This window comes from Thalia democratica, chromosome 4 (assembly GCF_965202585.1).
Source record: "Thalia democratica chromosome 4, ktThaDemo2.hap1.1, whole genome shotgun sequence".
Taxonomy (NCBI): Eukaryota; Metazoa; Chordata; class Thaliacea; order Salpida; family Salpidae; genus Thalia; species Thalia democratica.
The window spans coordinates 58,279,431-58,351,519 of NC_139168.1; the positions used below are offsets into that span (position 1 = coordinate 58,279,431).

Sequence of the window (72,089 nt, forward strand, 5' to 3'; positions counted from 1 at the left end):
TAAAGACAACTAAAAAATATTAAACAACCTAAACCTCAAGCAGCAACAAAAAACCTGCAACTGCAGGAAAGAAAAACGCCCTTTAGACAATAACTGCCTAGCAAACAGTATAATTTACTGAGCTACAATAAAAAAAAATATAACAAAATTTTACGTAGGTTCAACAAGCACAACATTCAAAAATAGATACAGTAATCATAATGATAGCTTTAATGATAAATTAAAAAGACATAATACTTAGTTATCAACATAGGGGGAGTAAAAGACGCAAACAAGTACTATGATTTAAAATGGGAAACACTCTGCAGAACTAAAACAAAACCGAAAAACAACAAAACATGTAACTTATGTAGCCTAGAAATACGAAAAAGAAAAAATTAAAAAGAGTCAACGCTAAAAAAAAGAAAAAAAAAAGAAAGTAACCCTGTCTTCACAACTAAAAAATGCATATTGAAACAAATATTAATAAAAGTAATAACAATCAAGAATAAACAATAATTTTTTTTCTGACTACTTAAGAGTAAAAAATTTTATTAAATAACGAATATAGCAACAAAAGAAAACTAATAACAAGAACAAACAAGACAAAAATAACATAAGTTGACTTGTGCATAAGTTGTTTTTAAGATTAGCAAACTAAGATTAATCAAATTTATTTGACACGTCACTATGTGTATTTTTGTGATTCTTTAAAAACAAATTTGCTGTTATCTTTGTTATTGTTCTGATGAAACGCTTAATGCGTAGAAACTATAACAAAACGAACATTAGTAGTTTTTGTATTACTAATATATTAAGAAATAGATGTAACACTTACAGTCTAGTAAAATAAAATCAATACTAATAGTAATAATAACATGCCTACTCGTTTAATCACACTGTCATAGAAAATGAAACCACATACTTATGATACAAGACTAAAAAATTCTATTTAGCTCTGCTCAGGCCCAGTTAATGAGACCACCAGCAATTAGCCTGAAGAAAAGGGAGAGAACAAGCAATAAAAATGATAAAACAAATTTAAATTATAGTCTATAAAAGTTTGAACTTGTCATTTATCTCACTGACTTTTAAGTTAAATATCTCCAAGCCAAGATTGAAATACTTAAAGATAGTTCTGATATTTTATATTTCTGGAAATTTCCTCCCACAGTTTAAAACTAAGATAGGATAATCATTTAGGACCATAAAGACTACTTACTCTAGGAAAAATATTTTGTCTCTGAAAATTTTGTTAAATGTTAGTAAAGTAAGGCTTATTGTTAATCGGTATAATATCTCTTTTGAATTAGTGCATAAAGCTTATACTTATTTAAAAATATTTTTAACATCTAATATCGTTAATAGTATATCTAAAAAATTAACTTTAAATAAATATATATAATATTGTTTATTGAACGACAAAAAATACGCTCAAAAAGATTGCTCCTAGGACCTGGTGCACGAAAAAACTTTTTGGTTATCGAGTCGCACACCATTTGGACACCTTTTAACGTCTTGTACAGAATTTTAAAGGTTTGTACAAGGTTATAAGAGCAATTATATAATGAAATAAACACAAAATAGGAATCACCGATACACTTTAATAGCATGTTTGTAGGCGTTTTTATAACGAAAGCATAGTCTTGCTTGTTCTACTTTATTTGTCTTTTTGCTAAAATTGAGTTGCGGTTTACATTTGACCCGCGGGCCGCATTTCGCACAGTTGCAGCTCTAAAACAACTATTCTGTTGTTTTTCTGGTCGACATAATTAAATCTTAAAAAAAAATATTTATTTTCACTAAAAGTGTTTGGTTTCGAATTTTTTTCAACCATTACTTCAATTCTCTTTTTTTAGCAACTTTAATTAGTAGTGACGCTGTTTGATCAATAAAGCTTGCAACTAAAAAAGTGAAATAAACCTTTTTAAATGGATGTAGTGATTTTTTTATTAATGCTTTATTAAGATAGCTCAAGAATTTAGACAAACATTAAAAAAAATATCTTAAGGTTTGTTTTACATACATTTATTGTATCAGAAACTATAAAATAACTGAGGCTGCATGCTAAAATTATTAGCGTACATGTGGTCTTTTATTACGCTTTTTTTGTACTTTTAAAACTTCAGAAAGGTTAATTACTATCATTGCTGCGTTTTAATTGAGTCTCCTGTTAACGTCGGTTTATTAAATATGATTAAGACTATCGATATCACAGTCAAAAGTTAGCTTTGAACGATATATAAAGATTTTTTAAAAACAGTTTTTTATGTGTTCTTCATTTTTTTAGAACTTTTTTCTATGTTTATTAGAAAAAATAAAATATTAAAAATCAATAAATAGCATTCATTTTTTTTATTGTTTCCTGACCATTATGCACAGAATTTTTTTCTGACATGAGAACAAGTGTAATTTATAAAAAGAAGCTACTATTTGTTAAACCATCAACGAGTTTAATAACTGAAGAATACATCATAAAAATAATTTAGTCGTTTATACATCAGTTATTAAACTCGTTGATTTTTAAACAAAATGACAGCTGCGAATTTGGTTTAGATTGTTTTTATTAACAAAGATCAAATAAGAAAACCCTCGAAACTATTTTTAAATCTTAGCACAAGTATATAATTAAACGATGTTCAGTATATAGCTTTAAATATTATTATCTTTACAACGTTCAAATTTTTTTTTGATTTATTAGCTAACTCTAAAGAACTAACAGTGGTATTTTCATTACATTGTAAAATGTTTGAAAACATATATATTTTTGATTAAATAAGGCTTTACATAGTGTTGTTCGCAATATTAGTTTTTAGTTATTGTTTGTTGCTAAAATTATTATTGCCTTTAGTTATTAATGGGTTACAAGAAAACTCCTTTATACTTTAGAACTTTAAACAACTATTTTATTATAAAGTATTGTTTATGGTTAAACATTAAAAAAATGTTCCAATTTTAAAATTGCCTGATTTAATTTAGAAGATGTTCTTAATATACCAATAAAGGGATCTTAATTAGACTTACAAAGTGTGTTTTGTTTTTAGTGTATTTTATGATTGTTCTTTCTTTATAATATGGTTACCAATGTTTTTAAACTACAATAGAAAATTTAACAACTTTTCCTAAAAATTTAATTGTACACCATCAAACCTACTTTAATTTTTTAAGTTTTGAAAAATAAAATTAATATCAAAGTAATATTTGATTTTATTAGATTTGAAAGTTAAATTCACACGAAAATCTAAAGCTCTTTTTAAAACTTATTTTTTAAAACATATCCATTATATTAAAACAACAAAAAAACATAGAAAGTTATAGGTTTCATGTTAAACTGAGTGTTTTCTCTACACAATGTTTCGTTTTAGCAACGCACTGTAATAGTGTGCCTTACTTTTATTTCACTAATGTTTAGAGATGAGGGTTTTTTGAGCCTAAACGTTGATACTTAATCATATATAAAATTTAGTTATTTAAAACGTATTTTTTATTTACTTAGAAGACAAAAGAATAGTCAAAACAAAATGTATTATACAACATAGTTAAAATACAAATTCATTTGTTGAGAAACGAAAGTAAAAAATGCTTCTGTCATTAGTAATTAAAAATACAGTTCTAAATTAATTCTGTCATGTAGAAAAGTGTTTCTAGTATAAATTAATGGTTTAAAATTACTAAATTAGCATAATATTATTAATGTTACGCACTAGTGATAGAGTAACTTAAATACATTTAATCTATTACTACATATAAATTTACCTTATATATACAAATTGTCATTTATCTTTAAAAGGGTCAGTATATAGTTTCTTGAGGTATAATGATATAACTTAGTTTACATTTCAACTCTGTTTATATAGTCTATAAACGAACACTGTTTAATAAATTTAATAATTATATCCCAAGACTGTTTCAATTATTCTAAGTAATGTTACATTTAATTGATGAAAATTAAAGTATCCTTAATCGGAAAAGAGAACAAAAGTTTTTCCCTAAAAGTATAAATCAAAACTGTATTTAATATTTTGGTAATTAATAGATGAAAAAACATAAATGCGATCATAGTTGCTATAATTTTTTGGACTTTTTTCCCATGTGTTTTTATGTGCTAAGTTTAAGGTTGTTTTGAGCTTTTAAGCTACTATGAATGAGAATAAAAGTAAAACTACAATCAACTTGCTTAATTAGTTCTAATATTTTCAAGTAAGACTTCTTTTTAAAATTTCGATACAGCACAACTTCAAACAACAGAGTGGTTACTCAAATTAATTTCAAGATCACTTTTTATACCAATCTGGTTTTGGAAGCTCTAACAAGTAGCGGGTGTTTGTAATAAAAATAATGTCTTGGTCCGGGTGTAAAAGAAAAACTCGTTTGCGGATCGGCGTAAGTTTGTAAACTTCTATTTAAATAGAAAAAAAAATATGTTAGAAAACCAAATTAAAATAGATTAATAAAGCAATTAGGACTATACTTTACTCATACAAATTATAAATTATTTTAATAACTTAAAATTGAAAAAAAAAAACTAGATCATGTTGTTTTGCATAAGTTGAGCAATTGAAGCTTGACGCGCCGGATCCGATTTAAGGATAACATTTTGTGATTTTCTTATTTTGATACAGGCACGTAGGCATCAGTTTATACAAAAAAACGTTTAACAATTAAACACTTCTTAAGTAATAGTTGTTTTTAAAGTAAACATTGATATAATGAATCAGAAATAAGTGTTAATGCACAACTGTTATCTTACAATTAATACAATTGGTATCGATTTAATTTAACTAAGTAATAAGTTAATCAGTATAAAAAAATCCTTATTCGACTGTTATTAAAATCAAATGTTATTGTTTCAAAAAAGATAAATAATCGTCTGGTTGTTATAAAATTCAATAAAAACATCAATATTTACACGTTAGAATTATAAAAAAGCATTTCCTAAAAATTTGTGTTTATAGTTACTGTAATAGCTTTTTGAGTTATTTCTATTAAAACAAAAACTTAAGACCACCCTTAAAGGCTAGTCTAAGTTATTAATGTTGTACTATTTATGAGTTCCTTACTTCTGGTCTCTAAAAAATAGTTTTATAGAACATTTTAAATGAACTTGAAACGTTTTTAAATCTATAGTATACAAACAAATTTATTTAATTTACGTAAAAAAGTATTCACATGTTTTTGCAACTTTTTATATACTAAAAAAATGGTTCAAAGTTATAACATTGTACAATAGAAGTACGAGCTAAATTTCACTAAGTTAGTTTAACTATAACTTTCGTTTAGTTTTCTTTTCTTTCATTAAGTACTAAAGATTTGAATACTTAAATGATAAAAAACTATATGTAATAGCTCGTAATAAACTTTATACGTATGTGGTGTACGACTCGATAACTGGAAGGTTCCTTTGTACACCAGGTCCTTAGACAAAACTTTTTGAGTTTTTTTAATATCGTTCAATAAACAACATAACAGTGATTAAAATACTTTAACTAGTGTTGGTTTTATTGGTAAAGCTGCTTATCAAGTTTTTTTTTTTGTAGTTTAAATAGATAACTTTTTTTTTTTTTTGTAAAACAAACCTACTTTGTTGATAGTAAAACTTATGTTGAAAATAAAAGCGAGAGGTCTGTGAATTAAATAGTAGATTTAAATTTGTATGAATAAATTTGGTTTGAAGTCAATTACTTCTAAAAACTAAAAACAACTGTACATTTTTAGGTAGATGAAATATCTAAAAAAAATTATTTACAAAAATTTTAAAATATGTACAAGAAAATGATCGACACAAAAACACATGAAATAAACTTACTATTGTTGCTAAAATATGGTGGTAGAATTTTTTAAGTAAGTTTTAAATGATGACATTGAATCTTTTAAAACTAGTTACGACTTTAATTTTGTTTCTACTGATTAATTTAGACAAGTCTTGTAATGAACTTGAGTTTTTTTATTACTATATATATATTGTTTATTGAACGGTAAAAAAAGCGTTTAAAAAGTTTGGTCTAAGGACCTTGTGTACAAAGGAACCTTTCGGTTATCGAGTCGTACACCACATGCTTATAAAGTTTCTTACGAGCTATTACACATAGTTTTTTTATCATTTAAGTGTTTAAATCTTTAGTAATAAAACAATCAATTAAACGAAAATAAAACTTAACAAAAATTAACTGAATTTTGTGTTTAAAAATGTACTATGAATCTTGTTTAGTAACATATGAACTAAAAAATATATATACAACTTTAAATTAACTTTTAAAAGTAGATAAACAACACTAATTACAAACGTGTGAATACTTGAATTGTAGGTTACAACTTCTTTAAAGAAGGTAAAATGTATAAAGCTGAAATTAAAAAAAAAAAGTTTTAAGTATTTTTGTTGAAAAGGTAACTTTTATTTTATTTAATAATTTTTCTTGAACAGTAAAAACTACTTTACATTTGAACAGTAAAATAAGCTATTGCAATTTCTTTTTTAAGAATTTTAAGAAGTCATTTTTACAATTACTGAACCTAACTTTTATAAAATATGAAAATAAATAGTGTAAATTTATGCTTTTTATAAGAAAAAAAGATAAAAAACTATAACAATTTTAACAATAAGGATATTAAGAACAATAAATTTCCTTCAATTTTTAAATCTTTATTTTTCTTTCTTTTTTTGAATACTTTTCCAAGTCTAAAACTGTAATAATAGAAAGCAAGAAAAATTTGCAAACATAAAAAAGATTTTTTTTTCTTTAATTTCATCAAAAAAATAAATAAAATAATAACTTAAGTTTGCTTGAAACAGTTATATTAGCTTACTATTTAAATACTTTATTTTCTGTAAAGTATAGACATCTATAACTACTTTTTTACGTTTGCATACTAAAAAAGAAAATAAGTGTAAGCACAACAATAAATAAGTTTTTAAGTATTCTGAACTTAATTCAAAATAGTAATCTTAAAGAATAATCTTAAAATATAATCAGTTAGAAAATGCTAAAACCCAGACTAGACCAATGTTAATGTAACCAAATAAGTCAATTTTCGAACAAAAAAAACAAAAAATAAAAAAACAAATGAAATTTTGATTTAAAATGACAAACACTATTAACTTCTTAAATAAAGTAAACAGACGAGTAGGAATGATCACTAATAACCTTGAGAATCACTATTTAAAAGATAATTTTTAAGTTCATCCTGGAACTTTTCAAAATGACTTATATTTTTTAAGTATAATGGTAGCTTAATCTATAACTTACTTCCTTGGTAGGATAGCGATTTATGACCTATTTTGCTGTTTAATCTAGGTAGGAAGAAATTTGTTTCTGAAGAGCTCGTATGATGACTATGGACATTTTTTACACTTTTATAATAATTTTTAAAGTTATGTGGTAACAATTTATTGTTAAACTTAAACATAAACAGACCTATTTCATATAGGTACAGACTTTCAACATCTAATATTTTTTTTTGAGTTTTTAATTCTCTTACACTATCATCATACTTCATATAATGCATGCATCTATTATTGTTATAGAAATAAGTTTTGTCGGCTAAAATAAAACTAGAAGAAGTGTACTGGAGACTTTAGAAGAAGGCGTAATAAACTTTTTGCATAAAGCATGTTTGTAAAAACTATTTGGTTTAAACAAAATGATATAAAAAATTTCATTTATCTATGACTAGCTAGACTCATACAACACAATAAATGTAACAGTTTTATGTGTTTCTAGTTTTTTTTGAGGTATAGAAAATATATATTGAATTTTTTACGACTGTTTTAATTTGTATATTTTTACTATCTACTTTCTATAAAAAATTAAATCATGGTGTCCAAAAGTAAGCAGTATTGCTTTTGTAGAAGCAATTTATACTAATTCAGGGCGACTATTTTGTTTAATTTACCATATGGTCATTTATGCAAATTAGTTATGGAAACGCTGATACAAACTAATTAGTGTTAATCCTATGAACTTATAAAAAACCTATATTGTATACTTTAACAAGTACAACAAACTGAAAACTTTTAATCAAAGTACTGTGTATAATAAAGGTTTCACACCATGATTTACTATAGAATTTTTATTTATTTTAGTATGTACATGAGTATAAAAATAAAGCAAAAAATATTTTTATAGTTTGTAATAGTAGTTAGAAGTGAAACTAATGGAGATTTTATAGCCACAGGAATCGATTACCTCACATATTAGTCGCTTTCACGGATATAAGCAATTGCTAGTTTTATAAATAATGTAATACTTGGCTGACAAGTACGTTTAGTTATAAGTACTATTATTTGAAACGAAGTATCTAGTTAGCTTTTTTCAAGGTTCCAGTTAAATTAAAATGCTTACTACCATAAAAAAAATTAAGTCAGCTTTATACCCTTTTGAAATTATAACAGAATTTGTACTAAATTAAAAGTTTAAGTTTGATTTTCAAGGCTTTGATTAGTTGTAATTTAATAAAAACAGGTAAAATAACTAAAATATTGTTTAAAAAAAAAAGAGTACTACTAGACATAAATGAGAATAAAAGTTTATTTTAACATGGTAATGCTGAATTTATGACAGTTTAAAAAAGTACTTTAGCCTAATGAATTAATTAATGTTAGTAAAAAATATTTTACCACTTATAGTTTGACTTTTCAGATAGTTAAAATAATTAACAACCAAATACAAACAACAAATTATTAACACTTTTTTTCACTATGATTTGAAATTATAACACTTTAAAATATAAAACAGTAAGTGATTTTTTGAATATACTTTTAAGATATGTATGACATAGAAAAAAAATTACTATTGTTGTTCAAATTTTTTAATACTTTTAAATATGCTTGAAGTCTACTTTGTATGAAAAAATAATTTTGACTAAATTTATTTAATCCTCAAAAAGAAAATTTGCAACATTTTTGTGTAATTTGACTTATTTTTTGTTATAAAAAATTTGAAAACTAGTGGTTAAACTTCTAAAATTAATAAAAAGTTTTAATAAATTAGTTTGAGATGGTTCAAAAGTTTATTTACTATTTTAGTGCATAACAAAAAGTTTGGCTATTATTTTTGTTTTTTAAGTTTATTTGTTTTTACAAAAAAATTCTAAACTAGTAGTAAATAGTTTAAAATATAAAATAAATAAGTAATAATTTTAAACTTTAAACTAAAATTTGTTTACTAAAGCAATATTGATTGATCAGTAACTTTTCTTACCTGTTAAATCTTTAAAAAATCTCTGATAATGTACAATAAGTTCAAAGGAAAATATCAATGTTAAAAAAAAATATTTTTTAGCTATTTTGGCACAAAATGATTGATGTGAATAAAGTCTAAATGAGAAAGAAACTAAGTCTGCCTTATAACGAAGGAGTTCATTTAGCTGTTAGCTTTTAAACTTATTTTTTACAACAGTTTAAGTTTTCGTTTTTTTTTAAAGAAAAACTTAAATTTGATGAGCTTGTTTATTAAAGATTATTGAAACTTCTGTCATGAAAACAAGTTTAGTCTGTTTTTTAAACAACAAAGTTAAATAATTGCATTAAATCTTCGGAAATTTGAAATTTTGCTCAAACTTTCTAAATTTTAATGATATTTACCACATTTTCTTTTAGACAGGTAGCATGTATTTATAGTGTTATTTTTTAGTATGTATGTAAAACAGTGTTGAACTTTAATGATCTTCTGTATCTATTTTTACCTATATACCCTAGACTTATAATATTGTTTAACTGTATATAAGTATAAATTGTTTAACTCGTTTTTTTATTTGTTGTAAAATTCATTCTTAGATTGCGTGTAAAACACTAAAATAAAGGCTTAGGTTAGTAACACATGTTGACAACTAATTTAGGTTATTCAAATAAAAAAAATCTAAAAAGTTTTGAAACTATCAAATATAAAGTACTAAATTAGAAGAATATTAGAAAAGCACTTTTGTTAGTAGTTATACAACTATTGCAACCCTTAAGCCTTAGCTAAGACTTAAAAAAGTAATTTTTTTGTTCCTCAGGTTCTTTTTAAAACTTTTTTGATAGATAAAAATCGACCAAACAGAATGAAGTTAGCGTAAAAACAGTATAACAACTAAAAAAAACTGAAAAAAATAAAAAAACTACAACAATATTTTATGGACATTAAGTTTCTTGAACTATTTTCGTTGAAAACTTAGTACTTAATTAAAAAAACAATTTTTTTTTATTGACATGATGGTTTATAATATTTTAAATATTTTAGAGCATACACTTTAAAATAAGGTGTACAGATAAAATAAAATATTTTTTTTTCAGTTATTTATTAAATTTTCTAAATAGTTAAGAAAACTTTAGGTAAATGAAATATAAACAACAAAATATATCTAAATTTATATTTTAAATAAGTATAAATTGTGATTGGGTAAAATGTAAACATTTTTAAAAAACAAATACATTAATAACATTACTTATGCAGGAACCAGGAAACAAAAATCTACAGAAACTTTATAAATTTTTTATCTGCAATTTCAAGTTCAATTATCGAACAAATGTCAATTTTTTCAGCTTCAAGCCAAAGCTTTAATTTGGCAGGAAAAATTCATCAAACTTTAATAACTAAATTTTGCCATTTCTTGACCCTTAATTTCCAAACTTACAAATTCTTAACATTTAAATTTTCTAACTAACCGCAAAATTAAACTTTAGATCTCAAAACTTAAAAACATCAAGTATTTTAAAAAATTCGATGTTATTCAGAAGTCTTTTTTTTTGTTTTTAGTACTAAATTATCTCTTCTAATGTAAATAACAAACAAAGTTTACTTACTAAATAAAGCTAAATGTCCTAAAAAAATTAGCTTACTGTTAAAATTGTCTATCAGTATAAGGCTTTTGTTTTACATGTTTAAAAAAAGATTAGTTATTGTACTTTTTATTACAGTATTTTTTATCAATTTGTACTTAAAAAATTAAAACAAGATATATTAATACTTTGATTTTTTTTAATATGTATACATACTTTAGTAATTTATATTGTACCAAATTAGTTTACTTACAGTTTTATTTTCTAGGAATTGCTTTTTAGCGTAGTTTAAAAAAATGTTTAATAGTTCAAACTGTTTTGTATAGTTTGTAAAAAATTGTTAAATTGGGAACAAGCTTTTATAAAAAATATAATTTTTAAGTATATTCAGGTATTAACTGTCTGCATCTTTAGTTAATGTCATTAAATTTTTATACGAAAAATTCATAAAACTCACGTCTGTCTATAATGTTCCTGCTTAGTGAGTCTTAAGACTGGATCAATAATGATTAAAAACTATTTCAATTCAAAGGAAAAGCATTTAGCTACTTTTATTCAAATGATAAGTCTTCTAAAATCTAATTTTTAAGTCATTTATTTTGGTTTAATTTCTTTATACTTTTGACAAAAAGACAAAAAAGTTTTTAGAAAAAAAGAAACTTTCAAAACTCTCAGGAAAAAAGCCTTTTATTAAAAAAAAAAAGAAAGGCATGTTAAATATTTTTCAGTTTTATTGAAATAACTTTAGGATTAACGTTTTATAGTATAAAAAAAAGTGACATTGTTTCTATGCTGTGAATTTTTAAAAGTTTATTTGATATTTTGTACAGCCTAGAAAAAAGTACTTAATTAGTGAAACAAATTTTAGTACGTGTCTAGCATTACCAATTTCAAATTTGCTTTTAGCTTATAAAAACAGTAAAAAATATCTAAATTTTAATCTAATTAATTGATATACATACCCAACAATTCATTTGATTTAAAGCTAATGTTCAACAGTTTTTTTTAATAAAAACTATAAATAATTCAAATTAAATTAACGAGCAATAATGGGAGGAAGAAACGAGGATGGAGGAGTTAAGCAACACCGGGCAAACTTTTTCATGAGCAGCAATCGAAAAAAAAGCTGTCACTCCGTCAGGGACGGACCTTCCAACAGAGGTATCCCACAAATGAGCGATGAAGGAGGTGTTATATCCGGTATGGAGGGAAGGAGCAGAAAAGTGGTGTGTTGAATGATTTATATTAAAATATATCAAAGTATTATTTTTATAAATAATTACAGATGGAATTTGAATAAACTACTTTCTATCTTTTATGGTTAAAAGGTGAATACTTTAGTACATTTTTATTAGTAAAAACTGAAAAACTCAATTCGACTTTAGTGATTACTAAATATAAACAAATATGATTTAAACTAAAGGACTTTAAAAAAACAGATAAAACAAAGTAAACTTTTTTAAAGTGTAAAAGTCTGCAAAACTGATTGAAATAAAAGTTAACGTATTTGAAAGTAAGTTTGTTAGGCTTAAGATATAATAAACAAGCTTAAGGTCGTAAAGTTTTATTAAAGTTTTTTTTTTAATTCAACAAAGACTAAACACTAACACAAAATATAAGTTAGAAAAATCAATTTGTAGCATTATTTAATATTTGTAATTTTTTTGATATATATTAAGTTAGTGTTTTAATTTAACATTACAATTTTTTTTTATCGAGGTTTTCTGGCTTTTATTTTAAACTAGTTTTACGATGAAGTATAATTTGAGAAGTCATCTAAATGTGTAAAATTTGTGTCTAGATATTCTTAGAAAAACTAATTTATGAAAATTATTTTAGTCTTGAAGTTTTAAAATTAACAAAACATCGTTAAAACTTTTAATATTTTTTTTTCGTGTCACCAAAAATTATAAAATTTTAGCTTTATTTACGTAGTATTTATGTTTTTATAACCGGAGAAAATATTTCTCTTCAAGTTATAGTTAAATTAGTTGCATTGTTTTAATCAACGTATAGTATTTAAAAAAAAAACTTTAATTTAATCTATAACAACTGGTAAAACTTTGACTAAAAGATATATTTCTTATACAAACTGCAAATTTGTTTTCCAGTATTTATGGAGCAGTGTTTCCTAAAAACCTTTCTTTGTTTGAACTAAAGTTTGTTTAGTTACTTGTAAGTAAAAATTTTTTTCTGAAATGTAGGTATGTTTTATTTTACTATAAGTTTGTTTAAGTACTATTTATCTGAAAATTGTTCAGAAATTTTAGCATACTCTTAGATAAAAAAGTACTAGTGTAAAAGTAGACTTTGTTAACACAACTTTGAATTTTTTTACCTAACTTTCTATCTAAATACATGCTTTGCAAAGTTTTTTAAAACAAGGGATTACAGTTCTAGAGTTACACTGTAAATTTCATAACTAAAAATAAAATTTTGAATATTATGATACGTTTAAAGTTGTTTATTTTAGGTTACTAAATGTTTAAAACAAATACAATATTTAACATAAAAAGAACAAAAATATTTCAAACTTTTTAATAATAAGCTAGCTTAGTTTCTTTAAAGAAAAAATAAAAATAAATAACTGGTAACAAACTTAGCTTAAGTAATCTAAATATTTAATACTTATTCTTGCCTAAAAATTTAAGCAACAGGATAGCGTTTAATAAATGCAATAAATAAATCAATAGGTTGGCGAAAGTATAATTTGTTACTTTCCTAGGTTGTTATAATATTATAAACACACTATTATTTTTTCACTAAAGTATGTACATTTTTTTTAGTTGTATGTAATTATATAGTATAATTCATAATGTTAAAAATATGTAACTAGCCACAATTGTAGCGTATAAACATATTTTAAAAATGTTTTTTTAATTTTTGTAAGTGGTACTCAGTTAGCTAATTTTTAAAATCTAAGACTAAGTTTTATATAGTCTCCTTAACAATTAAACATCTAAATAATTGAACTACTATAAATGAAGTTCCAATGAATTTAAAACGTCTTTAGTATAAATATACAATGGTGTACGATTTTTGAGGGTAAAGCAATTTAAATTTCATCATTTTTAATTCAACCTACCCTAACTTTCGATATAAGTTTAGAATAGTTTTTAATATAAGCCTAAATATTTTTATCACTCAAGATATTTGTGTTTAATATCAAAAATGTTTTGAATTTTCTTCTCGACTGAAACTGTCTAGATACGTGAAGTCCAGACAAGTTAATAAGTACTGTACTACGTACGAGTTAACCCTTTCAGATTTCAAACATGTTTATCGGTACTGGACAAGACGTTAAAAGGTATCCGTGGTGTACGACTCGATAACCTAAAGGTTTTTTGTGCACCAGGTCCTAGGACCAAATATTTTGAGAGTTTTTTTGTTGTTCAATAAACTAATACTTATACATATAACTCTTTTAAATTAATTGTTTAATCAAATTTATTTAAGTCTCTTAAAAATGGTAAATCTGGACATTGTTTACATTAAATTTCAAAAGCTAAGTGTTTTCAAAAAATATCTATATATTCTAACAATCTTTTTTTTATAATAAAATAAGTTTAAAAATAAAATTTACAAAAGCAACTAACCACAAAAAAAAAACAGTAAAAGTAGTACAGTATAATCAAAGTTGTATCAAAGTTTTTATGCAACGACAAAGTCCTGTGTAAACTTTCTATTTAATTTAAGAGTTGACATAAAAATAATAGATAAATATTAATTTTACAAAAAGCTAAATGAACACTTCTGTTAACATTGTTCGACGTAGCAAGCCTTTTCAAGGTTTTTAAAAAACTAGACTAAATACTATCATATAAGTTATAAATACTTATTACCTGAAACTTATACTTATTTGAAAAATTGTACCTTTGGTTAAATTATTTCAAAAAGTTTTTTTGTGCCTTTTATTTAAACATTATAAGTCTAAAAAAGTAATGCAGCATAGCTACAACCTGTTTTTATTGTATCACTTGGACTATCTCTCTGTAGACTAAGACCCGTGCTTAGTTCTTATTGTATTTTGTCCGGTAGTCATAGAATTTAACAAAGTTATAACCGTCTATCGACAAACAGCTATAATGCTTAACTGCAAAACTACTGCTTGCTGGTATGATCACTGACGTCAGATTGTCTAATCGCCGTGCAACTTGAATTACATTGTCTACTAGCAAAACAGGTGACACGCTCGTTTGTAATACAATAAAAAATTACATCGGCTTGTTTATAAGGATTTTTTAGCTTGTCCTACGGCACATAAAAGTCCAGGCTGTGCTCTGATTACTTTCGCCAATGTTTTCTTTTAATGTATCACCAGCAAACGTGTTAGCTGTCTGGCTTGTGGGCAATATCTCAAAGTTGCACGGACTTACTAATCATACTAGCAAACATTAGTTTCCTAATAAAACATGATACTTTGTCTAGAATCTAGACTCTAGATCGACGGTTACAGCTCTCTTTTGTACTATTGGCCGACGAATTTCCATTGGTCGAAACCTGGGTGTTTATTTACCAAGATCTATTTGATGATCCAAGTGATGTGATCAAATTTTTTCAGTTAACATGTTTTGAGCTTGTATCGGTTACATGACAACTCAAATTTTGACAATTCAAGTTCTTAGAAAAATGTTTAAAAAAGGGCTACTACTCAAAAAGTAATGTATATTGAAAAAATAAAAAATGTGTATATAGGTATAATTAATACCTACAAACAATTTTTCGTTTAGAAAATACGAAATAAAATAGAATTTTACTAATTACTAAAAAGATATACACTTTAATACTATTTTTTAACCATATCGCCTGAAATGTTTTATACTTTTCTATCAAGAATGTAATGTTTATAGGTATTCGTTAGACCTACATACGCATTTTTTTAGTAAATATAACTTTTTGAGTTGTAATCCTTTAAAGTTTTTTTTAACGAATTTGAATTCTCGAAATTAGAACAGTCGTGCACCCGCTTGTATGAATGCAAATGAAAGTTTAGATTTTGGATAAAAAAAATTGCTAGTTTTTTTGTTTATTTGATAAGTATAACTAGTATAGTAGTTTATTTTGTTTAAAAACTTTCACAAGCATATTTTCATTAAAAAAATAATTTTTACAGCTTATCTACGTGCAGCAGCATCCTTCAGTTAGACCTTACATCTGTTACGTCATAATAACCGCGTGCCTCTTTTTTGCAACTTCGGGCTACCTATGGCATTTGGCAGGGTGCTGCGGAGTGTTCTACCTTTACGTTGCTGCCTCCAGTACTTCGTTTTTCTTCTTGTTGTTAGTTTCCAGTATAACAATCGTTCTTGTTAAAATGCGTCGCGTCGGAGCAAAAGAAATTCAACAGAAAGAAAAAATCAACTGCGATCAGGCTCAATTGGAATCAAACAGAAAGTTGGAAAAGTTCAAAGACTTGCTGATGATGCGCAGTTTCCGAGTTATCAAGTTTCGCGAATGCGAGGAAGCATTAGAAGTTGCTCAGGCAGTCAGTACTCTTTCAAACCAAAAGCTTGGTTGCGAAGACCAACTAACGAGTTTAAGAGGTCAAACTAATATAGACAAACAACCGAAATTGTTTGTTCAAAATAAAAAACAACAGTTAAATCTCACTAGCTATTCCAACAATAAAATCCGATTGTTAAATCAAAATTTAAATGCAACTTCTGAAAAATCAAACCGATATTTTTACGGTGTATGCATTAATCATAAAGCAGCACAAAACAATTCAAAATGTTATTGTAATGAAAATCGAAAGAACTACAGTGTACCTGTACATCCACCTGAAAGTAGTAAAAAAACAAACTATGATGATCAATGCAATGGCAACTACAGCTTTAAAAAATACAACAGAAGACAATTTTCTGAGCCTGTTAAAAGTTTTAGCAAGCCATTTCAAAACTTTGATAACCAAGAAGTTAGATTTTTAGGGAGTTTTTATGATGTAAGTTAAAAAGTTTTACAAACTTTATCTTTGTACTTAATTGATAATTTTCACATGTATCAGGATTTTTACATTCAAAATCCGCATAATAACTGTAAAAGCTGTTTTGTTCTATTTTCAGGATTTCATATTGTTAGATTTATTATTGTTATAATTTTTTTTTTTTTTTTTAAACTATGATGAAGTAAAATTTCTTTTATTTTTTATTATCTTTGTCAACTTTTGAAATTTTTACGAGAATTGAAAATTTTATTATGAAAAAAAAAAAAACTTTTAAATGCTTGTACAAATGTTATAACATATATGCAGAAACTATATTACCGCTTATTTTTGATGATATTTAAAAAACTACAAAAATTTAAGGTAAATATTCTTTTTTGATACCTCTTTACTAAACCGAAGTCTGTAAAATCTTATAAACATACATAAAAAAAGATGATTTTTTATATATACAATATACATACATATTACTAGGAATATTCTTTTACAAATAGTGGTTTAGTCGTACTGGTAAAAGGTTTTATTAAAAAATAATACGCTTCAAAATTTTTGCAACAACTATAGCACATCTTCAGTATTTTAAACTAAAAGATTTAAAATTAGTTTTAATGTTCTGAAAAGTTAGCTAGTTCGTTAAGTATCCCGAAAAAAAAAAACTAAAACTTAGTTTTACTAAACATAAAAGTTAAAAATCTTAAACGAAATAAAGTTTAAAGAATTTAAGTTTTGTTATAATTTTATTAATTTACATGTGTTAAAAGTTATTGCGAATTGCTTTATAAGAAAAAATCTTTATTGATTTTAACTTGGTATAAAGTTAGTCGATAAAAATGAGGTGCGCCTAAACAAAAAAGCATACTTACACAACAGTAACTTAATAACAGACCTTTATATCTAGCATAAAACGAACTTCATATCTACACTTATTTAATTATTCATTAACAGGTAGATTATGTGACCTGGTAGTTTGTTTTAGATTTAAAAAAAGAAACGCTTAGGATAATGAATAGTATCTTAGAAACTCGCTATTATTCAAGTGATATACTACCTATGAGTAGTTTTACAAAGCATTTCGGTTTACCTCATCTTTTACGAACTTAAGTTTTAAGTAAAATTTAAGGTAGATGAATTATTGATAAAACTGCAAATATATACATTTTTAAAGATTTTTTTTCACAGTCACCGAGGCTATTGAAAACTTTTTAGCAGCCTGCTTTTGAAATTTTGATACGAATTTTATATATAGCAACAACAGACATTTTTTGTTATTATTACTTTTGCCTTAAACAGCCTTAGACCACTAGCTCAAATAAGTACTAACAAAACATTTTGAATCAAAAATTAATAATAAGTTTAACATTACAACAAAATCGTGAAGAGTTAATTCAAAATAAAACATACTCCCTTCTAAGTAATGTTTATTTTATCGCTTAAAAACTACCCATTTCAAACAATTAAGAACCTTTTAAGGTATCAGTTTATTTTATTTTTTTATATTTTGAATATGTTTTAGTTTTGGATATACTATTTAGCTTTTTTTTTTGAATATTTTAAAGTAAATTAGATTTATAATAAAAATTTCATTTGTTTGTTATATAAAAAAAAAACATTTTAAAACAGTTTTTATAGTTGTTTCGAAATTTTCAAAACCAAATAAAATATTAAACACTAGACTTCAAGCTGTATCCAAGTGATGTGTGATTCGATAACCGAAAGGTTTTTTCGTGCACCAGGTCCTAAGACCAAATAATTTGAGCTTTTTTTGTCGTTTAATAACAATATATAAACAATGTTGCACTTTTGTTTACGTACAATAAATTGTTTGTTACAATACTCGTGGAATATAATCTAGCATTTATTAAAACAACTTTTATTAGATTTAAAGTTTAAAGAATTAAACAGAACCAAATAAAATAAACTTAAAGCTCAATAAAATTAGCAATACATAATAAAGTAAACATTTATTTTTTGTATAAGTTAAGCCAACACACCTTGTATTGCTAAAATGTAAGCTTGATTATTTGAAGTTAAAAAACCTTAAAAGTTTTTCAGCTGAAAACAAAAAAAAATCTTATATTATGTTTATGTTATAACTTATCACTTTTGGTCTATTTAAACATGTTTTCTTAAAGTTAAGTATTTATAGTATTTTTGCATTTTTAACTAATACTACTGTATAAATACATCATTGCTTGTATAGAAAACTTGCTTTTAGTCATATAAAACGCTTTTTAGCTCAAAAAGTTATAAATTAAAGAGTAAAAAAAGTAAAAATAAATCAGCTACAGTTGTTGTTGATGTATTTGATTTTAACAACTTTTTTAGGTTTAATACTTTTCTGTAACAGGCTAAACGAACTATCCAAGAAACGTATTTATTTTTACTTTGATGGATAAGACTTGGTTTGCAAGTAGTAAATTTTAAATCAGAACGTTAAGAAATTTCAAAGTAGTTATATATAAAATTCTGTTATAAAAACAAAATAATCAACAGCTTTTTACCATCATTCTTAGTTTCTATAGTCCTAGACAAGACGTTAAAAGGTATCCGTGGTTTGGAACTCGATAACCGTAAGGTTCTTCGTGGACCAAATCCTAGAGTCAAATATTTAGAGATTTGTTTATTGTTCAATAAGTTATACTGTCATAAATTATACCAAGCGTCGTTATATATATAAAAATTTAAAATACCTGTAAAGAAAAGTGTCTTTATATACTTATACGATAAGTAGTTTAGTACAAAAAATATTAAATCATAGTATACTTAAAAGTTGAATATTTATTAGTTAAACTCTCCTAATTCCTGGACAAGACGTTAAAAGGTATCCAAGTGGTGTGTGACTCGATAACCGAAAGTTTTTTTTCGTGCACTAGGTCCTACGACTAAACATTTATATATAAATTTAAATAAGTTATATATAAATAAATACATTTTGAGAGTTTTATTTTGTTGCTCAATAAACAATAACATTTTATTTATTTTTGTAGTCAAAAAAATGAAACTATAAAACCATAGTACTAAAAATTTACAGTTATTACTAAGGAAACATCTTTGTTTTACTAATTCTTAGAAAAAAAAACAAATCAGAATAAACTTTATCTTAAATATAATTTTTACATATACCATTGAAAAAATTTACGCAAGCATTAATCAAAAAGTTTAACATATACATAATAAATATGAAAGACGACATTGAACGTGATAAGAAACTTTTTTTTTTAATGTACATTTTAGTATTTGTTCTGAAGTATAACTTTAAACGGTTTAAAAAAAAACATAAACTACATAAATTGTTTTTTTGCTTTGACTGTTATAAACAAGATCAGTTCTAGAACAAACGACATAAAAAAACTTTCTAATATGAACCACTTTATTGTAAAATCAAGAAAAATGTTTGACTACAAAAAAAAATTACAAACACCAGGTACTAGATACTAATAATCTAAGTTCAGAAAGTTATTTTCTTGAACTAATAAATTTATTTAAACTTAAACTGATGCTTTTTTTTACAAAATACTTATCTTATTTGTTAAAACGTGTGTATATTTTGGAAACAATTAAATTATATGTATTATCCATCTGTAAATGATAGCTTTTTAAAGAACAATTACATTTTAATAAACTTTATTATGCTGTTTTAAAAACCTAATTTTTCACTTTGATTACTTCGACTTATTTCTTTTTAAGTATAAAATGATTTAATTTATTTTGCACTAATAAAATAAGTTAAAAAGGTTTAAAACAGTACAAACAACTTTACATAAACTAAATTTTATCATTCTTTGATAAACGAAATATTAATTAATTATTGAAAACTATTCAAGTTCGATAGCTTATAAATAACTTAAAAACCTGTTTTTATAAAACAATACGTCAATTTGAAACTTAATAAACTTTATATTTGACATATGCCATTTAAGTATGCTAACTAAAACTTAATTAAAGCTTGATTTAAAACAATATTTATTCGTTTTATAAGCATTAAAGATAAAATCATAAAGTAAATAACTTAAATATATATATACAAGTACTTTTTTTTTGTTAGGTAGTAAAACTTGTTAAAGTTCTATGTTGTTAACTTCTGAAAAGTGTTTTACATACAATACATTTTATGTCTTCAAACTATTTGATTTTTTTTTAGAAAGTTTTTATTATAGGTGTTTTATAAAGTTTAACTTGGTTAAAAATCTAAATTCGGTTTTTATAGTAAAAACATTAGAATGAAAACAATGAAAATTAGTTTCATGTTTTAATCAATTTTACTATGCTATAGGAAAAAACTGTGATAGATAAAATAATAAATAATTAAATAAAATTTGCCTTCAAGTTTAATAAAAATATTTTAGGTTAATAAATTTATAAAATGCGTACCTCTTAAAATTACGTTAACAAAAGCATGCAATTTACCAAAGATAAGATTTTTATTTTTTTTAAGTATATCAATGGCAATGTTTAAATTAACAATAAATAAGTCACATACTTAAAATCTATCATATAAAAAATTTGTGCTTAATAATGATTAAGGTAACTAGTTTTAAAAGAAGTTTCAGAACTTAAACTAAAATAAGTTATTGTAAACTTTATAAAATATACATTATCACTTTTTTTAACTAAAAATCACTATTTAAACAGTTAAAAAAAATAGTTTGAGATCATACTTTTATCTCTTATAATACCGTTTTATGTAAAGATATGTAGTTTTTCGGTCACTAAAATACAAATTAGCGAACAAGGTGGTGGGGTAAAGTTAATGAACACAATCTCAATCCAGCAAGACCCCTTGGTAGGTTTCCAACTCTCTCCCACTCCTGCTTGGCAACGTCGTATGTCTGTATGACCTTTATGCATCTTCTTGCTGACCAACAGTAACCACCGACTATGTATATGTGATCATTTAGCTGTAATTTTTTATTAAGATTTTTGAAACAAGATTAAGAAAACAAAGAACAGTTTGAATAAGACAAACGAAAAGTAATAATTTTATGAAGACAATGAATGTTTTTATAACTTATAAAGTGGCACTTACTTTTTGCTTATAGCATAACTAACAATTTTTTAATATTCCTTGATTCTATTTACTAATATCATCTATAATTTTTTTTTATAGCACTATGTAAACACAATAAAAGTTTTGTGTTTACAGCTATAAAACGTAAAACTATTTTAGATTCAACAAAGTTTTGCCAGTCTTGTAGAGTCAGAAGTAAATTTAGAAATTTTAGCAAAACAGACCACACAAGCACCAGCTTCGCTTTGTCCCATAGATATTGGTTTTACAACGGTCCACTGATCAAAGTCAGGACTGTACACTTCAGTTTCCAACACATCTATTCTTTTATTAATTCCTGAGTTTCCTCCAATTACGTATATCCTTAATTAGAACTTAGTTTTATTAATTTTAAAACGTGTAGGAAATTTTCAAATAGCTTTTTTAATGTTTTGTATAACACATTTTAATTAAAAAAATTTCAATAAAGTTAAAATGTTAAGTTTTACAATTTATTCATTTTTTCTTCTAAACATTTATTATAAAATCATTAAAAAAAACTTGACTTAATATTTTTAAATGAATTTTTATATACAAACACAATTTTTATAATACTATTGACTTTTTAAAAATAACTATAAGAGGTAAATAAAAGTTTTGAAAAATACCAAGAAAAAGTATTTTAAACAAAGTTTCTAAAACCTTTTTGTTTTTAGTTTTAGCAACTTACTGATCTTTTAACGTGACTTGCGAATGCCATCCTCTTGGATATTGCAGCGGACTTCTTCTCTCCCAAATGTCATGTTTTGGGTTGTAGCAGAGCATAGCATCGCTAAAATGTCCGTCACTGAATCCTCCACTCACATACAGTTTGTCGCGATGCACAGATCCACTGTGGTCGCACAATGCATTCTGTTTAGTAACAAATGGTAAATTTTCGTTAGTGTTTTTGTGTAATCATGCCAAACCAATAAAAAATGTTTCCTAGTTTATAAAAAAGTAATTATTATGTGTTTATATTTTTTATATACAAAAGAATGAATTAACCACAAAAAAAAAAGAGACTTTGAGAACTTAAGTTTAAACTTAAAATACAAAAACAAGTATTACCTGTGTACTAGCGACATACTTCCATCTATCTTCTTCAACACAATAGCATTCAACTGATGACAGCCTTCCGATGTTATTCACACCTCCAACAGCGTATAGCCTTAAGTATAGTGAATTTATATTAATACATTAAATTTTTGTGTTTGTACAGTTATTTACTTTGTAAAACTTTATTTCTATTGAAAATAATACAAATTTTGTAATTACGTTTGTTTTTTACATTAAGTTTCACGCAAGGCTATGAAAACAGAAATAAATTTCTTTAAAAGTAAAATTAATCACCGTTATCACTACTTTACGTAAAATGCATTGTAAGAAAAAAACTTAATTACAAAGTTGTGTTTGTTATTTTAAGTAAAACTCAAAAATATAGAAAAAATCCTTATAATTATAGCTCATTCTTCATACTATCAACTTTAAGATTTTTCAATATTTTTATTATAATTCTAGCACTTTTATTAATTAAAAAACATAAAGTTAACAGTTCATTTTCGTTTTAGTGTTTTTAATTAACCTATTATATGCGGGTATGGCAGAAACATGAAATCCGGCTCTTTGCTCATTCATTGAAGCTATTTTCATCCATGTATTAAATCGAGGATCGTATCTAAAACAGAATAATATTTTTCAAATTTTTATTTAAAATGAGGTTACATTTTGTAAAACTGTTTTGTTTTAAACATTTTTATTTAAATTAGGAATATAAAAAATTTGTAGTGACATATATTTTTTTTTAACCGAAACATCCGCCCACAGGCTTTTGTGTAAATTTGAACAATTTAAATTCTAAAAGAATTCAAAAGTATACATGTGATGACATGGTTACATGACAATTCAAATTCGGACAACTCAAATTCCGACAATTCAAACTCTTAAAAAATTATTTAAGTAACTATATCTCAATAAGTAATACCAATTTGAAAAAAAAATAAAATGTACATATGTAGATCTTATTAATATCTACAAGCCACTTTTTTATTTTTTACTAAATGTAAAAATTTTTCAAGATATTTTAAAATTACTAAAAATAACTATACTTTTTACTTTATTTAAGCCATATTTAAAAAAACATTTAATGTTTTGCAAAAAGAAAAAAAGGGTTTGTAGATATTAATATGACCTACATATTTGTTTTTTATATTTGACAGATATACATTACTTTTTTATTTGTGGCCGTTTCATTTTTTTTTAAGAATTTGAATTGTCGGAATTTGAATTGTCCGAATTTGAATAGTCGTGCACCCGATGACATACAGGTTTAATATGAGGAAAAAGTTGTAAAGCAAAAGAAAACTATAGGATTACTTTTAAGAAAAGTAACAATTTAAAAATTATGTCTCATTGATGTGGATCATAAGCATGTTATTTGTAAGTAGGTTTAAAAATGGTTGATTATAAATGTATTAATATTTAGACGAGACATTAGAATAATTGTTTAGTTATAGATTAGTTTAAACTGTAATGAACTGCCTAGTTAAACTATATTTTATCTCAAGTTTGAATACTTTAATAGTTTTATATTTAAGTAAAGTTTTAATAATAGTTAGAATTTATGTCTTACATGATACTTACTTAATTTGCTCTTTAAAAATGTAGAAAATATTTCTAGTTTTTGTGTATATTTATACTTTATGCTCTAAAAGCTGTAGAACAAATAAATCAACATGTTTTTTAGTTTTCAAACAGGTAAATTAAAACATCGAACCTCGTAACAGTTGCAACAGAAGTTTTGCCTCTTTCTTCAAAATGGTTTTGACCACCAACAACGTAAAGGAAGTTGTTGAGTACAGCTACACAATGGGAATGGACTCCAGTTTCCATGGAAGGTAATAAAGTGTAAGCCGTCAACTCCTTGTTAAAAACTGTTTTGAAACATAAAATAATTGTACAAAAAACACAGAATTTTACTAATTAGTTTGAGCTGTATTTTTCACAATTATAAAACTTGTCATTTAAAAAAATGTCTCCAGTAATTTTTGAATACTAAAATTTACAGGATTATAGATAACTAATATGCCTTTAACAATACCTTTTAACTGATTTGAAACTTCATCTGTGTTGTCTGCACCTCCTAGAACAATCAATCTTGTATCGTTGGACCTGATACGAGTTCTGTTAGATGGAATTATTGGCTGGCTGTGTGGCAGCATGTGGTATGATGAAGCCTACAGTTTACTTAGTTAATTAGTTTCTAAGGTTTTAAGTTTTATCTTTTTTTGTAAAGAAAAAGCAAAACTAAACTAGTTTACAAATGTTTTTTAATGAAACTTAAATAAATGTTAATAAAACATTAAATCTACAGACTTTTTATGGATTTTTTATTTAAATGTCGAATATATTTTTAAACCTACGTAGATAGTTTGTATATGTTAAAAAAAATATTTTTCAACATGACAAGTAAACCAGACAGTAATGCCAGCATATAAAATCTAACCTCAAGCAACAGATCGTTGCATTTGGCCCTCATAAAATCAACTACATTGACATGCACCATTAGATCACGGGGTGGCATTAAAGGAAAGCGAACTTTTTCCATCAGTTTTCTAATAAATGCTTGTCTGTCGAAATGATTAGAACTTTAACGATAAACAGTATTTAAAAAATGTTAAAAGTATAGCAAGTTTAAAATTTGAAACTACGATTCACAATTTTTTTTTCTGTTTGGTTCTAATATAGATCACTAATTAAAAATAAAACAAATTGTAGAAGTTTTTAAGTTCACTTTCATTATAATTTTAAACTTTTGAAATAAAAAATATTTTTGTTAACAAATTCTATTGTTAAAATATGAACTAAATGTTGCATAATATTTACAACTATACTATAGTCAGCAATTTACTACTTTGATTAAATAACCTCGAGTGGTCGTACATGATCCATTTGAGTGTTGCAGCAAACACATCAAGTTCAGACATAACCTTCAAATCATTGCTGTCTAATAAGAACGTCATATTTTCATAAGTCAATTTCTGAAGTTGGTTAGACTTTGTAAAATCTGGAAACCTGTAACATAGAAAGTAAAAGTTAAATGTTAAAAAATATTTAAGTGACAAAAATTTTAAAACATCAATTTTTTCATCAATTGTTAAGCTTTGACCACGAGTTATAAATAAGTTTGATTTTTTTTGAATAAAACCACTCACTTTAATTTAAAAAAACTTTATAACAATTTTAGATTTAATATTTTTTTAAGCATTTTTAGTCTAAAATTACTAAAGAAGATTAAAGAGATAAATTAAAACAAAATAAATAAACTATGATTAAAATAGAAACAAAAAAGAATTGAAATAAAACGTTTGAAATGATCGGCTGGAGTAAAAAAAATAATTAAAAGTTCGATGATAAAAAATTCTCGGGTTTAGAATTAATTAAATAAGTAAAAACAACCACTTAAAAAAATTTAACGAATAAACACGGTTATAAACTACACATATGACTTAATAAGTATAGCAAAATTCATTCAAGAGCAATCTAAAAAAGAAAAAGAAAATAAAAATAGAAGACAATAAAGTCAATGCAATTGCGTTGGTAGCAACAAATTTTTCAGAAGGTAACTGCTGTTAAATTTTCTTTGTCTATAAAGGCGGTCGGCAAACTGCGGCTGCGATAAATTTTAAGCTTATAACATGCGTTTTGAACACAATATTGTTATATATTTATTCTTTCAAAAATTTATTTTACAAACTAAGTTTCGGTCAAAGACCTCTTCAGTGCTTAAATAAATCTTATTCAAATAGATTCTATTTGAATAAGATTTATTTTAGCACTGAAGAGGTCTTTGACCGAAACTTAGTTTGTAAAATAAATTTTTGAAAGAATAAATATATTACTTCTCCTCCAGCAGTTGAGATCTCTCTATTTGTTTTCTTAAAACCAAAACATATTACAATATTGTTATGTAAGAATTAAAAAATGTTTTTATTTATTTATTTTTTTTTACTAATGATCTACTATTGGATGTCTTATCCCATTTTTGGGTTTAAGTTGTTTTCTACTTGTTTATTACAATTACTTTAAATAACTGAGTCTCGAGAAAAACATTATTCTCTACAGTTAAGCCCACGAGCAACAAATTCTTGGAAAATAAGCTTATTACTTATAAAAGACTGCCGACCCATGGTCTATAAAGTTCTAGTTAACTCTATGATAGTTTAAGACATAGTTCGAGTTGAGAGTTTGAGAAAAAGTTTTACATTGGTTTATGCTCAACTAAATTTAGATAAAGATAAGCAGTTATTAATTTTTTTTTATCTGGAATAAATACAAATAGAACTGAGATTCCAAAGCATGGTAGTTTAAAGTTCAAAATATATCAACAATATGACTGGGTACGTAATAAAGAGTCCATTTTATTTTGCTTTTGTTAGCAACCGGTTGTGCTCATTGAAGAGACAACTGCCATTTTGGATTAATTAATAGATTAAGCTGTATTGCAATAAAAACGAATTTATATCTACTTGTAGACACATAAAATTAAATTGTTAAAACTCAATAAGCTTCAAATAAAAAATTACTTTAAAAGTCATTTTCTTCAATGTATTACTAAAATTTCGACTAAAAAGCAGTGAAGTTCTTAAACAAATCGTATAAAAATCTTTGAATCTGCTTCACAGATAATTTTTTTTTATATAATTTTTCAAACCTTATTTACAGATAGAAGTATGTATTTACTTTGTTTGATTTATAACTACAGAAGAGCTCTTAACGACGCAAAACTTAGCTTTAGGTAGTTATTAACAGAAAATTGTTTTATAAAAACTATATAAATTGGGTTTTTATGGCATTTATATACACATATACAGTTAAAAATGTTCTATGTACTAATTCACCTGTCTAACATATACTTGTAGGCTTTTTCTTCAAGTGGAGCCATATTAAAAATCTCCGAAATATGTATAATATCCACACAAGTATTAACATCAATCGCAGAGATCAAATACTCCATGCAAAAGTCCAACACTGATTTAATCTAAAAACAATAGTTTGAAGTATATATACTTAAAAATTGCTTACCTAGGTAAACTAGGTATCACCTGCATATGTCTAGCAACAGCAAGTATGTTTTGCACAGACTGCATATTTATTGAAAGTTTTCCTGTATAAATGAACTCGACAATGTGCTTCAACCCATCACAACTGATCCCACGAAGCTCAATTGACTCACTGAACCATGTGTACTTCGATCCATCGTTTCTTCCAATTTGAGCTATTAGGTTTATTATTTTATTTTCTAAACTTAAAACATTTGTAAAGCTGTTTTTGAACGAAACTTACCATTTTCTGTATCCTTAGTAAACATTTCTCTAAAGTAGGGGCTACAAGCAGCTAATAAACTTCTGTGTACGGGAAACCTACTATTGCCTGCAATGAGTGTTACATCACAAAGAAGGTTGTTGCCTCGCAAAAGATTAAACCCTTCCAGTAGTTGCGAGTTGTAAGCGTTTGAAGAGTATACAGTGTCATGGTAAGAAGATTTATTTGTCTCACTTGTTGATATGAACGTGCTACTGCTGTTTATTTTTTGATAGATTTTTTAGAAGCTTTTGTATTAATTAAAATGCATAACTAAAAGAAGTATTTTATGTTTTCAATGCTCTGTAAGTTTAACATTATATTTATATAAGTTATTAATATGGTCATGCTTTGTTGAAGCTTATAAAAAAAAAGAAAAAGTTTTATAAAGTATTCAAAGATTTTATTTGTTTTTATATATAAAACTTCTAACCTAGCTGCAGTCGTAGGAAAAGAACTAGTCGATGACGCTGTTGAGCCAACAATTGAAGACTTCGTCATTAACTTTGCTGACATTGTGACCAACTATACAAGTAAAATGATTCCTGAAGTGTATTCGTTTTGCAACTTTACAATATACAAATAAAGTAATAAAAGCTTTGTAATTAAGTTTAGTTACTACTATACGTTTCAAGCAAGGCTATGATAAGAAATATAAACTGGCCTAGTTTATCGCCTTGCGTAAAATATATTGCAAGAAATAAACTTGTTAAAAAATATTTCATACTTTAGTATGACTCATAAATTTTATTTAAGTTATTTATGATAAGAATAAATTATTATATTTACTTTTATACAAATCAAATAGTTCATACGTTGTAGAAACAAAGTAGTATTAACTAAAGTTTTAATTAGATTTTTCGCAATTGAGTAAGAAAACCAGGTGTTTATTTTTGTTTCCTTAGTTATTTTAAAGAAAACTACAACTAAAAATTATTAACACAATAGAAAATGTTAAAATACTAATTCTCTTTGGTTCTCTTATAAACTTTATTGCAATTTTTGTAAAAACATAAACACAACTTAGTTTAATACACTAACATAACATAACTCAATACATAACTTATATTATCTGAAATTAGCTTATAAACTTAACAAACACCATTTACATAATAAAAAATTTTTTTTACTGAGACTGCTATTGATTTTCTACATAGACGTATTTCAAAGCTAATAATGAAAAATAGCTTGAACTAAAAGTAAAAAACTACGTACACAAACCCCCTCAGGCAACTAAACAAGCTTTCAAATTAATTTGTTAAAAGTTAAACAATTCAGTCTTGTTTTGAAATCTAAAACCAATACCAGTTAAACTAATCGTAATCTAAGTATTTCTATAAAAAGCTTATATATAATTTTTACAACATTTATAAAAGAAAATAAAACGCATTTAACGTCTAACATACTATATTTTAAAACTTTTTTTCAAAGAAACATAGTAGTTATAACCTACTAAAGAATGTTGGTATAACCTTAATTACAAAAAAGTACAGTAAATGACAAATATTTTTTCATTTACCAAAACAAAAACTAGAACTTTTTATAATTTTAAGCAATTACAGTAACACAATTTACTTTTAAAGTGTTTTATTTTAAAATTATTGCATCTAAAAAAAAATAAAAATAATAATAGGCATATAAAACTGTGTTATTTTCAATTTTTCACTACATAGTCTACTCTAATTTGGAGTCGTAAGACAAGTTTTTATCTTATGTAATGAAACTAAACATTAAAAACATTTTTAAAATTGTTAATCATTAAAATCTAAACATTGTCGTTTAGTTTAGACTTTCTAAATTTTATATTTTATGTATCTTAATGCATGGTTTATGTTAACTCTGATGGTTTCTTTCGAAATTTAAAAAAAGTTGTACATTTTTAAGATTTTACAAAACTAAATTGATTGACATAACGATGTACTTTAAGCATACTTTAATTGTTTTTTTAACAAATAGAAAACTAATTTACAAAAATTATTAAAATTAACTTTGATAATGGTTACTTTATTTATTAACCTTCGATTTGTTTTATTTTGTATTAATTTTTATGAGTTTTAAATCTACGAAATTATTTTTTACAAATATTAAGTAATTTAAATAAGGTAGTTGTTAGCACATGTAAGGAGTGTTAGAGTATTTTATAAAAGTCTGTTATATCTATTTAAAAATAGTTACATTTAATTATATTTAGATAAATAGATGTATATAAATTACCTTTAAAGTCTACAATTTATTTTTAAATGTTTATTTTGTTTTATTTTATAAACTCAAAAATCAGTCTTTAAAATATTAAAATTTTTAAATATCTATAACTGTATATAAACTTGTTACATCACTAAAAGTAGTTTTTGTTTTTATCATAAATATTTTGTACATTATTAACTTTTATGAGCACAGCACGCTTGGTCAATTTCGGCTTGTAGCAAGCCTAAAAATTACAGCAACCTGCCGCTTAGGTAGGTATTTAATAGGTACGCAGTACGCACTACCGGTTTGGTACGCACTTTTAAGCCATACACGCTTTGCTTAAATTTTTTTTTTTACTTTTAAATTAAAAAACAAATATAACAAAACTAAAGGAGCCAGAAAAAGTTATGAACTAACAAATTTGCGTACCACATGACTAAAACATAAGGAATAAAAAATATTTTTGAAAGCTCATACAAAATTTTGATAAATGAAAATAATAAATAGTGCAATTAACATTTACATACCCTACGATTAAAATACAAACGTAAAAAGCGTATAAAAATCTTAATTCAACTTTAGATAAACGAAAATAATGAACAATGTAATTAACATTTACATACCCCATGATTAAAATATAAATGTTAAAGCGTATAAGAATCAAATAAATAAATGCTTAAGCGTATTATAATATAAATGACTGTTAATTATATTTAAATACTTAATAATTTCTAAGTATAATAGTAATACAGGGTTGCTAAAATGCATGAAAACCTGGAAAAACCTGAAATCTGAGAGTAAAAAAAAAACTTTAAATTTCAAACAAAATAACTAAAAAACTTGGGAAAGCGTAGAATTTTAAACTATTGTTACATGTAAAGTAAGAAAGCAAGAGTAAACAGGAAAATATTTCACATATAATATTTTTTTATTGTATCATTTGTTTGTAAAAAAAAACACATTTTAAATAGCTTTAAGGTATATTTTAAATGCGGTCATAATAATTAGAAAAGTTTTTACATTTATAAAAACCTTCCATGACTAAAACTTCTTAGGTACGCATTACGCACTGCCGGTTAGGTACATACTTTTGCGCTGTGTTCAAATTGGGTACCTAAGCGGCAGGAAAAATATTTTCTTCCGAAAAGTACCTTTTTTTAAGAAAGTCTAAATAAAAAAAAAAAAACGTTACAAAATTTAAGCTTTGATAATTTTTAGGTAAGCTAATATATTTCTAATACAATCGATAAAAATGATAAGAGTATGAATTATGAATTTTAGGAAAAACTTTTTACATTTTTAAACCTCAAAAAATAAGTTTTCAATCATAAAAGAATTTAAATATGTATATAATTTGTAAATTTTGCCAATCCTTAATAGTCTGTCAAAAATATCATGAGCAAATTTATAAAAACATTAGAATATTAGTAATAGAAAAATTTATTCATTGCATTAAAGCCAGATACGATATACACAATGGTGAATTTATTTATATGTACAACTTTAAACACGAGATACAATTTGGCATTTGGCATACTTAAAACTAATAAAGTTTTATATAAAAACCTCTATGTATGTATTTGTTTATATTTGAAACATATGCTACTTTTTTAAATTTTGTTTGATATAGTTGAACAAAAAGAAGTTTAAAAACGTATTACTGCGTGTAAGTAGATATTAAGACAAGTTTTAAAAGTTTAAACAGAGCCTGGTCAGATTTATGATTAGTTTTATGAAAGCTTTAGTTTAATTTTAAAAGGTCAAATTAAATAAAAAAATCTAAAGAAACAAAAGAAAACGACAACGGCTTTAGTTATATAAACTTTGTACTAGCCTAAATATATAATGAAAAAAGCATCTTAAATTTTAATGGTCAACTTAGTTTGATAAGAAAACTTCATATATCTATTATAAATGACTCGCGTGGCAATAGTTGTTAGATCTCTGTAAGAAAACGCTACACAACTACTTAAATACATATTTTATTTAAAAACAAAGTTTGTTTAGTATTTAGAATTCTGGCAACCCTTTTGTGGGTGGTTGGAAATTGGCTTGGCATGTCAGAATAACGAGAATTAACTCAACCTGGTCAGATTATCAAGCTCTGAAACTTACAAATTAAAGTCCCCTTTTATGAAAGTAAATGTAGTTACTTTTTGAATGTAATTGATAAAAGCTATTTGGTTTTACTTAAACTCTATAGCTTATTAAAAATTCAAGTGGACTTTTTTAGGTAGTTTTTTGGACCAAAAACAACAAAACTTTTCCACTATACATAGAAAACAAGGCTTACAAATATGACAACAACCTATTGTTGAAAAAATTTTTGATCTTCATCAAGTTACCCACCACAATAAGACTGGGTTACCACACTTCTGATGTTAAAACAAAAAACTTATGCCAGTTAAAATTTTTCAAAAGTCTTAAGCTGATACAAGCTAATTAAAGCCAAATCTAGCAATTTTAAACTTATGAAAAGTTCAGACTAGTTTAAACTCCTTAATTGTTGTTGAAAAAAAAACACTTTTTTCAAGTATATTTTGTTTAATTTTTGATTAATTAAAAAACAAATATTAAAATGGTATATAAAATTACATTATGTTTACACTCTCTTTTCCCTATAAACATTTGTTTTTTATACACTTTTACCTTAAAAAATTATACTCCATCTAACTGAAGCTAGTTTGTAGTAACTCAGGATACTTTTTGTTTTTAAGAATGGCAGCCATTATAAGATTGAAAAATGTAAGAAGTAAACAAGTGCTTTATGGTAAGTGTATACTAATAAATGTCTATCTATAGCTTTGAAAGTTTATTTTCTTCTATCTACAACAGTGGTTCCCAACCATTTGATGCCTGCACCCCTAAAATATTTTAATTTGTTCTTTCACCCCTTGCAATACATGCAATGATTTATTTAAGAATAATTTGAAATAAAAACATGAAAAAGTGTATATCACAGGGTTGCCACTTTACCTGGAAAAATCTTGAAAAACCTGGAATTTGACAATTTAGGCAAAAATAACCTGGAAAAACCTGGAATTTTGTACAAAAATCACTAAAAAAACTGGATAGACCTAGAATTTTAATAATTTTCACACTTTCAGTAGTAAAATTTCAGTTCGACTCAAAAAATCTATCATATAAATGAAAAATTTCTGTAATCATCAAATTTTTTTTAATAAAAAACATATTTAAAGTAGCTTTACATTATCTTTTCAATGTTTTTATACTGTTTAACACAGTTTTTTACCTTAGACTTAATTTTAAACTAAAAATAGACCCAAAAATGTGTACATTTAAAACCTGGAAGAAATTTGGAAAACCTGGAAAATTTTTGAAAATAAGTGGCAACCCTGATTTCATTTTTTTTGATAGTATACTGTATTAATAAAAAATAAATATATTAAAACTAAAAAATACAACAAACCGTTTTACACACGAATCGGGGCACACATTATTCAACATTATTTGCAGGAACTTTTTCCTATTTTATATGATATTCAATATATATTTACTAACAGGTCCAAATTTCTACAATATGCTTTTAAAAAAGTAAAAACATCAGTAAGGTATGCACTTTGAGAGGTACGCACCTGCGTAAGTAACCTGGAAAATCCTGAAATTTGAGATATTTTGAAAAAACCTAAAATTTTGATGAAAAAACCTGGAAAAACCTGGAATTTTAAATAATTTTAACAATTTCAGTAGTAAAATTTTGCTTTGACACAAAATATCTATCATATAAATAATTTTTTTTTGTCATCATTAAAATTTTTTATTAAAAAACACATTTAAAGTAACTATACAGTATCTTTTCAATGTTTTTATACTATTAAACACAGTTTCTTATATAGAAATTAGCTTAAAACTAAAAATAGACCCAAAAATGTGTACATTTAAAAACCTGGAAGAAATTTGGGAAACCTGGAAAATTTTTTGAAAAAACGAGTGGCAAACCTGACACACTTGGAATTAAAGACTCATCTTTATCAGTTACTTCTTTTAGTGATGAAAAATTTCATAAATTGCTTCTTTTAACTTGTCAACACCAGAGATGTAACTTTTCTTTGAAAGCATAAACACTTCACAACATTTTAATATGTCTATATTTTTCTCTTGCATAGAAAAACTCAAGTTATTCTTATGGCTGAAAATGTCACTCAAATCAACTAATATTTGAATAAATTATTTTGACTCCATTTGTTTGACATGGTCATAGTCCTGCTTCTTAAGAAAAGCTCTGACTTCTTTTTGCAATTCAAGAAACGCTTTAAAGATCTTTCACGTGATAGCCAGCAAACCTTCAAATGGAAAAGTAAAACTTAATGTTCACTACCATAATCTTGACACAACAACTTAAAATGGCGTGATTTAGAGCACGACCTCTAATCCAGTTGATGGCCTTCACAGAATTATCAAGGACATTTTTCAATTTTTGATGCTAAAGCACGTCATGAAGAAAACAGTGAGTACCCTGTAAGTGCAGAAAATCCTTTTTTAATAAAGCAAAAAAAAAACACTCAAAAATATATAATCTTTACACTGTTTAAATATCATTTGTTTAGAAAATGATGGTTTATCAGATTTGTAAATTAAATTATAAGCATTGAGTGAGTATTTGAAAATATTTAAGGAGTAAATTGTGGAATATCCTTGAAAATACTTAGCAACAGTAGGGGTAGGGAGTACAGCTCATTTTTTTGGTCATATTGTAATATTCATTCAAGTCCATATGATTTGGATGTGTTTTTGCTTCATTAAGAAGAATCTGAAAAAAAAAATTCAAAGAAAAAAGTATGTTTGCAGCCCAAAAAATTAACTTCAACGCCAAAAATCACATACTTTTTGATTTTTTGACTTAAACAGTAATAAAAACACTTATACATGTCCTATACTTATAGTTTATGTCTTAAATGAAGGCTTATACTTATTGACATATATTTAAAGACATATTAACTGCTTTTGATGTGTTATGACGTCATAATCACCCTAAATGTGCAAATTTTTTTGTAAAATGTAGGGGTACTTATACATGTCCTAGACTTATGATTTATGTCTTAAATGAATGCTTATACTTATTGACATATATTTAAAGACATATTAACTGCTTTTGATGTATTATGACGTCATAATCACCCTAAATGTTCAAAATTTGTCTTTAAAATGTAGGGGTAAAATGTGTTTTTGCTTAGGTAAAAAAATCTAAAAAAATTAATTAAAATTTTGCAAAAAAAAAAAAGTTGCTGTCCAAAAATCAAAAAATATGTAATTTTTGGGGTTGAAATCAGTTTTTTGGCCAGCAATTTTTTTTTTGCAAAATTATAATTTTTTTAGATTCTTTTTACCTAAGCAAAAACACAACCGAATCATATTTACTTATTAGATCTTTACAATATGACCAAAAAAATGTGATGTACTCCCTACCCCTACATTTTACAGACAAATGTTGAAAATTTAAGGTGATTATGGCGTCATAATACATCAAAAGCAGTTAATATGTCTTTAAATATATGTCAATAAGTATAAGCTTTCATTTAAGACATAAATTATAAGTCTAGGACATGTATAAGTATTTTTATTACTGTTTAAGTAAAAAAATCATAAAGTGTGTGATTTTTGGGATTGAAATTAGTTTTTTGGGCTGCAAGCGTACTTAAATTTTTTTTTTTTTTTCAGATTCTTCTTAATGAAGCAAAAACACATCCAAATCATATGGACTCATAAGTGCAGCAAACATCACTTAAGTACTCCCTACCCCTAACAACAATAAAAAGAAAGTATCTTTTGAATATATTTTTTTTTTCTTATTGACAAGTTCTATTATTTTAATCATAGTAGCCTTAAGCTGTTTTTTACCAATTTAAATTAATTTTACGTTATGTGGTTAAATATTGTTTATAAACTTTAAATAGTTCTTAATGTCTCCAATGTGTTTGGTATGATTTTCAGATACAACTGAGGATCTTGTTAATATTATTTAATAATTTGGTGAAACATTAACAAAAAAAATTAAGAAATTTCTTATAAACAACTTAAAAATATTTAGAATTTAAAAAGTTATAGCTTGAAGATAAGTTTTATATTAAATGTTATATGGAAAAAAAAACAAATTTAAATTATATTTGAAATTTTATCATATGTTTTGGTTTTAACTTGTTTGGTTTTAATTTTGTTTAAATGCTATTTTAGATTGATTTAAGCACTGACGAGGTCTTTGACCAAAACTTGGTTTGTAAAATAAGTTCTTGAAAGAATAAATTCATATATTTTATTAAATTTATTGATTAGCTAATTTATAAACTAAACCTTTTAAAAGAAGCAAGAGTTTGAAAAGAAATAATTTAAAAATCTGCTAATTTTATCACTAATTGTTTAGAAAGCTCACTTTTTTATAAAAAAATGCAGGGTTTTGGTATCTTAGAAAAGTAATAACAAGTATTGTAGTTATGTATTAATCAGTCTAAATAAACAACCTTCCTTGTTTTAGATATATAATAAACATGTTGAGAAATCTTAAAGCAATATGTACTCCAAAAAATTTTCAGTATATTAGGTTGAAAAATACATGTAGATGTTTTAGTAAAAACAGCAAAAGTACTAATTTAAGGAACATTGGAATAATTGCTCACATAGATGCTGGAAAAACTACTACTACTGAAAGAATGTTATTTTATGCTGGCCATATTAACTTAATGGGTGATGTTGATAAAGGTAATACTGTCACTGATTACCTTCCAGTTGAAATGGAAAGAGGTATTACTGTTCAAAGTGCAGCAGTTTCTTTTAAATGGAATAATACTGATATTAATTTGATAGACACACCAGGTCATGTGGATTTTACAGTGGAAGTTGAAAGGTCATTGCGTGTGTTGGATGGAGTAGTTGCTATTTTTGATGGTGCTAAAGGAGTTCAAGCTCAGTCTAGAACAGTTTGGAAACAAGCTAATAGATACCATGTTCCTAGAATAGCATTCATTAGTAAAATGGATAAACCAAACGCTAACTTTGAGATGTCAATTAATTCATTAAAATCTGAGCTCGGATCAAGTTTTTTACTACTGCAAATTCCTAAATTGAAGAAAAAAAGTTTTGTTGGACACATTGACATTATCAATATGGAAGAAAATATCTGGGATGAAAGTTGGACAGATCCCAGAAAAGGAAGAAACTTTATAACAAATAGTATTAATGAAAAACACGAACACTGGGATGAAGTTATTAAAGTTAGAGCTGACTTAATAGATAAATTGGATGGTACCGATGAAGAGTTTGACCAATGTGTTGAAACATGGTTAGAAAATGATGGAACAATAGAAAGTTTTCCTTCAGATGTTTTGGTTAAAGCTATTCAAAAGGCCACCTTAAGTAAGATGTTTGTTCCAGTTTTATGTGGAAGTTCTCATAAAAATATTGGTGTTCAGCAACTCTTAGATGCTGTTGTAAACTATTTACCTCCACCAGAAAGCATAAAACATAACTTTTTGAACTTCAATACAAAATCTTTTACTGGAATGGCTTTTAAAATACTGCATGACAAGCGTTTAGGTGAACTTACTTTTGTTAGAGTGTATTCAGGTGTATTGAAAAGTTTAGCTGAAGTTTATAACGTTAACAAAGATAAAAAAGAAACTCCTTCAAAGTTACTAAAAGCAAATGCAGACAAATTTTTAGTAGTTAAGTCTTTAAAGGCAGGAGATATTGGAATATTATCAGGATTGAAAAATACATACACTGGAGACACACTTGTACTTACAGAGAAAAAAAATGAAGAAGCTCTAAAAGAGTCTTTAAAAAACAACAGTGATGCTGCTGTTTTGCCCACTATACCCATTCCAGAGCCTGTTTTTTACCGAACAGTTTATGCAAATAGCCATTCACAAGAAAAGATTTTAGAAAAAGCCATTAATGTTATATCCAAGGAAGACCCATCAATTAGATTTGTTAGAGAAGATGATGGCTCTATAGTTTTGTCAGGTATGGGTGAGCTGCATGTTGATATTATAAGCGAAAGAATAAAAAATGAGTTTAAAGTTGATGCATATATAGGCCCAATTCAAGTAGCCTATAGGGAAGTTCCAACTCAGACTTCTAAACACAGTGATACTTATGAAACAACAATTTCTGAGCAAAGTTATAAGGTGAAAGTTGGGGTAGAAATATTTCCTTCAGAGAATAAAAGTTTTAGAATAAAAAAACTCTCAGATGTTGAATGCAATCTTTTTTCAAATTCCTCCACAGATGCTGCAAAACGTGGTATTTTGCTTGCATGTAACAGAGGTATTATTCTAAATTACCCAATAATTGGTGTTGGAGTTAAACTTAAAAAGCTAGAAGTTAAAGGTGGTTGTCCTAATTCATTAATTAGCTCAGCTGTTACAAATTGTGTCAGAGAGGCACTTCAAAAAGCAGATTGTGTTCTTGTACAGCCAATGATGAAAGTTGAAATTTCAACCCAAGCAAAAGAATACATAGATATAGCTCAAAACTTATTAGCTCAGTGTCATGCTGAAGTTTACGAAAATGAAGAAACTTATGAAAACGAAAATAGGTTTACAATCAGAGCTAAAGCTTCGGTGTCTGATATGAAGGGGTTTTCTTCTCAGTTAAGGAGCATTACTTCAGGTATGGTAGATATTTCATTAAACTTAGGTGAGTATGAGCCTGTTCCCATTGAACAACTACACAGAATTAATAATGAACTAAGTGGACGTGCTTAACATTAGTACCAATAATATTTTTTTAATGATAAACTTGAAATTTATACATGTATAATTAAAAAGTTTAAAAAATTATGTCAGAGTGTTTTAAAACTTTTATTTATGTCTGTTTATATAGTTGTTAAAATTATACTTTAATGTGTACATTTTGTTTGTTTTTCAATATGGAGTTTAGTTTAATTAATTTTTTAGTGAATATATTTTTAGTACTCTTTTTATAAAACTGCCTACAATTATTTGATATTTATTTCAAGTATTTTTAAAGTAGCTTAATTTTGTATTAAAACTCATTGTTCTTCAACTCTAAGATTGAATGTTATTGAAAAATTAAAAGATTGTTTAAATTGCTTAGTAAATTATGAAAACCGTTTAAGTTTGCTTAAGAATTTGTGTGACTTATATAATTTTGTTATAATTATTTTACCAACAGTTTTTTTTTGGAATTCATAGCATAATTATAATCATGTTTTAAAATATTTAATTAAAGATAAATGTTATAGGAAAATATTACAACATAACTAAATTATTTAAGAAATTTTTTAAATAGGTTTTGCTTAACATGTATTTTGGAAGTTTGATTAATAGGATTAAACACAAGTTATTTTCAAATTAATTTGTCTATGATTATATTAAGTTTTGCAGTATCTTTCTTTTATTACACTAACACATGTATTGTGTGTTAACGGATTAACTGTTAGTGTAATAAAAGAAGGATACTGTATAATTTGTTATTAAAATATATTTCAGTGAACTTGTTTCGCTAGGATCTTTTGTTAAAAACGATTAAATTTATATTTTGATGAGTTAAATTAAGTTTTGTTAATGTTATGAAGTTTTAGAAACATGTATGAAAAGGTTTTAATTCTCATTACAAAACCAATATTGTCTAGTGCAGTTTACAACTTTATTAATGTTTGATAAGGTCGGAATTTTTATTCACTAAAATGTGGTAATAAGTAGAGTAATTAGTTCGCACCTTAATTATTATTTAATTTTATAAACTCAAGTTGAATTTTAATCAGGTAAGTGAGTTCTTTTAACACTAAAATTTTTAGCCAAGTTTTATAGATCATAAAATATATTTACATTTTTTACGCAAACTATAACTTTGAAAGTAAAATTTACGAAATATTTTTTTTAAATTTTTTTTTAAACTTTTTTTTCCGTGAAAACCCTAAGCTAATCTAATTTTTTCACTTAAGTTGGGCTCGATATTTAAATTCTGCATTTATTTTGTATCAAAATTATTATAATATATATTACTATGTCCTGGACAAGACGTTAAAAGGTATCAAAATGGTGTGCGATTCCATAACCGAATGGTTTTTCGTACACTAGGTCCTAGGACCAGATGTTTTTAGCGTTTTTTTTTCTCCTTCAATAAACAATAATATTATAATAGTCAAATAGTATTTAATTAAAGATAAAGTCAGTACCTTAAGATATTTATAACTTATAAATGTTATGATTTTTTCAGATTTTAACACAAAAAAGCTTATAATAAGCATGTCGAAAGATGTTTGTGCCACAAAAGTTAATCTTAAACCAAATATTCATCTTTTAGATGCTGATTTTGATTGTTATAAACTTTCGCTAAAACCAATACCAGTCCTAAAGAATACTTATAGCTTTGGACTAAATGTTGTAAGTCATAAACAACATGACTTTTCTTATAGCAAAGCGTTTTGTTTTGCAAATCATAATTACTTAGCTGCTGACAAGTTTAACACCAAAAATGTTTTTTTCATTGACTCTTCCTTGAGGATAAGACGCTATTATGTTTCGAAAGAACGGATTGACCCACCGGAGTCTGTCTTTCAGCTTCAAAATTCAAATCAAATAGTTGAAGACAGCGAAAAACTCCCTCCTTCCCTTTCCTTTCCATCAACCAGCTTGTGCGTGGCAAGTGATGGGTCAGGTGCGTTTTCAATCATCAAGTCTGGTGACAGATCTTTAAGAAGTTGTGACAAATGGAAGCTTTTATATGGTAATAATTCTGTTCGCCCATGTGTGATACTAGATTCTTTTTGTGTAGAGAAAAATAGCAAAAATTATGTTGAAGTTTTAACCGCTGGATTTGAGAAAACAAGCCAAGACTCTCCTACTGTAGTTGTTCTTGAGTGGCTGAGTTATGAAAGTGTAGATGAAAACTGTAGCGGTGACAACAGCGCTCATTTTAGATTGGAAAAATCTCGCTTATTTGAAGGCAAGTCATATCCTTCTCACAGTACTTTTATTTCTGAAAAAGGCATTAGTTTAGCTTCTGAGCATCCATTCCATTACAAACCAAAAAGCAATCATACTAGCTCACAAAATACGAACGAAAATTTAGTCAGTAAAATAGATTATGATAATAAAACAAGCACTTCTGCAACGTTTAAATGGAAACAGACTGATGAAGATGTTGAAATGATCTTTCCAGTTGATAAGCATATAACAAAACAACATGTAGTTTGTAACTTCAGTTCTAGTAATATAGTTGTAGCAGTGAAAAGTGATTTACTTTCAGAGCCAGTTGAGCTGCTTTCAGGTAGTTTACACATGCCTTCAGATCCTGAAGCTAGCTCATGGATTCTCCAAGATTCTAATTTAGTTGTAACAATTCAAAAACTTAAGGAAGGTTGTAGGTGGTCGCAAGTACTTAGTGGTAAGTATTTATTCTGTAATAAGATTGTTAAGTAAATCAGACTTGATTTTTATAATGACACACTCACTTTTACATCAGTAAACGTTTACAAAAACGTTGTTTTTACTAAGGAATTAAATTGCAATCATAGAATTTTAAATTACATTGTAATCAAGTTGATGATATTTAAATGTTTTAAAAGTTTTGTTATTTGTCAAAATAAACCAAATGACAATATTTAAAGTAATGATTCGTAAAACTTTGTTTAATGTAATCTTATGAATTATTTATGTTATGTACAATATTTCTACTAAAACTTAATTAAGTTTTTAAAATATACACGTCTTAAGTTTTTTTTTGGATAAATCGTAGTATTGTTATGTAGATATGCAAAAGACTAAATTTTATTTTTTGTTTTTATTTTGCATAAATGACAAAAATATATTACTTATTAATTTATTTGAAAAAAAAAATAGTTTAAATATTTTATAAAGAATTTTTATTATTTATTTTTAAGATATAGCTTTTAACATTTACACTGAGCAAAATGTAGGTAAATAGTTTATAGTCTCATTTGATCACTAAAAAAAAGTTTTGTATTGAGATTAATTTTTAATAATTTCAAATAAGTGTCAATATATCTACTACTATTTATCTTGTAGTTTTTTTTAATACTTTTTTGTGTTTTATGTAACTTAATAAAAGTAAAATAAAACTGCAGTATCAATACTTGTCAAATTTATCAAACTATAAACCTTTTTTAGGCGAAGACTGCGGAGAATTCATAGCTAGTGAGGAACAAACGGTGCAAGCCAGAGAGCAACTCCAGCATTTAACTACAACAGATGAGACTGAGCCGATGGAGACAGAAAATTTGCCAAGACACGGTGGAATTTGTTTGGATCCCATGGAAGAGTGTGACAACTACTACGAAGCTGGAGCTACTCTCTCCTACTTTGATGACGCGAGCTGCAAGTTCACTCATTGCGCTGATATCTGTTCTAACAAGTGTCTGGGTAACTTGCGCGTCGAATCGAGCACTCCGTACTGCATCGTGTTGCGCGACGACGTTGACGCGTTGGTGTGGCAACCGCGCTTGAGTGGTGAAGCGCCGACTTGGCGGCACGAAGCGACTTTCAATGCTTTTGGCTACGTGTTGGCTGGCAAGACCTCGGCTAAAATGACCGCGTTCGCGCCCGATTCTTCTTACGTTGCCTTCTGCGAAAACACACGTCGTCTGCACATCTACCGACAGAACTGGCCGCTGCTCGATTCCAACGTGCTCACAAACAGAAAAGAAGGCAAGCGCATAAAGAAAATATCCACGCAGCAGACTGCTGTTTTGGATTCAAACAAGCCAATTCACGGGATTCACGCTTCAAACGAAATGTTGTTCGTACTGACTTCCGGAGAACTGTTTGTACTAAAAATGACTTGTGATCAAGCTGCATAACAATGTTTTGAAAAAATTCATGTTCAGGAAAACTACAACTATGAAAAGTTATTTAAAATTACTTGTTTTCATAGCAAAATAAAATTAGTCAAAGGTTTTTTGTTTTGACCATTTATTTAAAATAAGAAACATGTATATATATATTTAAAGTATATTAAAGATAAAAAACTTTTCTTAAATTCCATTAATTTTTGAATTAATTTCTTCTTCGTACCTCCAAGCAAAACTCAATTATTCTAATAAGATTGTATAGAACAAGTTGTTATAAAGTTAATAGTAATCGGTTTCAAAAGTTAAATTTTACATCACAACTATTAATAGCATCTCCCGTGATAGCATGATATTAATAAAGTTTTATTGTAAAAAAGCATTAACTTGCTTTACAATATTTTTTTTAAGCGCGTTGCCGGAAAAAATATTTGTTTGGCAGACCGCATTTTGTTCGTGACCCGCATTTTAAATTGTTGCTTTATATAAAAACTACTCAAACAAAAACCTTGAGTCGTTGTTTAATGATAATTCTAAAGTTTTGTAATTTTTGTCAACAAACAACTAAAATGTAACAAAGCTACAAATAATAAAACTTAAAAAAAATAATTTTCAGTTGAACTAAAAAATAAACCTAATAAATATATTGGGTATTAATATACATAATGTTGTTAAATAACAAGTAAAGAACTAACATTTCATAATTAGAAAATAAATAGTTTACAAAATACAAAATTCAGATGGTAATCTATTAAGATTCTTATAACCGGGTGCATGACAACTCTATTCTAACATTTCAAGTTCTAGTAAAAAATAAATTTGTTGAAAAAAAAGAATTAATGCTAAAAATCTGGTTTAAAAAAATACCAATTGGTCATCGAGTCATTCACCTCATGCTTACTTAAACAATGAATATCTTTTACAAATATTTTATTGTGAATTATCGTTTTTCTAAAACACTTATTATTTTTTAAACATCCTTCTAAAATTCTATTTATTAGGACCTTTTTATTTTTATAACTTAAGTTATTATTTGAGATACGACTAAAATTATTCTTTTTAATAAACTACTAAAATATACCTATGTCAAGTTTACGAATATTTAAATTAGATTTAAGTTAACTAATAAGGCCTAAACTAAAATTGATAAAAACTCAAATCAGAAAACTATTAAAACTGATTAAAGAATAACATTAAAAATGATCTAAATGATTGACATCTAACGTGTTTTATGAATATGTACTGAAGGTAAGTAAAGATAAGCAGTTTGAGATAATTTTTTTATCAAATAAAATAAGCACTATACTGCACCACTCGACTATCAAAAACATTTTTTGCAACAATCTACTACCAGGTATGTTATTATTACAAAGTTATAAGTCAAATAGAACATTAGACGCAGTGTCATGAATAACTAAGCTGCGCGTACGGCAGTACTAAGCTAGTTTGACTGAAAATTATATTTCTAGCATCTTTGTCTGAATGATTAGTTCTGAAAAGAACGGAACTAGTCGTGGAGTGACTCGTAAAGTGTTTTTGATGGTCGTGCAGTGCAAAGTACTGCTTATTGTGTGATTGCGAACTCATCTTAGTTTTAGGTAGATGAAATTCTGCTTTTAATTCATAAAACATAGAGAGCTGACAAAGTCTTAGTGCTATAGTAGTTCGTCGATACACTAAAACATGTTTAAACAATTATAACATTAGACAGTTTCATAAAGATTGTTTAACTTGAAATAATTAAGTAGTAAAAATTATTTTATGCCTAGAAGTATTATTTTCAAATAAACACTTTTTTTAATAATATTTACTTATATGACAAGTTTTTAAACATTTTTTCAAATTATATAGTTGATTTTTATCACTATAACTCTAAAGGCAACACTCTAAAAAAAGTTTTTTCATCAATTATTTTCAACTAAATAAAAAAGTTATCATCAAACTTCTAGAAAAAAAAGTTTTCTTAAATTGTATAATTGAAACAGTATAAATTTTTTATTACTAAATAGATAAAAATTTTAAGGCATTCTCTTAATAGAAGACTGTTTACTAGATATATATGCAACACAGCCAATAAAATTTGTTATACTTGTCTCATAAGCTATATTCAAATAGCAAAGTAGATACACTACAAAAATGTTTTTAATTGTTTTTAAATCACTTATGTAGAAACGTAATAGATTTATTTAATCTTTAAATTCGTATCACGTTAAAAAGTACTGACCAAATGTTTTAAAACTAATTATTTTGAATCTGAAGCAAACGTACACTAATATCTTTGACACTTTTTTGTTTTAGAAAGATAAATACTAAATTTTATCTAAAAATGTTAAGATTGTACCATTTCATTTAAACAACCATGTAATTTTTTGATAAGTTTTTGAATTAGCTTCTAATAAATAGTCTAATTTAGTGCCGGGAAACCGATGGCCTGCCAAGCAGAAATCTTTGACCCGCGACGTATCCATTTGTTAAAATCAGGTTATTAAATTATTTTAAACAACATGTTTAATTTTTATTAAATGAAAAAAAGCGCTCAAAATATTTGGTCCTAAGACCTGGTGCACGAAGAACCTTTCGGTTATCGAGTTTTACACCATTTGAATACATTTAATGTTTTGTCCAGGACATTTTAAAACAAACATTTCAAAATATGCTATTTATTTTCAGCTCATAGCTTATTAGTTTACCACTTTATAACTCTTGATTTTAAAGATTTTTTAAAGTTTTTGTTGTAGAGTTTTTAAAAATTACCAAGCTCGCAAAAGTATTTTTTATTTAATGTGGCTAGCTATATAAAAAAGTTTTTTAACCATAGTCTAATAGATGTAATTAATTAAACTAAACGGTTGTAGCTTATTATAAAATGTTATTAGATTTATTCTATCCATTTTTCTACAAATAATTTTAGGAGTTTATAACAGCAACACATTTGATAGATCTCTATTATATATATAGATAGTCCTGGACAAGACCTTAAAAGGTATCCGTGGTGTGTGACTCGATAACCGAAAGGTTTTTCGTGCACCAGGTCTTAGGACCAAATACTTTGAGCGCTTTTTTCGTTCAATATTATTTAATGAACAATAAAAAAAAGTAATCATTTTAATTCAGTAGTAAAACATAACTTCATTAATTTCATAAGTCAGTTTAGTTACATATATATATATAAAAGTTGTATACTTTTTAATCGATTATTTGTTATGATAAACTGACTTCATTACAAATCAAGCTCATTAGTGGGTCAGAGTAAGTCTTCTATTCAGTTTTGATTTCCAAATTGTATCTGTTGACAGACGAAATTTTTAAGATGGATACGCTGCCTACCTTAGGTCTAAGGACCTGGTGTACAAAAGAAAATTTCGGTTATCGAATCCTACACTTCATGATTTTAAAACATATTACAAGCAAATTTTTTTTTGTAAAATTAAAGTTATAAACTTCAACAAAAAAAAGTTAAGTAATAGGTTTACTTGGAAAAGTTTTATTCGAAAACACTTAAAAATTTGTTTAACAACATACAAATGAAAGTAGAATCTAATCCTGATACTAAAAAAAAAGAGAAGTACAAAACATTTTTAGATCTAAAAAAATACTTATAATATGAAATTAACAACCCTAAAATAACAAACATAAAAAAACTTAAAAATTAGTTTTAAATTCTTTAAAGACATAAAAAATGAATACGCTGAAATATTCTTTTTAATGTTTAAAAGTATTTAATGCTAGTAGTTTAACTTTTCGTGTAGTAGAGAACATTCTTAGAACTAAAAAACTATATCTAACATCAGCTATAAATCGAAGTAAACAATATTAATAGCGAAAATTAGAACACTTGAAAGATAGGTTACAACTTCTTACTACGTTAAACTTTAGCAATATTTTATTCTAAAATTTAAACTATTCATTTTTTATTTAATAATGTGATTGAATCATTCAAATAAAAAGTATTTCAATGATAATCAAAAAAATCTTCCTAAACAAAAGCAAATAAAAATGGTAGCAGTAATCACATATGACCATGATAAGCACTAAACTATTTTCAAAACATCCTGGTACCTTTCAAAGTGACTTATAAATTTTAAACATAATGATAGATCAGTCAGTCCATAGCTTACTACCTTGATAGGTGTGTGATTTATTACCAGTCTTGTTGTTAAATCTAGGTAGGAAAAGTTTTGTTTCCGAATGTAAATGCAATTTTTTGCAACATTTTTCCGAACCTTGGTAGTAAATTCGAAATACATCAGAAAGTCAAAAAGAAGAGCTATACTAAACATAAATCAATTATGGTACAAAAATTTCTGCCGAAATAAAAACTCTGAATTCACGGACAAAGTAGTTAATTAACTATATATTAAAATTAAAACTTCAATACGTACGTTGTTTAAAAAGCTTTTTTAGTAACTCTCTTCTCCTACCTTGTATTAATCAACTGAATTTGTATTACATTGAATAGTTCATCTTACTTGCTTATTCCTAATCAACAAACAAAAATATGCACTCATACTGTTTATCACTGTTGATAAAACTTAACAACTTCTTTTAAATTTTGTTAAACAAAAAAAAAACATCAATACGCTTAAATTATTTGGTCCAAGGATATGCTGCACGAAAAAACCTTTCAGTTATCGAGTCGCACACCACGGATACCTTTTAGCGTCTTGTTCAGGACATTGTGTGTTTATAAATATATAGAATTGGGTTGGACTAAAAATTGTTTCCAGGCCTAAAAAATTCTTCCGATCATACCAGTGACTTATTTTCAGTAAAAAACTCTTTACTAAAGTAATAAATTGAAAAAATATCCTTATAAAAGTTTAAAGTGTGATATAAATTACTTGTGAATAAACTGTAGTGCTAATTTCAAAGTATTACATAATAGTCTTTTAGGCACTTTTCTTTATTTACTTATCTACTGTGCAAAGTTTTAAAAAGTTTGATGTTAAATAAAAAAAAATAATAACCTAAAATGTTTCCTTAAAAATATTTGAAAAAAAAACATACTATCGTTCAATAAACTGTAACTTTAATGACTAATTTTCTATGTGAACTTATAAGCGGACTTAAAAATTTTAACTAATTAGATAAATTTGATATAATTAAACAAAAAAACTGTATGTAAAATTTCTTTAAGCTGTTTTTTGACTATACAATTTTCAAGGTAACTTAGGTTTTTAATACATCATTTCTTTTTTTAGGATATTTATATTTTGCTGTGCTAATAAGAATATATGTTTATTTTACTTATTGGTGCTTAAAACCAAACATCAGCTGAATCACTTTGGTGTTATAAACTACGCAGCTGCAGAAGCTAAGCATTCGTTCTGAAATTAATAAAAAACATTATTATACCGAATGATAAATGTTAAAGTTTGTTCAAGCTTGGGTGGTCTTTAGTTTTATGTTTTTTTAGTTTAAATGATAGATACGTAGTAACACGGCACTACAAAGTCAATGCCGCTCAGTTTACAAAACAATTGGCGCTTATCAGCGATTCTTATTGAGACGAATGTACATAGAAATCATTTAAAAGTTGTTCTAGTTTATTTTTGCTATCAAAGCTTGGAAATAAGAGCGTCGAAAACCACGTTTAATTTTATGTTTACATTCTAGTGTTAATTACAGGTAAATATAAATTTTGGTTTGAAACTTTGAGAAAATAAATGAACTTTTGTTTTACTAAATGGTTTTTTTTAACTTTAGAATATAAACTCTTAAGAAAAAGGTACTAGTTACAAAATTTTTTACACTAAGTTAAGTTTTATCTAAAAAAATATAACAAAATTACAACTTTAGTTAAATTTTGAAAGACTAGGTTTTAAAACTGTAATTAAAGAATGAAAAGCTATTTGTTTTAAAATTTTTAAGGAAAAACTATTTTCAAATGAAAGGTTTTGCATTTGTCTTATCTTTGAAAGAAATTGACTAAACGTTTTTTGCATGATCAAGATTACGATAAAATCTAAATCAAAAAATACTTTTAGACATTCACTTGATAACTATTACGTCCAATATTTAATTTACAGCACTTTAAACCCTACTCAAGATATCTCCTACTTCATATTTTTAATTGAAAAAGAACATTCAGTTGATTTACGTATTCGATTTACATAACTAAGACTATATTTTTATTTTCAAATTTTGCACTTGTCAATTTTGTACCTTTGAACTGTAATACATTTATTTTCGACGGAATCCAAACAGTTTTGTGAATTATACGAACTATACTAGTTTATGTATGACCAACAGTATTATCTTTAAATATAGTTCTAAATAACATTAGTATTACTCGTATTTATAAAAACCCTAAAACCTTAAAAAACGAAGTATTTGTTAATAAATTATAAGCCAACAGTGCATACAAACTTATTCTTAAAATACAAGTATGTAATAATTTAAAATGTTTTTCAATTTTTAATAAATTACTTATCAATGGTTGTCGCGGTGTGCATAGAAATTATTTCACTCTGCACAGAAAATTTAATAAGTTAGAAATTTTTTTTTATAAATGACGTTTCTTTATTTTTCTTTATTATGAAAACGATAATTGAAAAACTAATTTGAACTTACAGTTTGTAGTACCTCAATAATATGTTTAGACATTCAAACATACACTAATAATGTTTTTTAATATCGGATAAGTTTTTTATAGTATAGTGTGCATAATATTCATTTTTCAGTAACTTACTGTACACAGCTATTAAAAAAAGTTGAGAATATTTTTCTTAAATAATGAAACTTTTAGATAGAAAAATAAATATTCATCAAAATAACTTAGATTACTTTTATAAATGATGTGTCCTGTCTTAAACTGATTTTTAAAGTATACCAAAGATTCAAAACGTCAGTTGTCAAAATGAATTCTAAAAAACTTTACAATAGATGTACGATAATTCAAGAAATTCTTCAATCAATGCTACTTAAAATTTCAAAAAGTTATAAAGTTTTTATTTTACTTAAACATTTAGGTTTTATATATTTTCTATGAGTTTAAAAAAATCATACTTTAACTTGTTTTACGTACTCCTTTATATTAAGTTTCTAGTTTCAAAAAATTAAAAAAAAACTTATTGAGAATCTAAACTTTAAGAAGTAAAAAGTTATCCGAAACTAAGACTTTACTAAGATCAGTCTTAAATAAAAATTAGCTCATTTAGTAGATTTTAAATACTGATTAAAATGTAAGAGGCAAGCGTGAAGAGATTTAATGCAAGAAGTTTGAAGCGATTAAACAATCAAGAATCAGTTTGTGCGTGTAATTGCTACTGACTAAACCTTTATCTGCTAAGGTAAACAAAATTTTAAGATGAGTTCTCAATGATTCTGAATTAAAAATTCTTGTAAGACGCAGTCGCTAGATTTTACCATGGCAGTTTCAAAATAATTAATAAAAGACAAGATGATTAATAGTCAAGCTAAGTTAAAGAAAACTATACAATATTGCGTTTATTGCGGTTTTAAGTACTTTGACAATTTATTAAAATAAAACAATTTAATAACAATTTACTAGTAAAAGTTTTAAACAGATGTTCATACTATATTGAAAGTTGTTTTGTACAATACAAAATTACAGATAAGTAAATTTTTATTAGCTTTAGTTCTTCATATAAAATAGGAAGTAGAAAGTTAAAGTCAAAAAAAACATACTTTTTTTGACGATAAATGGAAACTTACATACTATCGACACAAATTTATGTATTAGTAGATCACTTTAAAAGAATAGTTATAAAATGTAATTACGATGAAAACTTTAATATTTATAATTTAAACAAAAAACTGTTAAACTGTAATAAACATTATGATTCAGATTTACCATAATATATTTTTTACCATAATAGTAATAAGTATAATAATTTTGCTAAATATGGAACGAAATAACAAATATTTAAAAAAAACTATTGTTAAATTTCAAACAAAATTAAAATGAAAAGTGTAAAAAAGTCTTGAAAAAATAAATCAAAAACAGATATTATTCTTTAGTTAGTTCTTTTAATAATCACCCATATTTTAATTAACGGTGTACAAACATAATATTTATTTCTTTTCATTTCGTTTAATTGATTATTTTATTACTAAAGATTTGATTAATTAGATAATAAAAAAAATATTTTTAATAGTTTGTAAAAAATTTCATAAGCATGTGGTGTACGACTCGATAATCAATAGGTTCCTTTGTACACCAAGTCCTTAAACTAAACTTTTTGAGCGCTTTTTTTATATTTTTCAATAAGCATTATATACATATATAAATATATTATATAATTAACGACATAATTTTGTTTATATTCAATTTTTTTTTACTTAACAACTTTATTTATGTTTGAAATATAGTTTTAATTTCAAAATATGGTAAATAAACTAAAATTTAGTGCAAAACTAACTTTCTTGTTTAAGATAGTTTTTTTTTTTAAACGTAAAAATTAATTTATAAATAAAAAATATTTAGAACATTTATGTAAGTCTGCCCAAAAATATTTGTTTATTTTTTTTAGTATTTGTGTGATGAAAAACTAAAAAATAAAAAAAAAGTAAAAGTATAAATTTTGTTTAAATTTAACTATTTGCTTAGTTTAAACTTTAAAGTTAAATGAAAAAAAAATCGGAAAGCAAATTATATAAAACGATGCAAATTTTTTATTTAAAAACTTTATTTTACAACTGCTTTACAAGACTAATAAGTAAAGAGAAAGTAGTTTTAGTCGTTAAAAAAAATATTTAATACAAAAACTGTTCAACTTCAAAAGTTGTATAACCTTTATTGAAACTTAAGATAAAACAGTACAAATATTTTTATAAGTATGATATGTTTAGTATACAAACTACTCACTTTTTATACTATTAAACTCTAACATTAAAAATGTACCAAAACAACATAGTTATAAAATTATATCTGATTAATTTGACGTGCTGCGTAAACTAATTTGCTAAAATAAGTGCGAAAAATTTACTTTTTACGGTATAAGTGTTTTTAACGATAAATAAATCACTATTGACATTTAAACTGTGTTAAAATTAAATTGAACTTTAGCTTATCTTAAGGTATAACGTATAATTTACTAGATAGGTATGTATGAATATTATTTTTATACTTTATTTTAGATTTTAAACTGAATCTAAGTTTATAAACTATATTTGAAATTTCATTAAAAAAATACTTTAAGAACTGCTGTTAATATAAAATTAACTCGTCTACTGTTATTAACTTATTAACTTAATTTTAATTTCTTTTATTAAACCTGCATAGCAAACCTACTGAGATAAGTTTCAGTAAGTGTCACCAATTTTTTTTATAGCATCTTTTATTTAACAAAAAGTTTTGTTTTACACAAAACAAAAACCTGACGGTTTATGCTATTTATAAAAAAGTGTTTAAGATACTTTCAAGTAAAGTTTAACCACTAAAATTAACGTAACTTTGATTTTCTCTTAAAGGTTGTTTATAACTTTTTGTTAATAATCTTAGTTAATGAACATTTTTACAATCTCAAAACTTTATTAAGCAAACTAAGTTTCGCTCAAAGAGCTAGTCAGTACATTAAATTAAAACCTCTGAAAAAATATCCAAACGTAATGGAAAAAAAAAGTTAATTGAGCAATTAGTTTAATTATGAACAAAAAAAAAACTAGAAAAAAATGTAGTATTAGTTAAAGTTATGCATAACTTTATAGCCCTGGACAAGATATTAAACTGTATCCAAGTGGAGCATGACTTGATAACCAAAATTTATTTTCTACAAGAGATCATAGGACCAATTATTTGAAGCTCTTTCCTTTTGTTCAGTAAACAATAATACAAAAAGTCTCTGAACTTATTATTATATCAAAATCATAGTTTGAAATTAATATTTTAGAAAAAACTGATAAACTTGACAGAAATTTGCAGTACTATTGAACAGCAGTATCAGTACAAAACTTAAAACGTAAATGATATTATTCAAATTTTTTAAACATGTTTTTTACGATAAGTAAAGTTGCGCTTTACGAATATAATGGTAGTAATATTGTGCATAGTTTATTGAACGACAAAAAAAGTGCTCAAAGTATTTGGTCCTAAAACCTGGTAAACAAAAAAATCTTTCGGTTATCGAGCACACACCACGGATACCTTTTAACGTCTTGTCCAGGACTTCTACTTCTACAGACAAAACTTCTACTTATTCTTTTCAGACAAGAAAAAAAAATTGTATGAAAATACTTTTTTTAAGTATATTTTAATTCTGCTAAATAACTACTACACAATTTAATAAAAACAAATTAAAAATTTTACGTTATAAACTTTACTCAATATTTAAACTTATAGCAATGATTTTTAGAAAACTAAAAGCTAGTAATTGCAAACACTTATTTAATAAACCCTTTCTCAAAAAGCTTATATAGTAGATAATAAAAATTTATCTATTAAATAAGTAATGATAAATTTCTCTTTCTTTAAGCACATAAAAGTACAACTAAATATTTAAAACTATAACATTTACTTACTTATTGTAAGAAATTTAGCAATAAACAAAGTAAAAGCCCTCGTTATTACTAATTTGGCTCAAATGTCTAAAAAAGAACTAAGACCACCCGTGCACAAAAAAGCAAAAATATAAAGTAAAGTGAAAATGTTTTAAATTATGAGAAAACCAGTACTTGCACAGCTGCAAACTGTATGGACTTAAAAAACATCTAGACAAATATGTAACGAAAAATTGCGAAAATCTTCGAGTCATAACAAACATTCACGCTTTATTTGTACAGTCAAAGATGATTGGGCGGTTTTGCTTAGATTTGTTTCTTCACCTATTTTTAGATTTGTCAGTATTTGTTGAAGCTTTTAATTATTGTTTGTTGATAGGTATTTATTTTAAAAGTATTCTATTATATTTTTATTTATGTGAAGTTCACTGAATCTTGTACTAAACTTCAGAACTAAACAGTTACAACAACTTAGTTTCTTATTTAAAAAAATCAAATTAAAAGTTTAAAAAAATTTAAGGTTTTTAGTATTTATTTGAAAAAAAAGGCTAACTAGAAGTTGGTTTATAAAAATCAGTGATTTTTACTGCTTTTTTATTAGTTTAAAATTTGTTTGTTTGAATCTAAAGCGTAGTTAAACCTGGTTTATCATAGTACTAAACGGTTTAGATTTTTGAAAAAAAAGGAGCACTTAAAAATAATTTTGCTTTCAATGTTTTTTCTTTGTTAAAAACTTTTTAAATCTATCTAAACATCTTTGGTATCTTTTTTGTTCTTAAAATTGTAGTATTTAGAACTTTTTAATGTATGAAATGTAATCTGTTATATATTTTTAGTAAGTTATGCACCGGAAAAAAGCTGTTCAAACTTTTTAACAATAAAATAATAATTCAAAACTACTTTGTTTAAAACTTAAAAAAGATAATTTAGTTCAATGAGTATTTTATTTGTTTTCATTACGATTTTAAAATGAAATCCAGAACTTTAAAAGTGTTTAAAGATATAGTATAACTAGTTTGATAACTTGAATAGTTTTAATCAATTGTAAACAATAGTAGATTTAAAAATCAACGTAATATTATCTAAGTTGACAAGGCGTAAATTTTTGAAATAATTAGTAATATTTTTATATTATAAACTAATATTAAAGTCGCTTTCATAAAAAATAACGCCGAGTAAAGGTTTAATAACTAGTGACTAGTTAAAAATAGACTATTCAGTATATAAACTTTCATAAAATAAAAATAACTCAGCTTAAGCTTAGTAAATAAAAAAAACAGAACTTAAGCTGTTCAATAATTGAACAATAAAAAGTACTGTTAAAAAATTAATGATAAGTTAGTTTCAAAATTCTAATATTGGTATAATATAGTAATTAATAGTTAATGATAGTTAAAAGAATTTAAATCTTGTATTCGATTAAATTGAAACTAATGTCATTTTAGTTATATAAATTATAAAATAATAAATTTCATTATATCAAATTATAATCAAGTTGTGTATATATGGTCAATTTAAATGCAAATATGTCTTTTTTATAAAAAAATAAGTTTGGAACACACCAAAAAACAAAATGTATATTTTAAGATCCTGGAAATGCGTTCTAGTAGAAAAAAAGTAGTTTACTGAAGCGTATCTACTTTATATTTTGCTTACATGACATTGTGAACTCACAGTGGTAACTTATTGTTTGGTAACATTAAAAAAAGCATGGAGAAGTCAAACTATAATTAATATTTTTTAAATATTAGTAAAAAGTTAACTAGAAAATGAAGAAAAAATTGAAGCAGTAGTAAAAAAATATGTTATTTGTTCTAGTAAATCGAACACTAGTTATATATTTATGGTATTACAATTTAAATTGCTTATAAAACTTGTCATAAGATATAAGTAAATATTGCTAATTTTATTTTAGAATATATAAGATATTTATACTTTTTTTATAAGTAAAAAGTATGCTTATTAAAAATAAAAGATGATAAAACATATACTTCTTGTTTTAAAATCTTAAATACTTATTTATACTAGTACTTATTTTTAAAACTTTTCCTTTAAAAACTTTACAAACATAAAGTGTTTTATAATTGAGTAGAGCTCTAACTAAGTTGAAATAAGTTGTTGAAAAGCAAGTTTGCGACAAAAACAAACAGTTTAAGTTCGCTAGTAGTAAGTTTTAAAAGTCAAATAAAACATCCTAAAGTAATACTTTAAATAATTAAGTTTTTAAGCAAAAATTAGTAACGTATATTAATTTAATTTTTGTAAGAATCAGTAGTTTAGTTTTTATACAAAAACTACTTTACAAAACTTTGTTTAATGTTTTTAAAACAAATCTATTAGAACTTAGTATAAACTTTATAAAAAAAGGTTTTAAATATAAAAGATAAACATTAAAAATGTATAATAAACATTATAAATAATTATTAAACGTTTAATGCGCAGTACAGTGATCTTGTCTTTGTGCACATATGCACTTTTTTAGAAACACTGTCTATATATATTTTTATATATTTTTTGTTTTATTAAAAAGTATAAACTTTTTTAAGAACTAAAAGAAATTCACTAGATTGTTCATAAAACTTATACTACTTTAAATTTAAGTTTTATCATATAGAAAAAATTATAAACTGTCTCTAATCAGTTAGGTATTTGAGTATTTTATAGCTGCTTGTAAGTTCAAAGTTGCTGTTGACTTAAGTGAACTATTTGTTTGATACTTTTTTTATGTTTTAAAAGTGCTATAATCGAAACTTAAAAACTTAATTAAAATAAAATTATTTTTAGTTTCAAAAACAATTATAATGTGTATAAGAATTATCAAAAACAGTTAAATCAAAGTTATAACCTTAAACTTTTTCTATTTTTGTTTTTAGAATTAAATGTTTTAAAAAGGTTCTAAAAATGAGTATAAGGTACACAAGAAACTTATTGTATCATCGTGGCATAGACGACTCTATTGGAACATATATAACTGATTACATAGAGTCTGCAGTTTGCGCAATATATGCTTTTGTACTTTTTAAAGAACTTATTAGTTCTTACAAAACTGGTTGTCAGTTTAACGACAAATCAACTATTGCTGTTATTATTATTCAGATTTCCATTTGTATGTCGTCTTTAACTGGTGGACTTACACACCAATTTTTATATGATGTTAGTTAAAGTTTAATTATAACAAATATAAAAATTCAAAACAGTATATATAAAGAATTAAAAAAAGAACTATTAACACTTAAAGTTTTTCATTAGGTTGAACCATATGAATCGCTTAAAGATGTTTGGAATTGGCTTGTTATGTGGAGAATCGCTAGCTGCTTTTCAACTTTTATTTACTTGGGACAAATCATGCTTTCTATACAACTTGTAAGACTTTGATTTTAAGTTGGTTTAACATCTTGCAGTACAAATACTCAAATAAATATGTGGTAAAACTATTGTTAATTTATTGTTGTTAGTACTACGCACTATTTTCAATAATAGTCTTTTACTCATTATAAAAAACCCTGCATAAATTTACAACTTTTAATTCTTACAATAAATATTTTTTAGTATTATTTTAAAATATTTACTAAATAAAAATTTAAAAACGATTTCAAACAACTTTAACTTTCATTAACAAATTATTCAACCAAAAAAAATATCAACTGATAATATTTAACTATGTAAGTTTTATTCTCACAAATTTTTAATATCAAATATAAAAAAAAGGGCTAAAAATAAATCTGATTACAACAGATGGTAAATGAAGGAATACGAATAAATGCAATATTATTGCAATATCTTTACGGCTTTGTTTTGCTTGGTTGTCTTGTTTTGTTCATTTATAGCTTTGCAATGCTTCTTGATAAAAAAGACCCTTGGAGCTTATCAAAAAACTTCACTGTCGTTTATGCAGGTTTGTTCTTTATTAGGAACCACATGTTTATGCTTACTTCTAAACATTTTTTTTTAACAGCTTCACTTTTTCAAACAATAGTCATATCATTTTGTGTAATGAAAAGGTTTCGTAATAGGAAAAACAGAACAATTTACAACACTATTGAAAAAGGTAGATTTGAATTAATAAAAGTTCTATTATAAAAATAGACTTAAGTTATTAAAAGCATACATAAAATCTGTCAAAGTTAGACTGTAGTTTCAGAAATAAAAGCATTGTGTTTTATCTTAAAAAAGTACAACTTAATCAAGCATTTAATTTTAAAAGAGTTTTTTAATTATTATTTCGTTTCTAAATAACAGTTGAGAAAAAAAAAAACTTTTATTAATGATTTTGTAATAGTTATGTATCTTAAAGGTATAAATAAACTTTAATTAATAACTATGAAATATGAAACAAAAGCTAGCTACAATTATTGAAAAAAATGTATATAGCTAAGTTAGACGAACAAACACCAATAAATTACTATAAATTGGAAACTTTGTTGCATCTGCTCGGTTCTATCACTTTTTTAACTGCTGGTTAGTTTATAAACTGTTTTGTTATCTCTTATAAAGCTTTACAGCTAAAAGACACACTAAAAATTCAACTACAAAAACATGCGTTTAATTAAAATGTGATTGATAGCTAACTTATTTGCTATATTTTTTTTGATTAGAATAGCGAATAAATTAAAATAAAAGTTTATATAAAACGTTAGATTTTAAATAGATTTTTAGATTGTATGTATACACGACAATTTAAATTCTAAAAGTTCAAATTCCGACACACGAAATTCTTTAATAAATTTTCAGGTGCCTTACTAAAAAAATTGATATATACTTAAAAAAAAACGCTTATAGGTCTACTTAGTAAGGTTATAATAATTTTAAAGTTGAAAAAAAAAATTGTTATAAAATAATTTTCAAAATAACTTAAAATTAATACATTTAAAAAGTTATTTTAAGCATATCTCAATATATAGAATTAGAGTTGTCGAAATTTGAACAGTCGTCACCCAATTTACAAATATACAAATTTTGCAACGCGTTAATACAATACTTGGTAATATGTGTGATCTTTAGTTACGAGCTCATATATTCTATTATAACTGTACTAGTAGTTAATATCAAGATTTTAAAACTTTCTTTGTTAATGTTTTCTTAACCATTTTAAGGGTTTTAATTTGTAATATTTTTATTTTAAAGTAAATATATATGCCTGTTAAAAAACATATCAAACTTTTACAATATTTTTTTCTGAGTAAATTAATATTAGTTTATAACGTTTTAAAATTGGACTAAACTCTTATAAAGTAAAAATATGTAGATCTACGAGAACTACTTGTCATTAACAACAGTATTAACTTTAAACACCTTGTTTTTTCTTCTGAGAAAAACTAATCAAATATGATTGACTTATTAGTATACTTTATACAGAAACTTATATCTTGTGTTCAAAACTTTCAGGTGCTACACAACACTTACTGGGAAAAAACGGTTGCGCTGACAACCAGTATGACACGATAAAGCGATGCCCGCTGCCTAATTCCTTCAATCACAACGCAATTCTTCACATACTGACTTGTGTTGCTCTTACTTTTACTTTTATCGCTGAACTTGTAATGGTTCGTAGAAATCAAAAACGTGCTCTTTCGCCAAAAAATAGTTTATTTCAAGATAACACTGACGACTTTTCTATCAATTCCGTGTGAAACCTCTTAACTTACTTTTAAAACTTGATGTAAAGTAGTTTTAGAAAGACTTGATTAGGAAAAAAGTGCTGTTTTCAGGGCACTATACAGTAACTCCTGAAAAGTTTCGAATGATTAATACTGCAAATAAACTCAGTTTGTTTTTTGGCATAGACTGTATAAAAACAAAACTTACTGTATAGCAAAACAAATGTAATTTACTCTAAAACAATCTGAAAAGTTTTGTAATTTATTTTCATTTGTTTTCGTAACCTTTTATGTAGTTGTTTATCTGTAAAAATAAAATGGATCATTGTGACTTGTTATGTAATTGATTTTATCGCTATACCTACTGTAGTAATAATATAAAAGTTCATATATCAGTAACTTTTAGTTTAGAAGTGTTAAATATCAAGTACAGTATATAAAAAATACAATTATAATAGACATGTCTAGTAGGTACAAATTATTAGTTGTTTTTATTGTAAATAAAAAAAAAAATATTTTTACAGTAGAGAGTAGTTTAAAGTTATACTTTCTACTAATAAAATTTTAGATCAAAAGATAACATAAAAATTTATAATAACTTTAATTTTGTATTAACGTATTATAGTATTTGTAAATTAAACTTATCAAATTAATGATTAATAGTACTTGGTATGGTTTTAAATTAAGCTATCTAAATAATTTTTTTGTTTTTTTTTCTATAAAAGTTAAATTAACTGAAAACTCAGTAAAAGGTTATCAGTTTTATACATTACAACGGTTTACTATAAAACGGTTTACCAATTACGAACCTTGGTATACAAAACAAAATCATAATTAGACGTTGAAACCAAAAATAATAAATAAGTTAAATTTAACAAATAAACTTAATGAAACACTAAAGTCTTAGATCAATCTAAATAATTAAAAACAAATTTAGTCAAGAGAGAAAAATATATATAATAAATCAAAATAAATTGAAAATTAAAAATAGCTAACACAAAAATGTTTGAGATAAAAAGACAAAAGCAAAAATTTAATGAATTAGTTTAACTAGTTAAATTATCAACAAATCTAACTGAAAAAAATTATACTACTAAAAAAAATGCGTAAACAAAAAACTGATCAAAAACTCACATTAAGTTGAATTTCTTCAGTCTTTTCAGGGTAGTTACTATATAGGTGTTGCTAAATAGACCGTTTCTACAGTATATTTCATTATACACAGTTCTAAGCTTGTTTCAGATTACTGGTAATGCAAGTTCTTATATGCTTGTAATTGTTTCTTTCAAGTTCACAAAAATTTTAAACTACTGAGTATTCATGGACTTTATGTATTTAATAGTACGTAAAAATTTTTATAAACTTCCTTTTAGATGCAACATTTTAATTTTACCTTAGAAAAAGAGTGTTTAGGTTCATTCAGTAGAATTTTTTTTTTAACCCAATATAAATTTTCGAAGTATTATTAAACTTTGTTGCATATTCATTATGTATTAGGTGAAATAAAAAATTTTTTGATAGTTTTCCTTGATTAATATTTCGTATATTACTAATATTTACTGCATTTTTACCATTTGTTTTAGCTAATGATTAAACTGTTCCTTTTTTTCCATAAATATAACACCAATACTTAATAGTTTACAATGTTTACATGAAAAGTATTATATATATATTTAACTGAAAATGATATAAATAAGATAAAATAAAACATAATATAAATTTATTTAATCTATAATGAAACAATGCCAACAGTACCTAATCAACATATTCAAAATTGACTTTTCTCAGCTATAAAGATGTTAATATTATACTCCTAAAAAGTATGAAAATAATATCCCTTTGCAACCTAAATATATTCTATTTATTCAATGCAGAATGCTGTGGTAAACTTTAATTAAAAAAGAAATCTAAGTTAGTAAAAATAACTTAACATATTTTATTAAAAATTAATTAAGAATACTTCAAAAAAATGTTATTTAAAATATATCAATAAGTAACAGTGTAAGTCAAGTAAGAATAAGTTAATAAATTGCATTATAACTTAGATTAAAAGCTTGAAAAAAATTTATAACGAGTAAGTAGTTTTTAAGATAAAATACTTAAACTATAGTTTGAATAAAACAAACTTTAAAGTTGTTATTTTTGAATACAACATTTATAGAGTTAAAATTATAAGAAGAAAAGAGTAAGTGTTCAAAATAATATAAAAATAAAAACTTTCCCACTGAAACCGGTTAATAAATATAATACAACATTTGTTGATATTAATGCAATATATATAATTAGTGAAAGAAGAAAACTATTTAGAATCAAAAATGTCTAAAAGTTTTTTTTACAGTTATTCTTAACTATAACAAAAAATGTGCAAAATAACTAATATTTTTATTAAACGGTTTCAGTGTTAATAAATAAAGTTAGAAATTTACTGTTTAATTATATTTGACAAGGTCGAATTTTTTTTTCCTCTGAAACCGGGTAATAAATAGAATAATTATTTTGTACACTTATTATAATATTCAAACAAACTATTTACTTTACAGTAAATTGAGCAACTTTTTTTAGTTAAGAAAAATAACTACATTATAATTATTCTTGAAAAAATCTCCATCTAACTATGGAAAACTTAATTCAAAAAACTTAGCTTTATCATTAAAAACAAATAGATGTGTACGGAAAATCTACTGCTAATTAGTTTTCTAAAGTCAGCGTTTGATTAGGATCCATTGTGAAAAAAAACATTTTTTATAGGTTTTCAAAAGCATTTTTGATAAAATTTTATTTATTTTTGTTTAGTTAATTTTTTGAAAAAATATTCATTTCTTTATATTTTCAAGGATAGCTAAATTAAATTTTATAATTTTTTAAAATAAGGGAAGTCGATAAGATACTCATTTTTAACCCAGGCAAAAAAGCGTACCTTACAGTTTTGAGAGAAATTCAACCTTATCTCACCAAATAAGAGCTAATACATACTTTTTTCTCAATATAAATACGATTTAATTAAATTTTGCATAATCTTTTCAAAAAAGAAATGTGTTGTGTTTTGTAATACTAATATCATAATCTTGTTAGTTTACTTATATTCGTTTAATCATAATTTTTTTTTATCAAAACTTTTTGATGTCACTTATTTTCTTGATTTAGTACGCACCTCTTAAGTGCGTAACTTAGCGATGTCTTTACTATACTAACTAGATAAACATTAAAATGTTATAAATTAAACGAACAATTTAACAAAATAGATTTATAATAATTTTTTTATGAATAAAAGAATACTCAAATTTTTTTCATTCCAATATATTTCGTCAAATTCTCTTCAGGGAAACTACAATTGAAACAATAAAATAAAACACAACAAGTATATATACAAAATAATATTTTTACAAACTAATTAACTGATCAATTAAGTAAACATAAATGTAATCAACGAAAATGTAATCAACAAAGCTTTAAAATCAACACAAAATGGTCTTAACTAAATAAGGCTAGGGTGTAATCAAATTCTTTCTTTTTGCATAAATTTGGTTTGTTTAAATGTATTAAAATGGCTTCAAGTCTAATTAATTCCAATGTATTTGAACATTGTCGCATTACACTGAAATTAGATAATGCAAACTTTTTTTCACAACTTGGATTATTCACAAGGTGTTCTGCTATCGCAGATTTTTTTATTGCATTTTTGACTGCAATACTCTTTTCGTCTTTAATATATGAAGTGATACACTTGGGAACATGTTCCTTTGTTCTAGTTAAGAGACGTCGAGAAGTTTGACCAATGTAGCTGCTGTCACAGCAGCATTTAAACTTGTAAACTACAAGACTCTTTTCTTGAGGTGTCATTAGGTCTTTTCCCGTACGTTGAAGTATTGGTTTTGACATGAACAGAACCCTAGGATTTACCGCATGATATGTTTTACTTGTTATATCCACTATTTTTTTCTCAATTAGTTTCGATTCAACACCAATATATGGAAGTTTTAACAAATTTGGGCATTTATCCAGTCCATAAGGTTTGGCTATTTTTGAATTGGTAGATTGTGACTTAATTACTCGGTTTACCAGCATTTCGGGATAACCATTGAGTTTAAAAATTGACTTTATATTGTTAACTTCATCGGATAAGTATTCTGGTGAGCAGATTTTTTTGTGCTCTACTGTATAGAGTCTTAATCAAACCAATTTTTCTACGTTTACTACAAAATAATTGGAAGTTTAAGTAGTTGTTGTTGAAGGTAGGCTTTCTGTATACTTTAGTTGTGAATTTTCTATCTTTCTTAACAATCAGAACATCGAGAAAAGCTAATTTGTTACTTGTTTCAGATTCTTTGGTAAACTTAATGAATTGATGTGCTTTGTTTAGTTCTAGGAATAAAAGATTGTTTTCTTCTTCACTAATTGTTATTATGAAACAGTCATCAACGTACCTCATGTCAAGTTTGGATGCTTAGTTATGAATTTGGGTATCACTTTATACTCAATATATCCCATTAGGATATTTGCTAATGTCGGTCCTAGAGGGAATCCCATTGCAACTCCATCAATTTGACAGAACATTATGTTATTGAAACTGAACTTGACTTCATTCGTGGCTATTTTCATAAGCTGAATGAGACTTTCTTTTCTAAGTAAAGGTTTATCAATTTCATATAATTTTTCACACTGATTTCAATTATCTCATTTAAAGGAACATTGGTGAACAAACTTTTGACGTCAAAAGATGACATAAAAGTATTTTCAGCATTTAGCTTTCGAATCTCCTCTACAAAGGTAAAAGAGTCCTTCACAGTGTAACGGAAAAAATACTGTAGAACAGGTTCTAATAGAAAGTTTAAGAATTTTGCTATTTTGTGTTGAGGAGACTTGATCATTGATAATATTGGTCTTAGAGGAACATCATGTTTATGTATTTTGGGGAGTCCATATAATCTTGGTCTGACTGAACCAATAGGTTTTATTGAATCAAAAATCACAGGAGATATTTCCTTTTTGTTTAGTAAATCTTTTAGGACAAGGCAAATTTTCTTTTCAAATTTTTTATGTTTTATCAAATTCCTTAACTGGACCTAAGTATTTGAACTTATTATTGTCGACAATTCTAAGTTCAAATACTTAGGTCAGTTAATAAGACCAATATTATCAATGATCAAGTCTCCTCAACACAAAATAGCAAAATTCTTAAACTTTCTATTAGAACCTGTTCTACAGTATTTTTTCCGTTACACTGTGAAGGACTCTTTTACCTTTGTAGAGGAGATTCGAAAGCTAAATGCTGAAAATACTTTTATGTCATCTTTTGACGTCAAAAGTTTGTTCACCAATGTTCCTTTAAATGAGATAATTGAAATCAGTGTGAAAAATTATATGAAATTGATAAACCTTTACTTAGAAAAGAAAGTCTCATTCAGCTTATGAAAATAGCCACGAATGAAGTCAAGTTCAGTTTCAATAACATAATGTTCTGTCAAATTGATGGAGTTGCAATGGGATTCCCTCTAGGACCGACATTAGCAAATATCCTAATGGGATATATTGAGTATAAAGTGATACCCAAATTCATAACTAAGCATCCAAACTTGACATGAGGTACGTTGATGACTGTTTCATAATAACAATTAGTGAAGAAGAAAACAATCTTTTATTCCTAGAACTAAACAAAGCACATCAATTCATTAAGTTTACCAAAGAATCTGAAACAAGTAACAAATTAGCTTTTCTCGATGTTCTGATTGTTAAGAAAGATAGAAAATTCACAACTAAAGTATACAGAAAGCCTACCTTCAACAACAACTACTTAAACTTCCAATTATTTTGTAGTAAACGTAGAAAAATTGGTTTGATTAAGACTCTATACAGTAGAGCACAAAAAAATCTGCTCACCAGAATACTTATCCGATGAAGTTAACAATATAAAGTCAATTTTTAAACTCAATGGTTATCCCGAAATGCTGGTAAACCGAGTAATTAAGTCACAATCTACCAATTCAAAAATAGCCAAACCTTATGGACTGGATAAATGCCCAAATTTGTTAAAACTTCCATATATTGGTGTTGAATCGAAACTAATTGAGAAAAAAATAGTGGATATAACAAGTAAAACATATCATGCGGTAAATCCTAGGGTTCTGTTCATGTCAAAACCAATACTTCAACGTTCGGGAAAAGAGCTAATGACACCTCAAGAAAAGAGTCTTGTAGTTTACAAGTTTAAATGCTGCTGTGACAGCAGCTACATTGGTCAAACTTCTCGACGTCTCTTAACTAGAACAAAGGAACATGTTCCCAAGTGTATCACTTCATATATTAAAGACGAAAAGAGTATTGCAGTCAAAAATGCAATAAAAAAATCTGCGATAGCAGAACACCTTGTGAATAATCCAAGTTGTGAAAAAAAGTTTGCATTATCTAATTTCAGTGTAATGCGATAATGTTCAAATACATTGAAATTAATTAGACTTGAAGCCATTTTAATACATTTAAATAAACCAAATTTATGCAAAAAGAAAGAATTTGATTACACCCTAGCCTTATTTAGTTAAGACCATTTTGTGTTGATTTTAAAGCTTTGTTGATTACATTCTCGTTGATTACATTTATGTTTACTTAATTGATCAGTTAATTAGTTTGTAAAATATTATTTTGTATATATACTTGTTGTGTTTTATTTTATTGTTTCAATTGTAGTTTCCCTGAAGAGAATTTGACGAAATATATTGGAATGAAAAAATTTGAGTGATCTTTCATTCATTAAAAAGATAGATTTACTTAAAATCAAAAATTTTGTTTGATTTCAAAGGTAGTTGTAGTGAATTTATGAAACTTGGTTTTTCTAAAATAAAAAGTACAGTTTAATACAAAACATTATTTGAAATCGTGTTTAAACTATCAGTTTTAAATAACTGATTTTAAATTATTAACAGTTTTCTGATTAAGCTTATAATCTCGAAAGTACTTTAAAACTTCAATGTGCATCAGAAACTTTGTGAATTTTTCATAATAGTAACCTTTTGACTGATTATTTACCAAAGAAAGTTTAAAAACCACAATAAATATGACTCAGTCTTTGACCGATTTTATAAGTATATTTTATTTATAAAGACTTGTGTATTATAGTTTATTAACATTTTTTGTGAATTTTTAATTATATTTTTTTATTTTAATAGTCTGGTTACATCGAAAATTAAGTTCTTAGTACCAATTCATACTTAAGTAAAAAGCTGTAAATAAAAAGTGTGATAAATTCAGTTTTTACAGTCATCAAAGTTCTTCTCAAATAGTTGTGTTCCTATATGATTTTAAAAATCTAATTAAAACCATAAAATTTATTGAACAATTGTTGATAAAATGAAATTTTGAGGAAATGACAACAGAACAATACTTCATATATAACTAAATTTCGGTTTTATTTGACAGTCAAATTCTAAATTAGAGAGAGTACAAATATTAATCTTAAATTTCGCAATGTTTTATAGAAAAAAAGTTAAGATTCATTGTTTTGCAAGAGAAAAATTGAGATACAGGATTGATGTAAAATAGATAGATTCACGAGATAAAGGAAAAAAAGTGAATGAGATAAGGTTAAACGATATAGAATTGCATTTTTAGACAAATTTGTGCAGGTTGAAAACTAAAATACACAGCAAACAAAAGTAAATTATTCTTAAAACATGGTCTGTATGAAAATAAGGTTTTTAAATTAGTTTAAGTGTTTTGTAAGTAAGCAAGTCGAAATATACTGTTTTCGTACGTCAAATCTTATTTTTTGTAAAGTTTTGAAGAAAAAAAGATTATTTATTTTACAACTATTTTACTTATATTTTATAGCTTGTTAAGTATACTAAAACATTTATTTTAGGGTTTATCTTTATTTCTAAATATTAGATTTACAATTAAAGTCAAAATGATAACTACTAAAAAAATTGAAACAAATGATTTTGAGCATGTTATTTATTACAAGTCTTTAGCTTTTGCGCAAAGATAAAACTTGGAGAAACGTTTTCAATACAATGAAAATATATACCGAAACAAATTATTAATAAGTAAAAACCTACTAACTGTAAAATACTTTTGATAATAAAATAAAACTTGAGTAGTAGAAATATAGTTTATCAATTTTTTTTAATATAGAAAGAAATAAAAATCAAGCAATTATATGCTAGTTTAAAGATTATACGATATAGTTATTAAAAAACAATACGTTTTAAAAATGTTAACTTTATTTTCATCATATTGCACTAAAAAAATATTGTTAGAATTGAATCTTAGCTTTAATAGTCCTCTAGAAGTTTAATGTCAACTTCATAAAATGATTAATAGTTTTAGGTTATTTAAAAAATCTATATTTTATTACAACAAACAATAATCTTTAAAATACTATTTTAGTTTAAAAATATACAGCATAAAGTCTTAGTGATGTTGAATATACTTTTGCAGTAAACATTTTTAGTAGTTTGTAACATTCTATATGTAAGTGATACCTGTAAAGTAAGAAAAGACTGTTTCAAGCTAAAAAACTTAAATAAAAAATGTAAAGTTTAAAATTTTTTGGGTTATGAGTTTATAAAATGAATTTTACGGTTTAGTCCTGACAAATCTTTATAAAAAAAAGAAACACCGAGAAGTATAAAGAAAAACCAAACTTATGAACTAGCCTACTTTTTAAAGTACTTCAGAACACATTTTTAACTGTAGTTGAATAGGAATCATTAGTTAAATGAAAACTAAAGATAATTTTGAAATATATTTTGAAATTTTAAGTATTTGGTTAAATGTAAACTACTTGTTTACTTTTTCATTTCAAATTTTTCTAAGTGACGTAATAAACTATATCTTCATAATGGATAAATTCCGTTGAAAAATATCAAATACACTAGCTATAAAACTAAAACAAGTATGATACTAAAACAGTACTAGTAGTCACCTTTCAGTATTTATCAGCTAAATACTTCAACTACCACTGTTTCTTAGTACTTTTAAAAAAATAAACATTTATTTAGAAAGAATGTTACATTTAAAAATTTTTTGATCCTCTTTTTTTAAGTTGTAGTAAATTTTTTTTTCTAGGCTTTAATCATTATCATAACTAACCTTAATTGCTTAGTGTATTTCGTGATACTATGTTTAGCAGAAGTTAGACTGCTTTTTAAAATAAAATGATCATGTGATTAGGATTGTGAATTTTTACACATCATAAAAGCTATTTTTTTACAACTTGTGTGTCTTTAAAAAATGAGCTTAAAATATGTGAATATAGTATTTAATTGAAAATAAATGTGGCAAAAAGAAAACACAATATAATGTACAAGTTAAATTTTTAAGAATAAAGTTTTTTAACTCAAAGTTTAAATATAAAATAATTTTCCGAGTTCTTGCTGCAGATAGGATAAATTTTATCATGTCAGCAGTCAACTTTAACATACGTCGCCAGTCACGCGGAATATTGTACCATAGAGGTGTTGACGATCAAGTTGGTACATATGTCACTGATTATGTAGAATCTGGTATCTGTTTCATGTTTGCAACCTACCTTTTGATGCTAATACGTAAACAAAATGCTCACGAAAAGTTCTATCCGATTAAAAATGTAGATGGAAATGTAAATGATCCATCAAAATGCACGATTGCTGTTGTTATAATACAATATTCCATATCACTATCTGCTTTGCTCGGAGGTTTGACGCACCATTACTTACAAAAGGTTTGTGTTCTAAAAGTTTGATTAAAGTACTTAGCACTGCTTTAAGTTTTTATTTTCAAATTTAACTATCCTAATTAATTACACTACTGTGGTTGACAAAATGATTAACAACTAGAACTCGTTATTTTGATAAATATATAAACAAGCTTTACAACTAAGAATACTTTAGACTTTTTTAATTTTTAGTCACCGTTAAAATTTCTCTAGATATTGATTAAAGTATGCATTATAGAAAGTTATTATACAGCTGGCTTACCATTAAACATTTAAAAAAAACAGTTTTAGTTTTGTTTTTAAATCAAAAACTTATTTTCAAATGAGAAAATTGTAAGTAATAAGATTAGTTAATTAATTTTTTATTATTGACACTATGTACAGTTTTTTTTCTTTTTTAAACTAAATTATTTACTTAAAAGAAGAAATTAAAATTATCAAATGAAAGTCTGTTTTATATTTAATCAAATAGTAATTATTTTTAGTATATGTATACTTTTTATTAATTTAATAGTTACTGAATTTATTTAAAAGAAAATACATAAAAACGTTTGTACAAATATACTAGTACTACATAATTTGCATAAAAATCAAAGCTTTGGTTTACTTGAAAGAATATTTTTAACTGTAAAAATTCCAAAAAATTTCTTTTTAGCTTCAAATTACCGTGGTCATCGCTAACTAGGCAACAATTCCGTGCATTTTATTTTATTTTAAATAACTTAAAGGTAGAACCTTACGAGAATTGGACAAGCAATTGGAGCTGGTTGGTTGTATGGAGAATTGCATCATCGTTTTCTGCCCCGCTCTGCTACGGATTTGTACTGCTTGGCCAACAGCTCGTAAGTGTAATCTGACATTTTTTAGTTTTATTTCTTTTAAGCGCTCGATTGATCGACTTGGCTCGTTGTAGCTACATCGGATTATAAAGCAAAAGTACAAATTTGTTTTTAGATTTTCATTTTCCGCCACCCATGTGCTTCCTTGCAGCCAACTTGTTGCATGTTAAAAACTTTTACATATAGCATAAGACAAAGTAATTTTCATACTAACTATGTTAAAACAGCTAGAAAAGTTTTATACGTGTCTTTTTTTTCTTAAATAATTTATTATAACCCAATAGTATTTTTCAGAAAAAAAATAATTGAGTTGTTCTACAACAGCTTTTAAGTTATTTAATTTTTAGCTTATGAAATTTTTTAAGTAGTGGAAATATTTAAGTAACAAAATAAAAGTTTAAGAATTTTTATTATCCAAGAATTTTTTATCTTAAAACATAGTTTTTTATAGTTTTAAGCTGTTTCAACAAAACTGTTATCTAATGTTTAAGCTTGAAGAAGAGTCAATTTGGATTCCTAACATAAAACTGAAAAAAATATTGAATGCTACAGCTCTTTTAATCTGTTTTGCTATTTTTTGCCATAGTATTTTGATGATATTGGATTTAAAAGATCCTTGGAGTTTAAAGTTGAGCTTTTTCTATGTGTACGTATGTAAGTCTGAATCTTTAATTTTTAGTTATGTTTATTTTATTAATTGTTTTAAAATTTTGCATGTATGCTGGTTTATATAAGTGTAGATAGTGCATTATTCAAAAAATATTTTATACAATATTATATTGATTATTTTATTTATTGTATTTACTTATTATTTTGATTTAAATGTATAACTTAACTTGTCTATGATTGTTAACAGTGTTATAAGTGATAATGAAGCAACTTGTAAATTCTTATACTAAAAATTAAACAATACAATTAATGACTTGCTGTTGTTGTTGGTCGTGTGGTAAAGATCATCATTTATTATTGATTTTTAATAGAGAAAATATTTGGAAAATTTTTTAACAAGCTAATTTGAATTTTCCAATTAAAAAAAAATTAACATTATGATACAAGAATTAAAATTGATAAGTTTATTTAAAATTTGTTTGAAGTAATCAATCCAAAACAAAACATAATATCTGAAAAAAAGTTAATGCAAAACAAATGAAAATTAAGTTTAATCGTGTTTGGATGAATATTCAAATAAAGTATTAATAAAAATTTAAAAAAATGTAGGTAGATATTCTAACCTGTATTTCATTAAATGCTTTTTTGTTATTTCTTATTAACTAAATCATGTGTTAAAGTTCTTGTTCTGGAAAAGACGTTAAAAGGTATCCAAGTGGTGTGCAACTCGATAACTGAATGGTTTTTTCGTGCACCAGGTCCTAGGACAAGACATTTTGAGCGCTTTTTTTTGTCGTTCATTAAACTCAATTTTACAGTAACAAAGAAAAAAATTATACTTAAGTAACAGCTTTGAAACTTCTCAACCACTGATAAAGACTAAAAACAAGTATACAGTTAATAAAAAATAAATAAAAGCAATCTTAAAAAAAAGAGTTTTTATCTAGTTTAAAACTTATAAATATTTTTATGCATCATGATCAAAAAAATTGATCCATTTGAATCACTTTTCAACAAACAAAAAATTACTGAAAATCTCGAATTGTTTAAAATCTATTTAGCTTTTGTATGTTATACACTTCCAAGCGGAAAGTGGCATTTTTAGTGAATATCAAACAAAAATTTTACCTAGTTGTGTATAGCTGAATTTTTGTTGTGTCAAAAAAATTTTCTGCTTGAAAATTACCCAAAACTATTGTAGAATTTAACCTCAAGATTAAAACTAGCAATACGAAAACAACTAAGATACCTACATTTGTTGCACATAGTTTTAATATCCTGAAAAATACAAAAGCTATTTGAAAACTCAAACTTTTTTTTGAATTTGTTAAAAATGTTAATTGAAAACCAAAGGGTAATTTAAGGGTACATTAAGGGTAAGCTGATGGTTATATTGCTCAAAAAATAAGTAGCCTTTAAGGTTATACCCCATAAATAATTTTTGTATGATAGTGAGACTAAAATTAAAATTAAAAAAAGGAACAAAACTATATTTTAGAGTCTTTTCAATCAATATTTTAAGATCAGGGGTACCGAATTTATAACCGTGATAGAATAAAGTATAATTTTTTAGCTGTACTATCTATTTAAAAAGGAAAATCTTGAAAATATTTTTTCTTGATCTGACAAAGATAAACTCAATGTCATTCTTGAAAAGCCGTACCCAACAGTTCCACAAAATGAAGTTATATAAAAGCCTTGCTAAACTACGACAACAAGGGATACTTGCTAATCAAACTTATTTTTATTGATGAACTGAGATAAAAAATAAGTTTAATTATTTTAAAGGTTTTTTAAATAATTTTATGTCTTATTTATTCCATAAGAAAAAACAATTGTTGCCAAGTATCTAGTAT

The 72,089-nt window shown here is 25.3% G+C and overlaps 3 protein-coding genes across 5 annotated transcripts; 2 read left to right on the forward strand and 1 right to left on the reverse strand.

The window, feature by feature from the left end:
- Positions 1-18,858: 18,858 nt before the first annotated feature.
- LOC145833839 (kelch-like protein 9) lies at positions 18,859-28,658 on the reverse strand. 3 transcript variants are annotated; one of them, XM_082941046.1, is made up of 14 exons: positions 28,499-28,658; positions 28,048-28,283; positions 27,807-27,979; positions 27,603-27,742; positions 25,630-25,776; positions 25,208-25,331; positions 24,803-24,938; positions 24,479-24,635; positions 23,288-23,380; positions 22,774-22,873; positions 22,394-22,575; positions 21,909-22,047; positions 21,353-21,574; positions 18,859-19,270 (listed from the first exon to the last, which is right to left on the reverse strand). In XM_082941046.1, the coding sequence occupies exons 1-13, from the start codon at positions 28,579-28,581 to the stop codon at positions 21,398-21,400; spliced, it is 1,887 nt and encodes a 628-aa protein (XP_082797172.1). In that variant the 5' UTR covers positions 28,582-28,658; the 3' UTR covers positions 18,859-19,270; positions 21,353-21,397. The 3 variants fall into 3 exon arrangements, with proteins under 3 accessions (XP_082797172.1, XP_082797171.1, XP_082797170.1); XM_082941045.1 differs by lacking the exon at positions 18,859-19,270 and adding an exon at positions 19,462-19,558; XM_082941044.1 differs by lacking the exon at positions 18,859-19,270 and having other exon boundaries at positions 20,881-21,574.
- Positions 28,659-36,779: 8,121 nt separating this feature from the next.
- On the forward strand, positions 36,780-39,060 carry LOC145834112 (ribosome-releasing factor 2, mitochondrial-like). The gene has a single exon (XM_082941464.1). It carries the CDS (start codon positions 36,918-36,920, stop codon positions 38,970-38,972), a length of 2,055 nt encoding a protein of 684 aa, XP_082797590.1. The 5' UTR covers positions 36,780-36,917; the 3' UTR covers positions 38,973-39,060.
- Positions 39,061-40,187: 1,127 nt separating this feature from the next.
- Positions 40,188-43,506, forward strand: LOC145834013 (nudC domain-containing protein 1-like). The gene is made up of 2 exons (XM_082941318.1): positions 40,188-41,619; positions 42,363-43,506. Exons 1-2 carry the CDS (start codon positions 40,437-40,439, stop codon positions 43,049-43,051), a joined length of 1,872 nt encoding a protein of 623 aa, XP_082797444.1. The 5' UTR covers positions 40,188-40,436; the 3' UTR covers positions 43,052-43,506.
- The last annotated feature ends 28,583 nt before the right edge of the window (positions 43,507-72,089 follow it).

Excerpts from the sequence above, each read along its gene's own strand:
- LOC145833839 (XM_082941046.1), bottom strand. The coding sequence starts at position 28,581 with ATGTCAGCAAAGTTAATGACGAAGTCTTCAATTGTTGGCTCAACAGCG. Across the intron at positions 24,636-24,802 it reads AGTTTCAAATCAGTTAAAAG|TTTTTAACAAGGAGTTGACG; the intron begins GTATTGTTAAAG and ends GTTTCAAAACAG. Across the intron at positions 22,576-22,773 it reads AGTATGTCGCTAGTACACAG|AATGCATTGTGCGACCACAG; the intron begins GTAATACTTGTT and ends GTTACTAAACAG.
- LOC145834112 (XM_082941464.1), top strand. The coding sequence starts at position 36,918 with ATGTTATTTTATGCTGGCCATATTAACTTAATGGGTGATGTTGATAAA.
- LOC145834013 (XM_082941318.1), top strand. The coding sequence starts at position 40,437 with ATGATTTTTTCAGATTTTAACACAAAAAAGCTTATAATAAGCATGTCG. Across the intron at positions 41,620-42,362 it reads GTGGTCGCAAGTACTTAGTG|GCGAAGACTGCGGAGAATTC; the intron begins GTAAGTATTTAT and ends AACCTTTTTTAG.